This window comes from Vidua chalybeata, chromosome 13, assembly GCF_026979565.1.
Source record: "Vidua chalybeata isolate OUT-0048 chromosome 13, bVidCha1 merged haplotype, whole genome shotgun sequence".
NCBI lineage: Eukaryota > Metazoa > Chordata > Aves > Passeriformes > Viduidae > Vidua > Vidua chalybeata.
Window position 1 is genome coordinate 12,522,346 of NC_071542.1, and position 51,351 is coordinate 12,573,696.

Here is a 51,351-nt window from a genome sequence, read left to right on the forward strand (position 1 = left end):
CTCTTGATAGAACACAATGAACTGCCCTGAAACCAGATGTGCTGCTCCCAGTTCCCACACCCTTGAGCTGGCACCCACTGGTGCTGCAGAGGACATTCCCCTGTTTGCAGCCCTGCACAAATGTCTGTCCTCCTGGAAAAGGTCCCTGAGCCTCATGGCTGCTTCAGGGCCATGAGAATGAAATTCTTAATTTGAGAATTAAAGTACCAAAGTCACAGGTGACTCCACAGCCCTGCCCACTCCCTGCACACACTGGGCAGCTGTCAGAGAAGGCTCTCTCTGGCTACTCTGCAGAGCCACAGCCATTAATACCATCCCTTTTTTTCAATCACACTTCAAGGCTCACTTTTTCCATGTCCATGTTTCTTCCAGCTAGGATCCTGTTGAGTAACAATCAAAGCTGTAAACCTGTGATGATTTAAGACCTGGCTTTCCATGGGTTTTACGAGGCTGTCAATGCCTCCACTGTGGTGGCAGTTTCTTGGGAGAAGTCTTTGAGCTTCCTTTTCCCTGCCTTGGGCTGAGAACATGCTTGGCCCTTAGCCAAGGTGCAGAGTTGCTCAGGTGGATGTTAATTCTGAGGAGGCAGATGAACAAGGATAGTGCATTGCTCTGAAAACTCAGTGGCACAGGATTTCTGATAGACTTCCTAATCCCCTGCTGCACGAGCTGCATAGTTTCATCTTCAGCGGAGACATCAAGCTAGCTCTCTACAGAGATGGAAAAACCCAAGCTCCTGCCCTGCTCAATGTTCCATGCTGACATTATTCCATGGGTGGGCCTAGACATGGAGCCCACACTGGCACAAACTGGGGCAGGTCTTTGGCTCTAACACAACGTGCATTTCATGGAGGAGAGGGGGAACAGACTCAGCTACACCATAAGAGCCTGTGGGCAGCTGCACAGCAAACTGGGCTATTGGCAATGTCCACTGGCAGAATTTGAAGCACCCATAAAAATACAAAGTTTATTCCAATATTCATCAAATATTCAATAGAAAGTGCTGATCATTTGACACAGTTTAGCAGCCTAATGAGGATGTCACTATCTGGTAGCCCCTGTTCTGCTGTGGGCTATGGCTGTTTACTGCAGAGGAATTTCCTCTCAGAAAACTCAATATTTTCCTGAAGATCTGAACAAGAGATTCCAAATTCAAAAGCAATAACTCAATACTTAAGTGAATACCACTTGGATGAGCTGTTATTGTTGTTTAATAGCAAATATTTTTGTAGCATGTGGTGGGCAGCTCATTGAAACATGAAGATAATGACAATCCATGGAGCCTGAAGCTTGGCTGACAAGCCATAGCAGACAGACAACACAAATCTGTGGGATGGGGTAGGAGGCAGGCATGATGGGATTTCAAAAAAATCCCAAACAAAGCCCAGTCAGGGAAACAGCTTCCAAAATATTTATTAAGGTTTTCAAGGCTTCAAAGATAAAAGAGTCGTTCCAAACACAAACTCTCATCCCACACAAACAGTGCTTGTACTTACATGCTGTTGTGTCAACAAGCTTTTGTTTTCAGTAGAAAATCTTATTGTTTCTGAATATAATTGCCAGGAGGTGAATTTGGAGATGTGACACTGACTTCAGGGAAGTGCTGCATGTGGATGATCACAATTTACCAAAGGGCTCAGTGTGCCCTATGTATGGCATAGGAGCAGTGTTAGAGGAAGGAAAAAGAGGAAAAGGGAGGAGAAAACAAAGTGTGTCACAATCATGTTCAAACAAAATGTGTTATCCAGAGAAGTTCAACTTAAAGGCACTCTCTTTCTAGACAGTTTCAACAAAATATATTATTATACTTACTTAAGCATATCTTAAAGACTTTTGTTTTTCCAATAATGGATAGAAACACCAGTTATTATTGGACCTCAGCCAACACGTGGTGGTTGATGAACGTTCCTTGATGAACAAAGATATTAGCACTCTACAGATCCTTTCCAGTAGACAAGAAATTTCTCCACCATGTGGAAAGAACAGTCTTGCTTGCTCAGTGAAATATTAGCACAAAAAGGTGAATTCCAAGCTACAAGGGAATTTCAACTCCAGTTTTAGCTCTTCCACTGAAAACCAAGGTTACCAGTGCAAATCCCTGTGGTAATCAGGTATTTCTGGTTATTGTGTACCCAGGTGTGCTAGGACTTCCTTCCACCTGCTGCTGAGATAAGATCTCTGCAGGAGTGTGGTTTCAGCCCACATTTTCCCTGCCTGTTCAGTTACCTGCACCTTTGGGTTCAGCTGCATTCCCTTCCTTTTTCAGACTCCTCCTCTCATCCCCAGGCATCTGCTCACAGCTCACTCCTCCCTTTCTTGTTCCAACACAATCCTTTTAAGATGCATATTATTTTTGATCTCCAGGCTCTCAGACTTAGCATGCCAGCTGTGTAACTGCCCAAGGCTTGGAAAACAGCATTTTCCCAGCTGATTATTGAATTATTGTTATTTTAACTCCCTTGAAGTTGTTTACCCCAGGTATCATGTCTCGATCGCTGTTTTGTTGTCCATTGGTTTCCATCTTCTCCCAGACTAAACAGCTTTCTTGGACTTAACTCTATAAATAATCTTCACATGCACAGTCTGAAGCACATAAACTCTTCATGAAAAGCAGTGCACTTAATTCCCCTGGTTCTCCAAACCACAGGAGTTAGGATTAGCTATCTAGAACGTTGTACTAACAATTCCCAGATTTATAGGTTAGGTCAGCAGTGGAACAGGTTTCTGTGCTGCAGTCTCTGCCTGCTGAATTTGCTCTCCTTTGTAGGTTTTCTCAGCTATTCACATGAATAGGGAAGTGAGGGAGTAGGTGAGTCGCCACCTGAGGTATTATTGTATGAACAAGTTTCTTCCAAAAATTCCTAGCAAGCACATATTTCATGCTTTGTGCATTCGCTTGCTAAAATTGTCCCTTTGTTTAATATTTTCTAGCTTTCCAACACATCTGTTTCCTTATCTTTCTTTTCTCCTCCCCTCCAACTCATATTTTCATACCACATCTTTTTATAAACCATTTTATACAAAGAATGTTTTTTGCAACATTGCCTGAGGTTTCTTAATTTGTTTATATTCCTTTTAAAAAGTGGTGGGAATTCCTGAGAGAAAATGGAAAATATTTTTCAAGACTTCCTAAAATACACTATTTGTGGGTAGAGCAATGCACTGAAAACAGAAAACACTGCATCTTACTTGTTTGCCTAATTCCCCACTTCTGCTAGTTACCATTAAGACTTAAAAAAATAAGGAAATTAGCATAAATGCTTGGAAGAAGAAAAATAACTTACAAATCTATTTTCATTTTTCTGGAAAAGTTTAGCTGCAATCGGTGTGTATATCATATTTATCAGATATCCTTTATCAGCCAGTATGCTGAACACCTCTGATATGATGATACAGAAATCTGCAGTGTGAATGAAAGAGGAGATGAGGCTGCACCAACTGTCATTGATTCCACCCTGTCCAGGTCCACACAACACTGAATTAAAATATTTTGTGTTTTTGGAAACCCTGCCTGTGTCCCCTGTGTGCCTGTGCTAACAGGGTGACACTGGGAGAAAGCCTTCCTTGAGTAGCCTGGATCCATCTGGAGTCAACTTCCACTAACACCTGGGGCTCTCTTCATTCTTGGTGCAAGGATAACACTTTTCTCCAAATTTAGCACTGAGGTGGAATTGCAACAGCAGGAGTTTTTTGGCACTTTGTAAGAAACTTTTGGAGCCGCTACAGAATCCACCCAGACAAAGCATCCAACTGCTAGACAAAATGCAGTATCCCGTTGCAGGGTTAGGAAATGTTCCTTTGCAATGCAGGAAGAGCATTCAGCATGCTGATATTTGTGAGCAGCCACACATCTCAGTCATGAGCTTCTGGAGAACACGTTGTTTCCAAGAGGGACGTCAGTGTTAACCCACTGGAGAGCGAGTGGGTGAGTGTGAGACGCGGTGTGGATGTGTGAGCACAGCGGCGTTTGGAGGGATGGAGCCTGACTCTCCTGATGGAGAAGGGATGGAGTTTGGCTCCCACGCAGCCAGCTGCCAGGGCTTGCTCATCCTCTGGCCCCCAGAAGGTCCAACACTGACCCCTGGCACTGGTACAGCTGGAAGCCTCAGGTGTTTGCCCTGTTCAGGGCTGTCTTGGAACAAAAGAGATGGATGAGAATTCCAGCGCTTGTGGAGCTTCAGGACCATTTCTGTGCACTGATCTATGGCAGGGAAAAGTCCTCTTCCAGCCTTTGAAGGCTTTCTCTTGAGAAAGATTTGGGATAGGATGTGGAAACAGATTTTGGGATGCCTTTAAGTCAGTCCTATGTCTTCACATTATCCTAGACAATGGGATTCATTGAGAGAAATTCATTCTCTTTTCCCTGTCAGATGATGAAAAAAATCCATCAGTGTGGATGCTACTCATCATAGCAGAAAAAAAGAAAACTCGTTATTACCAATGGGAAAGGCTCCTTCAGAAAGGTCAGAACAAGCTCTGATTCCCTTTTTTAGCTGAATAGTGAATGGGAAAGTGCGTGAAGGGATTCCTATGAAGATTTCCATCAGTCACATTGGAATGGCTACTGTGGTGCAGAACAGGCTCACACACACTGAGATAGGACTCAGATTTTCTGGACTCTGTCTTTTCATTACGCTGAAATACTTAGCAGCACTAAATAGGTAACAAACATCACTTCTATTTTCAAATGTGGAACAAAGCTGCAGGTCACTAAAAAACTAAAAGCTCAGAAGCCTAAAACAATTGTGTTACAATAACAAGGCTGAGATCTAGGTTTGGTTTCTGGTCTTTCAACTTGTGGCAGAGATCTAAAAGCTATTTTAGTAAAGGACAGATAATTCCAATATGAGCAAAAATTAAAAGGAATTTGTTCAGTACTGAGCCATTCACAGACACTTGGTCATAAAACAGCAAACAACTCATCATTCTTAATGTTATTTTTCTCTGGGGAACTGAGTTTTTTGTTTGCTGTAATGAACTGTTATAATTGAGCTCACTTTTACTGGAGCAGAGTTTTTTTCTAAAACAGAAAAGAGAGATGGAGATTTATTTTGATTTAAAAAGATGGTTGCAACAGATTAAATATACAGGCAATATAACCAGGACTTTCTAAGTATGTAGAAAAACCTACATTCAGTTAATTTTATTTTCTGTTTCATTTTTCAAGGAAAGGCATTTAATTTTCATTGCTGATATATGCTGGCATGGAAGATCAGCAGGCAGATATTATAATGAAGTGTTCTTTGTTTACAGAAAAAAAATTGTGTTCATGATTTTTTAATAATGTTTGACAGTCTCATCAGAAAGAAATGGAGGTCTCAACTGGAATTGTTGTTTGTCATATGCCTGAGGCCTGAGGTTGATTTATTTTGTTCCCCAGCTGAGCTGATTTTATTTGAACTAATAACTGAAACTTTTCTTGCATCTTTTGCTATGACAGTGCAATGAATGAAGTCCTAATGAATGAGCTGAATTTCTCAGAAAACTCTTCATTATCTTCATGCAGCTTTCCCCTACACTGCCTGGTAATTTTTAAGGCTGTGATGTTTTATAAGAAGATACAGGTAAATCAAGATACAGAGGTAACTTTACTCTTCCTTCTACATCTGCAGCTCTAATCAGAGCTGATCATTTGTGGCAAATCAAGCACTGACTTATAGAACAGACTAATATATAATGGGTACAAGAGTGAGATATAAATCCTATTCATGCAGCTTCATCTCAGGCCCACAGTGAGGTTTGTGGTGTGGCTGGATAATAAACCCACAGGTGCAATTTAAGTATCTTACCAAGCACATCAGCTAGAAAACCTCAGAGATAATAGTTCTTATCTAAATTGGGCTTGGCATACTGTTTTACTGCACCCCTTGGAAATCACAGAGGATAAGCTTGGAAAATTATTTTGCCTAATGAAAAAAGCTGGGAGCATTAAGTGCAGCCTTTTAGAGGACAAAAAAAAAATGCTCTTCAGAAGAAACAGGACTATGACAGCAAAGCAGAGACATGTCCTACCCAAAGCCCATCACTCTCAGCTCACTAAGTCAAGGCCATTCCACTCCCTGAGGAGCACCCCATCCACTGAAGAGCATTCCAAAACAACCAGTCAGTTTGGGGTTTATGGTTTCTCCATTTGCATCCTAGGTTTTTAGATATTCCCTTTGACAATAGGACATACTGGAAGGTTTCTGTTTGAAGACATTTTCCCTGCAGTTCTCTGAACTGCATCGAGATGCCTTCTTCCTGCAAAGAAACCCCAAAGCATCCATGGCAGGAATGCATGATTTGCTCTCTAGAAAAAAAATCCAAAAAACAACCAGCTTGCATTTGGCATGATGAACCATTTTGTGTTCCAAGTCCATATTTTCAATTTGATTCTCCGGTCATAAATGTCTTGTGATGCTGAGTAACAACAACATAATCTGAAAATTATGCCCAGCTGAATGAGATCGTTCATAGCTGTTATTCCTCATCTATGACTTACACATTCCAGATATGATGCATTTTTACCTGCATGCTGTTCCAAGGGATACATGCCATGGACAATGGCAAACACTTGAAGGGAGCCTCACATAATGTATGACCCCATTACCCACAGTCTTATGATCCATCCTTTAATAACCTAGTTTTGGTTTGAGATTCTTCCCATCTCTTAAGAAGCTCTAACTTGCTGTAATTATTTTTTTATTTAGTTTTGCTCCCTAGACATCTTAATTCACAAGTTTTAAGTTGTTGCTTAATACAAAGCATTAAAAACAGATTCACACCCAGCTATTAACTACTTGATGTATTCAGACATTAGCTAATAAGCTAAAATGCATGTGTTGAAACAAATCTAACAGTCAGTGTCTGCCCACAGACACCATCTGAGATGGCAGATGAGTCCTTCCCATCACTGTAACATCAAGTGCCAGGTCACCAACCTCCCAGAGCAGGAACCACACTCATTTTGGCTGTTCCACTGAGAGACTGAGCACATTTTTTTGCAACGCAGCAGGAGCTCTCTGCTTTCAGGAGGGCTCATTAACTCTCTGCTCAGCGCTCCCAGCCCCACCACACACAGACAGTAAAGGCAAGAGCAGCCCAGTTCTGCCCTGGTTCAACACTGGCCATTAATGTGACTCACATATTATATATTAAAAACGAATAGAATAGAATAGAATAGAATCTATAATATTGTAATTATATGATATGTGTGTATATATAATATACACATATATAAATATTTCTTAGTAGATCCTTCAAAGCATTACTGGCCCAAGACAACCATCAGCATGTCAGACAGCTTCAGAGAACATTCTGGACCCTCAGACCTGAACTCCTCTCTTATCCCAGCTCCTGACTAAATTAAGTCAGGAGAACATTAATGGGACAGCAGAGGCACTGCACTTGCCTTTCTCTTTGTAGAAGCTGGCTGCATAAAAACCCCATTTTGCTAACTCCTTCATTTTCAGCCAGATTACTTTCTTTGCTATTGCAATTCTTTTGACCCAGGCTTTTGAATGTTTGACTTCAGCTCTGAGGAGAATAAGAATAAAGATGCACAGATAAGGAGCTCATCAGATCATACATTTTCCCAAAGACATAGGAGAAAGAGAAAAAAATATTTCCCTGATGATCCCATTCAATTTTTATTCTCTTGGAGGCTTTTGGGGACTGGCTACATAAAATAATTTGTTTTATTCCTCAGAAGTTTCAATACCAAAGGGAGCTTGATAGGTAGAATTAATACTGTTCAAATGGGAAAGAATTTTCATTTTCTCTCCCTGCTGTGCAGGGAATAACTATCACAGAAGAACAGGAAGAGACCAGTGGCCTGTCCTGGCTTCATCCCATGACCTGTATCAGGGTTGTGAATTTCCAGCCTCTGTCCTGGCATAATCTGGGATAGCTGGAGTTTGTTCACACACTCCAGGTCTGACTTTCGTTTTTATTTTCAGCATATCCATATCCACACCCCCAGCCCTCTCCTCAGCTGCTGTTCAGGGCTCTCAGTAGCACCAACTGCCTCACATGTTGGCAAAATCAAACCTTCACTATGTAGCCCCCCCTTCAGCCTATCACTGTCTCTCTTCAAGTCAAAACCACCTCCAAAATGAACACATGATCCTTCAGAGGCAGTTCCCCAAAAATTCCAGTGGCAAGATCCAAATGCAGAATGCGTTTGGAGAAAATACATTCTCTGATCTCATGAACAATCAGGGCTGTCTGCATACCTCTCTGTTCACATCATCTGCTTTCCTTTCTGCTCTTTTTCCTCTTGTCCTGAAATACAAAACCACAGCTTCCCACGGCTCCAGAGCACATCCTCTCAGGGCACATATCTTCTCCAAACTGAAGGATTTTTTAGGGCTGGGCCTGCCCTCTCATCAACCGTGAAGGATCTAATGCAACTTTGGGCACAGAGACTACAATTTATGTAAATAGATCTTAAATATTCCATTAGATCAGGTTCAAAGTCCATGATCCCACTTTCAGTTTTACTGGAGACATACATGGATTTGTGTGACAGGAGGATTTCTCCTAATTCTTGACCTCAGAGAGAATAACTGCATAGAAAGAGTAAGGAGAGTAAAGTTGAACTCATGGGTTTAACAGAAGAACCTTAGGGATGAAAAGCTGTGAATTAAATAATGCATTTTATTTGCACAGTAGGAGTACAAGCACCCAGAGAAACTAAAGAAGAAAAGCTGAAACAGATTATAGAACAGTATGGAATCTGCTAATTTAAGAGAAAAATATAAGTTAATTAAGATATTGATGCCCACAGTTAAGTGTCCCATTAAATTAGAAAGCACGTCTCTAATTCAAATGAGATGTTTTGCTGGCTAAATACTCAGTTCCTTTTTCTCCTCGTCTTAAAGAACTGTAATATCTCAAATGGAATACAATGAAATCAGTTTAAGAAAGATTTGGGAATGTCCTGCTAGAGGAGACAAGCATAATTCCCATGCATTCACCTTTACAGGGTCTGACTATGTAGACATATTCAGGACAATTCATCTGAAATAAGTAGATTCCTAAATTATTTGTTTGTAACTATATGCTTATGTTGAAAATTAAGGTGTTTGTCTTTCATCTTAGGTTAAATTATTCTGGAATAATAAAATACAGATCATCAGCACTAAAGGCAGGAAACAGTGTCCCTCTCACACATTAAACACAATTTAACTGTGACAAGTTAATTCAGTGTGGATGCAAATTTGGTCTCACACATAAAAGAAATTAATATTGTCCTAACCCTTAATGTGCAAATGTCTACTTTTTATAACTATTTCTCTTCTAGGACACGATATCAGGCAGATTTCCCTCTAATTCCTGTCACGAGATGTGTAGTGAGGAAGTCCTTATTCTAGTCCTTGATTTCTATAGGTTGCAGTGAGCAGCTGACCATAGAGCCAGCTGAAAGATGACAAAGCAAGAGAATAACTCAAATTTGAATTACAGTTTATTTAAATATCTGAGGAAAAAGGATGATCTTTTGGCTAACTTTGGAAGGAGGCACAGAACACTCTAAGCTTTTTATAACCTGAAGTTGTACGCTCTGAGTCCTCTGAAGGCTCAAGTGACTTGAGCAGCCTTTGCTCAGTGTCTTTCCCCCAATTTTTCTCTTGCCCAGCTGAAAGAAGAGTGGCAAGGTGATCTTCCTGGAGACATTGATTGCCTGCAGCTCAGCTTCCCTCTGTGCAGGCCATGCTCTTCACCCTGCTGTACAGTAACTACCACAAGTTATGCCAGGATATTCCTAGGGCTACTCCATGCAGCCACAATTAAACTGTAACACTAATTCAGACTGTTCCCAGTTTTTTTTAAGCATACAGAGCCTGTTCTTGACACAGCTATACTGTTACTATATAAATATTTCTATATTTATGACAAATAAATAAATAAATTTACAACAAACATAAATTCATACCTGAACTGGTTTATTTTTCTCACAGACAAGCACTCTGCACTATATGGCTCTCTTCAATATTGCACGTCCAGAGTCAATTATAAACCTTTATATTTCTCTAGCAGGAAGGTTAAAATTCAATTCTCCTTTATTGCAGTTTGCAAATACAATATGCTCTCCAGCTGGCTAGCAAAAGCTCCTCAGTTAAATCATCTTCTTAGACACTGGTACCTCCCTACACAACAACAGCCTGACAGCCCCACACTTCCAGGCTATTTATTGGTCTGTCCTTAAACGGGAGAGTTCTTTTACAACATATTTGCTTTTTATTGAAACTACTGCAAAGAGAGTTTTGTGTTTCTTTTTGTTTTGAGGGGTTTCTGCGTGAGGGCACGATGGTGCTTTTAGGTTTTCAGTGTCTCCTGGAGGCTTTGAGTCCATGCTGTCATGCTTTGTGCCTCTCCCCAGTAAATCAGGTGCCTGGTTCTTTGTTTTCAGGGTTTAAAATACTGTTACCAACAGAAAGTGAAGTGATGTGTTAGCATAGCAGAGTTCCTGCGTTATTGAACTGAGGCAAGGAGCCCAGAAAACCAAAGGAAAATGATCCACTGGAATCTATATTCCTTCCCTCACCACAGCTCCAGAACACGAGATTATTATGCTTGTTAGAATAACTGCTTATCTGCCCGTGGCCAGGGCTGGTGTTTCCTGGAATGCTGAGAGGGGCCACACCTAATTATGGTGCTGACTTGATTATTTCTGTCCAACTCATACTTTAAAGAAATCCATTATAGCTTATCCCCAACCAAGGGAAATAAATGGACTTGAAGGATCAATATACTCCAAAAGGGTGAGGCAGGAGTAAAGAGGAATATTGGAGCACCTTTCTACAGGGTCCTATAAAGGCTGAGAACCTTCAGTGTGAGTTAATTGTTTCTGCTACCAATACTGCAGCTCCCAGATCCATCCAGGTTTTCCTGCTTTGATTACAACAAGGCTCTCACCTGGCAGTCCTGCTTGTTACATCTTTTTGTCTGACTTGACTGGACACTCCCTGGGACAGGAACTGCTCCTTGTCTGCATTTTAAAAGTAAAGACACACACATAATACATAATTACTATACAAAACAAACTTAACATTCAAGGCAGCTTTGTTGGATTTTGCTTTCTATGACTCGACAAATTTGTTACCTTGAGGTGCTAAACACAGTTGTGAGAACAAGAGTGAGAAAAAAAAAGTCAATGTTACTACTAAAGCTTTGTCTTCTCATTTCATAGGAATCCACTGGCACTGACACTGATATGTGCTGGTTTCCCCTCTCCTCCTAGGTGTTATTTTTGTGAAAGTGCAAAGCAGCACCTTCCCAGCAACATCTGTCAGCCAGGAAGACTGAGTATTTTTGGCATTTTCACAGGCAGAAATTATAGCACAGAAAACAATAGGTACAGGACCAATGATGCTGACAGATATCATAGAAACCTGCATTTATATAGGAATTCCAGAAGAAACTGAAGTCCAGCTAATAAAACACTTTTCAAAGGGGAAATGGGCTCTTTCTAGATGCCTGTCCTTGACTGCCCTTTTTCTAAAGAATCCAATTAATAATCCTGAAAAATTTATTAGCCACACTGTTTTGGTTGCTGGGATTTCCCTGTGCTATCTGAAAGGATAATCAGCCCCTGGGGATGCTCAAAGCCTTTGCTAAGGGGCTCAAAACCTTTCCTCACCAACCAAAAGCTGCTGCTCTTCTCCTGATATCTTAATGCCCCCATCAGTGGCAGAGAAAATCTCCCCTGCCCAAGAGCCCTGGGGGATGAGTGAATCAACACCTTACACAGCACCTGGTCTCAGAAAATGTTTATTAATGATTGCTGTGTTATCTATTGGGGGTGCCTATGTAGAAATATATCCCCATTTTTGCCCGCAGGACTGCAATGTATTTGTTTTCACGGATTTGCCACACATGGTTAGGCACAATTAGCATTTGCAGGAGGCCTGGGTAACAGGTAAGCACGGCCCCAAAATGGGGCTTTTCTCCTGAGAGCCCCTTTGAAGGTCAGGGTTGGAGCAGGCAGTGGTTCAGCTTCACAAATCCGCTCCCTCCAGCTGGTTATGGGGAGAGCAAGTGCAATTCCCCCACGGCTTCCCAAAGGCACTGAGTCAAACATTTCAGTACAGTACAGGAAAAATTAGGGTCCCTAACGAGAAATTAGTGGCACTGTGGCTCCTGGTCATTCCGCCTTTTTATTATTACTGCTCATTAATTCTGCCCCATCTGCATGCAGGATCCCCCATAAGTGACAAACACTCTGCAGACAGAGGACAAGGGTGACAGTCCCTCCTTCAAGACTAGAGCAATGCTTGGAGCCTGTTAAATCCGAGATGTTAATCCATGAAGTTTTAGGCTACTAGTTTTTACTGTATCCAGCAGGGCTGGTACAGTGCATTTCAGAGCTAGGAAACCCCTCCCCTTCACTTGTACTTCTGAAAAGCAGAAAATTTAGTTCAATAGGTAGAGTGCGTTCCTCAACATTTAAAAATGCAATGGCTTGAATATCTATTGTTAATTTGAGCTCTTTCTGAAACATATAAATTAGTGTTTGGCTGAGAATTCCACTGTAAGTTGCAGAATACAACAACTTGCACGATACAGAACTGTAAAGCAAGATGAAGCATCCCCAGCCCCTTTGCCTTTAAAATGCCATGGAAGCACAGAGGCTCTCGGCAGAACACCTTATCTGCTCTCCAAAGCTGTGACTCTTCATCCTTTCCTTATGAAGACCCAGGGGATTGCTTACTTAGCATACACCAGAGGCAATGGATAGGGTGAGCAGGCACTGCAGCCAGAAACCCCCAGCACCGAGCACGGGCAATTCCCTCCACATGCAGAGACTTTGGAGCTGAATTGTGCTGAACAGATCCCCTCGGCTGAGCGAGCCATGTGTGCCCGGGAAGAGCAGCCCCTGTCGCTCCGCTGAAAAGCAATGCAGTAAGTGCTGGGATATTGCAGCAGGCACCGCTCCCCCGGGCTCACCCGGAGCTGAAGCTTTGCAGCTTCTGCTGGGAGAGACACAGCCTCCAGCCCGGGAGCAGTGTCAGGGCTGCATGATTTTTGTTGTTGTTTCTCAAGGAAGTGGAGGGATGGAGTGGGTTTGCAGTGCCAGGGACTGTGGGCTTTGCTTTGTGTGGCTGTGTGGGTGTTGCAGGGCAGCGCTGCCTGCATGTCCTGTGCTGAACTAGGGCTGCTGGCTTTGGGGGGCTTTCTGTGGTCATGTTGGACAGGGTTTGAACAGAGATGTGCTTAATAACTTAATGTCAGCAGGCATTTGTGTTCTCCTTCATCATGCAGCATGTTTTCTGTGCTTGGGTGCAAACTATTTTCTGTTCTAGTACTAGGTGCTCTGATGCTGGATTTACAGGGGCTGTGCCTTTAGATAGATTGAAACTATGTGAATGAGTGCCGTGATGGTGGGTAATACTTTTATTTCACTTCAGCAGATATGGCTAATTTCTAGTTTGTGGTAAATTCTTCACTGTGGTCTGGAATTCTGGATCCTTTTTTGGTAGATAAATGTTTGTAAACAGTACTTTATCATAGCAGAGCTGTGGCTTTCTTCAGATTCTGATGTTCTGTTTCTGTACTCTGCAGTAGCAGCTTTCTGTTTGCACAGAGTAGGAGAGGGAAAGCATGAGTTAGTTTGCTTTATATGATGAAGGTTTTTTACATAGTTTGAAAGTGTTCGCAAAATTAGCATTTGGGCAGTAATTGCAGGCCTTTGGAAAGATCTGTGCAGCATTTAAAGCAAATTTAACCACATAGTTTTTATTCTGTTACTTAGAAACTAATACCAAGCTTCATTCCTCTTCCTTGGTACAGCTTCCTCAGTGACTTACGAGCCCTGGCTTTAGGATAACTGCCTGCCTTCAGCCTCACTGCCATTTTGGGCTTCAGGCATGTTTAACTCTTTAAGGCAATGTTTGTGAAATTTTTTTAAGAGAGCAGGACATGCAACCGCCAAAAGTTAGGGATTTTGTTTTTGCTGCTCAGTCAAATGTCAATAATAAATAGCCATTGGTCTCTTTTAAAGGAGCACTAATGAAACCATTAGTTTCATTGGTTTTCCCACTCAATATTTGTAAGTTGGGGTTTATTTAGCTCTTGTAAAGTATTCATATAATGAAGAAAGAAATATTCCTCTGATACATATGTCATTTTAGTTTTGAGCAAAATTTGTATCATCACTAATTTGAAGGGATAATTCTCAAAAATTAGGCAAATAAAGTTCAGCTTCTTCTAAAAGAGTTTTTGCAGAGATGCTGCTGAAGATGTAATGTTTAGTCCCAGGTGTAGCTGATGAGACCAAAAAATACCCTGGAAGTTATGGCACCTTTTCACTCTCGTGCAACATGGGTGTCTTGGAGTTTTTTCCTTGAGATTAATGCTCAGGTGCTGAATTAATGCTCAGTGCCTCTGGCACTGCAGTCAAGAGAATTTTCTCCTTTTTATCTAAGAGAAGCCTTGTGACATATGCTGTTATTGAGTTGCAATTGCTAAGATAATGCAAAATTAATAAGTGATAATTATTCTTCATTAGCTGTACAACTTTGAAGATGGACAAATCTACAAGGAGAGTGGATCATGTCTGAATCTGATCTGCTCCCCTCCTCCCTTTCTCTCCAACCCCTACTTCTCCCCTTCTGTGTATGAGCCTTTAATAGGTGCTATAGTTGCTCTCATTTAAGGACCTGAACCTAAGATCAGTGCAGTTTTTCCAGTCACAGGTTCACAATCTGTGTGTGCCTCATCTGCTCCTGTTTTCTCCATCTAGATTTCCAGCAAAGCCTGTAGCAAACTTGGAAAATATGAGAATTTATTATAAGAGATCTCTGACTGAGCATTATAAAGCTGGTGTTGGTACATCTGTTATGAGGAAAGAGCAGGGATTTTACCTGTAACTAAAATGTGCTCAGAACACACAGTTTTGATGACATTATCATCAGATATTTTCAGGTAAACTAACTCCAGTAATTTAACAAGCTACTGTTTTCAAATTATTTCCTCTGAGGTACAAAACAGGGGAGGGAAAGAAATGCAAAGAAGGAGTTGGATGTTGGAAAGTCGCTGGATTCATAATGAGAATCACAAGACAAAAATGAAGATTATGTCTGATTTTATGCTTTCATGCAATTCTGAGTCTTTAATCAAAATGTGTTTCCTGAACTGGAACCTCAGAATTATTTGCCAAATATTATTGTTCATGTCAAATGTAAAATGGAGAACATTAGTTATAAAATCTAATTTCTCAGCCTAGAATAAGCATCTTAGTAAAGATTATGTTTTCACCTAATCTTGTCTGTAAGTAACCCTGGCAAGAGCCTTGCCTCAGAAGTCAAGTTCACTTTATTGCATTGCAACCTGAGAGAGAAACACGCAAAGGGAAGTTTACTAATTTTGTCCTACACTGCCAGTAATGAGCTGCAAGTCAATTTAATTAATGAAGAGTAGCTGCTCAACATTTGTAGTCACCTGAACTACTTTAATTTGCATCACTGTATTTCTACCAGTTTTTGACGTGTAGAGGCACGGACAGATTTCCCTGACAGTAAGAAATACACCTGTCATTTAAGTAACAGACGCAAAACTTCCAGTACAAAACTGGATAAAAGAATATACAGTGGGTGGATAAACATGCTGCATAATTTCAAAGCCCACTGGAAGTGTGTGTCATTGTTGCACCAGGAAGCAATGGCGCAGACGATGTCACTTTAAAAGACACGACATTCAGCACGTTCTCAAAGAGATAAGTTTAGCTGTGTTTGTACAAGAGCGGGGAATTTTTGTACCGTGCTTAGTAGAACTGTCATGTTTATAAAGAAATACATCTTACAGCTAGTGACATCCAAAATGTGCCACATACATAGTCAATACTTTCTTTCTGACTACAAAAGAAGGGACATTTTCTTCCTTTCTTGTTTTTCAAGGGTAGGCTTTGTGATGGCGTCAACTACTTAGATATGCTGCATAGTAATTATTTTATTCATATGTATGAAAGAAAATCTCTTAGAATCTTCATTATACTTATCTGCTATGAGCATCAAGATTTAATTTAACTGGGATTTTCAGATATATGCTTAGACAGTCCGTTTTCAACAACAAAATGAATATGCTATTATTTTCTACTATCACTTCTTTCCAAGGGCAATTACTTAATACTCTGTAATAGCTACAGTTTAGGATACTTCATTTGCCACAGTGACTCTCCTCACTTTCCACACCCACGCAAACCCCAGAACCTACTGTGAGTAAAGCAGCAGTGCAGTAGCATTCAAGGAGGATTAAAGGACTAAGATTGAGTACTTCCTAAAGCCTGCAGCCTGAGCTGTCATTTAAAACAGGAGCAAAAGTGATGTACCTGCCTTTCCCAAGTGCTAGTCAAAAGGTGTAGATATGCACACAAGAGCCATGCAGAATTAGAGAGATCACACGCTATGTTTGGCAAAGTATCTTCAAAGTGCACCTGGTAAGGCAGGGTGACCTTCAGAAAGTGCAGAAGAGCTGGCCCACAATTCTGTCACCTTCTGCATCTATTCCTTAAAGCTTTAGGCAAGAATTCTGGCATCTGGATTTTGGAGGATAATTCAGGACATTGAACTTTAAAAGGAGGCTGTGGAAGTCTGTATTCTAACAAACTTAGTCATGAGCAACAAACTGCAAATCAGCATCTGATTTTCACTGAAACATCTGGAAGAAACTCCAAATGCCGTGTGCTCAGCTTTAAATCTCCACGAGTTCATGGAACCTTTAATGATCTTTTCTTTCCTCTTGGACACAAATACAAAGGAAACAGTGTGAACTAAACAAGGGTTTGCTTGAATGATGGCTGCAGAGACACACACCTCTTCTCAGCATTGTTTTAGCATTTGAGTTTCAAATCTATTTCATCCAGCCCTGGGGAGACTGAGCCTCTGGGGATCCTATTCATGATACTCAGAATTCATAGTTGTCAGCCAGAGAGATTCCTAGACAGGAGGAGCATTGTATCCCCCAGTGTCAGTCAGGACTTTGTTCAGAGGGAAAGATGAGGAAATGAGACAGAAGGTTGCTGAAAACACAGATGCTCACATTTCTTCTGCTAGAAACAGGGAATGATTTATTTCTTTTTATCATAAATCACAGGTTTTCCTTCAAGGCCTTGTTTTAGACTTTCAGTCAGTGCTGATAGCTGTAAAGAATCACATGTCCAAGCAAATCTAAACTACCTGGTGGAAAAGCCTTCCATTTCTCTCCCTGCCCCATCTGATTGATTTCATGATTACTGGAGAATTTGCTGCTTCACACATTTAGTTTGTCTTATAAACCAGTCCAAGGCCGCTGATGTCACCCATCCAATTTTGTTTCCATATTCAAATTTAAGCTCCCATTCTCTCTGTCAGCATCACCAATATATTTGTGACTTCTTACCAAATAACCATATCACACCATATGCTGCGGAATTGTTTTGGATTTTCACCAATTTAGTTTAGAATTCAGCCCTCAGTCTGAGCATAATTCATCTGGGAGGAGATCAATTCTAGAATCACAGAGTGCTTTGGGTTGGAAGGGGCCTTAAAAGCTCATCCCATTCCAACTCCCTGCCATGGGCAAGGAATCTTCACTAGACCAGGATGCTCAGAACTCCATTCAGCCTCTCCTAGAACACTTCCAGGAAAATGATTTTTTAAAAGCCTGGTGAGAGCCATGAGCCAAAAGGCACATCAGATATTATGAAAAATAGTGGGAATGAGAAGAAGAGGAAACCTCAGCTACCAACACAGAGGGAGCCAATTTTTGTCAGTAAGATCTTGTCAGGAAAGTGTCTCCCATTATTAGAAGTCCAAATAATGATAAGTCATAATTGCTCAAAGTCAAGAAACTTAAACCAAACCAAAAGACTAAACTCTGAAAAAATAAACATTGCATTCATTTTGTCTTCCATTTTGGGGTATTCTTAAGGATTTATGCTTCAAAGCTTTCATTTTCAAGCACATGAGAGCATTTTAAAATAAAGAATTTTATATCCTGCACAGTAACTTCAGCAGAGCTTCAAAAGCATCACCACATATGAAAATCACACAAGGTTAAAATTTAGGTAATCCCTATATTGAGAATCACAACTTTACAAAACGTTACTTGCTTCTGGTCTGTTTTTATTTTTCACAACATTACATGGCCATCTTTGTGTCTTACAGCTAGTGGAAATGTTTCCCAGAAAGAGAAATTGATAGATTTTCTACCATCTGCATCAGCAAACCCCCAGAAAATGGTGTTTTCTGGATTATACTCTGCCTCTGAGTTCACTGTATCAGCACTGCAGTTTTGCAAGTTGCAAGCAAAAGGCAGCCAGAAAGGAAATACCCAAGTAAAAGCTGATCCAATTCTTGTTCAGCTGCAAAAGTATTCAGAAATATCTCTCCTTACTCTTTTCATGTGCTATATTTGGTCAGCACACTGAAGTTGACTTGCATTATATTCTCTCCCATTCAGACCCTGTCACACCATTTCAGCACTGACAGTTCTCATCTCCATGCTCACTATGGGTATTCTCTGGGAAGAAGCAGATTCTGCTGTTTGGAAACACCTGCTTTCTCTTCATATCATTTTCCTTCTGCCACATCTTAGTAATGAGCTCTTTTAAGAATTGCCTGGAGAATGGGAACAGGTTGGTAATAGCAAGGAAAAAAACCAAAACAAACTCAGAATTGCATCTGTGAGGGAGTTTTTTCCCAGCTGCCTTCTGCTTTGGGTCTTGTTCCCATATCCATGGAAGGCAGTGAGGAGACTCCCACTGACTCTGCATCAGAACCTAAAAGACTTCTATGGGAGGTATATGGGGAGTATTTTTGGTGATGTTTATGATAAAGAAAAAAAGAAGTGCAGGAGCTCGTGACCTTGCAAACCTTTGGCCATGGTGAGCAGCCCCTCCTGGGCAAACACCCAGCTCCCCTCAGGGCCTTTATTTGCCTAAGTCCCACACACATTAAACATTCATAGCTGGGCTGTTATAGACAATGAAGTTTTGTTCCTTCCTCTTGTTTTCTAATATTGTCTTGATTTAAATTGTGTGCAGAGCAAAGGAAATAATATTTTAGAAGAGGAATGAAAGCATAATACAGGCACAAATAAAATTTGGTTACAGACAGAATTAAAGTAGATGGACTAATTTTTCTTATGAAGAAATACTGCACCTGAGGAGGGTGTTCTGTATAATACTCCGTAGCTTGGGATTTGATTTTAAAAGCCTTTTGGACACTCTTAGATCTCAAAATGTAGAGAAAACCAGCAAGAGAATGTTTCTCTTTTTTACATTTAAAGTACTTCCTTCGTATAATCCTTGTAAAACCAAGATTTTGGTGAGAAATAATAAGTGCATACAAATGAAGCAGATTCTCTGAAAGAAGCAAAACCAAAAAAAAAAAACCAAATAAATCAAGATCTGGAAAGAAAATGCAAGCAGAATATATTCCACAGTAGTTTCCTTAAGCAATATTTAGTGCTAGGCATTTTCTGTCTCTACTGTAAGAGCAAAAGCAGCAGGTCCCAGCTGGACACACCTGTCTCTCTTGACGAAGCAGCTGAGCATTTCAGCAAGCAGCCAAGGAAGGGGTATGTTCATGTGCTGCTTCATTTCAAGCTGCTGGACAGACTTGTACAGCAATCTGTCAGGGTTGCTGACATCAGTGTTTGTCTCCAAAACTACCCTGTGACACTGGGATTGACTTAAAAGGACGCTCTCGAGCTGTTAGGAAGCACAGTCTGCACAGAACCATCACTGTCTGTAGGAGGAAGAGGTTGAGTAGGGGTAAAATACAGAGAGGGCAGTTAATTTATATTTGTGTACAAGTACACACACACACAGATGCAAACCTTAGGGCTCATTTTGGGGTTTCCACCAGCTGCTCACTAAAAAGGGCTGCTAAGAAGGACTTGGAGCCCACGAGCAACACAAGGTTTTTGTAGCATTTTTCTATGTTATGAAGACAAAATACTAAGTTGCTCATGAAACAAAAGCTCAGAGCTTTCCTATTCTCTTTTTTGTTTTTAACACTCTCAGTTTCCTTCCCTGAGCCTGTAGACCTGAAGGAATAGCACCTTTCAAGTACTGCTCCCTACCTCTGCCCATTAAATTAGGGATTAAATAAGCAGAGATGGAGCTGAATGTGCTGCCTGACTCTACAGAACAGCTTTCTGGTTCCCCTGCACCTGGGATCTTGCTTTAAGAGTCATGTTATGCTTTCATGTGATATTTAATCAGTCACCATCCATAAGAAAACACCTCAGCTGACTGCTGGGTTTTTTTTCCCTTGTGGTTAGCATTCAAGTGTCCTTCTACTGATTGTGGAACAAACTCTTCTGTGATGCTTGCCTGGCTTTCAAATGTCTGGACATGCTGCATGTGCAGTAGGTGAAACTTCTCAGCCTGCACATTGCAAATACAAGCGATCAGTCTCACCCTTTGCCCTGCAGTTACCATTGCTGTCATAGCAACTTGGCCCCATATATTCAAAGTTTAAGTGTGTTTGTAAGCCTGCTGCCCTCAAAACCATTTCTGTGTGCTCCAGTGACTTCACTGGGCAGTTTGGCAGCAGAGTGCCACACTGAATTCTTCTCAGTTAAAATTCACAGGAGTTATAGTTTAACACTGAAAGGGGCAGACTGGTTGTGTAAGGGAGTCACAGGAGCAACCAACCTAGGCTGAGGTTTTTTATGAACTCTGATTTAGTGATTTAAATTTATTTGGTTTTCTGAGATGGTCTAGAGCTCATAGACAGTGTATTACTCTGTCTTGGCTGACAAGAGGTAACTTCTAAAGATGAATGACCTTAGTTTCTTGCTGTCTTGGAAACACAATAATAACCCTACCACACTGGAAGTACTACTTTTCATTGAAGTTCCCTACCCCATCTGCAGTTATGGCCATGTTATGTGCTCTGCCACAGTAATAACAGAAACACATCAACATGGACCTTGCTGGAAATAGCTCGAGCATAGCTTTGAAAGCCATTTTTTCAGGTGAATTAAATAAAGAGTAAAACTTTTCATCTCCAGGAACGTATGAGCCTTTCTAGTGCACTTCAAAGCTTGGCCAGCTGGAAGCAGGAGCTGTAGCAAACTGCTGTGGAGCCTGTTTGGAAGCTGACTCCAGCACAGGAATTGAAATAAAAGAATTTGGCACCTAAAGGGAGGTTTTGTGGAGTCAACGCTTTCTAAGCAGAGGACAGAGAGAGATTTGGCAAGGTTGGTGCATATATTATTGACATTTTCATGTCACAAAGGGGTAATCCCAGGTCTAACTCTGAGCCAGCTGAACTTGTCATGGTCTTGAAGCCCACCCTTCTCAGGTGTAGGGCTGAAGTGATGCTGAAGTGGCAGCCTGGGTGGGCAGGGGAGTGCTAGACACTGTCAGAAAACACAAAAATGCAGAATAAACACCCCACCCTTTTTGTACTAACCTGTGATTTTCTGCATTCCCTACTACCCACCCACCAAAGATAAAGCTTTTATGTTGATAGTTGTCAGAGAATGAGCATGAGAATGTTGAGAAAATAAATAATTTATGCCTGCTTTTGGTTGTTCAAACCAAAACACTTTTTTAAAGGAAACTTTCCGAAATGGAAATCAATGATGGTTGGCATCATTCTCAGAACATTGCCTTGGGACACTGAAGTGCACAAATGCTTTCCTGATATTTTGGACACAGTGCAGAAGAATTTTCCAAGTGATTTTCCATCTCCCAGGAAAAAAAAATATTGTATTTTCCTATTTGCATTTGGACAACTATTTGTATCTTAAAGCAAGTATCTGCAAAATGTTCATGCCTGCAGCATTTTTAAAATTAATAGCAGAGAAGGAAATAACACTGGCAGTCTAGCAGAATTTTTTCTGTTGGATTTGGTAAGAATGGGATACTCTGTGTAAAGAAAGTCTTGCTTCCTTATTTGCTTAGGGATCAGAACCGTTGTCTTTAGCTTTCTTTTCCCCTGACAATTTGTTCCTGTAATCTCCTTATGTTCCTACATTAAAACCTTTGGCTGAATTGAGAGGTAGCTTAACTGAAAATTTAAGCTACACATTAGTAAACATAACAGCAGGCAATGGAACAAGTCACCCCACAAAAAGAGAAGAACAGTGAACAAGAGGAATCTGTGCTGCCTCACCTACTTTTTATTCATTCTTTAAAGAAAAAAAAATGTTTCCTGCAACATCTTTCTTCCTACATTTGCAAGCTACATCTGCTCACACAAAGTTCATGATATGCAGAATAGTTTGCACCATGGTTAGGTCTGTTCTAAGGAGATAATAATGGATTTTAATCAGTGGCAAGCACAGGAACTGTGTGTCAGGAGGAACCCAGAGTCTGAGCACATCCAGGGGAGCGAAGTGGCAAGATTTGAGGTGGGGACCTTGTCTGGGGGCACACAGAGCTCCTCAAAATGGCTCAACATCAGCTGAAAGCATCTTCTCCAATGCAAGGTGTGTGGTGTTACAAAACCCTACCCCAAAAATCACACAGCAGGTGATTCCAGGTCACCCTTCCCAGGGATGGGGGGAGAAGAGGCAGAGGAGCTCTGGGAACCTCTCAAAGAGCAATTCCATCACTGTTTCTCTGGAAAGGATCATGCTCCATAACCAGCACAGCAGATACAGTACTTCTAATCTGTTTTCTGCAAGAAAACCAGGACTGCCTCACCCAGAGCTAGAGCAGCACCACCAAGGTGCTCTTCAGGGAGGAAGGGGCTTGTGGAAGGAAAAATTCTAAAGCACCAAGCTAGTATCAAAGTATCAAAGAAACCTCCTTGGCTAGGACATTTTCCTTGCTTTTCCCCCTCTTCACCACATGATCCAACAAAGTGTCTCACCCCTTGACTGTCTGGGAAATGTGATAAGTTTGATCAGGAAAAGAAAAATTTCTCCCCCAGCTCTATTAAATTCTGTGGGTGTCCTGAGAGAAGATGATCTTTGGACAGCAGCAGAATATATGATTGCAAGCAGACAGTAATTTTATTACACAACTGCCCAATAGCACTTCTCTGAAATATTTTGAAGTTCTATGGCATAGAGAAAGTCAGCATTTTTTAAAGCAGTTTAAACCATAAAACAGAGTAGTAACCAGCAGGGAAAAATAAGAATAGCTGTTCCTTCAGAATTTTTGAGTGATTAGACTAATTTTCAACCTTTCTTGTACATGATCTATTATTTAATCTTCCACCTTACTTCATAGCAGCAAACAACAGTCTATTTTAAACCTCTGTTTTTCCTCCATTATTAAAGCATTAGTCTCTAAAAGAATGGATTTTTGCAAAATGTTAAGAGGGAGGAGAAAGCAGGAGCAGCTCCAAAAAAGGTTCAGATGGCTGTGCCAGTCCTGCTGCTGTGCCATGTCATTGCTGCTGTCAAGACTATTCCTCACCTTGAAAGCCAAATCAAAGAGAATTTTAAAATAAGGAATAAAATTAGAAGATCAAACATGTGAGGTAAGGAAAGTGGGATCTGGTCCAGTACTTACTATATTCTTTCCCATATTTGTATTATCATGAATAAAAATCAGTAAATGCTCTAACTGCAAATTATGTCAGAGTAAAAAGGAAAGGAACAATCAAGTTTCTACAATATTTTACTTTTATCACATAACATGGGCTAACTACTGCATTTTTTTCCCCACTTGATCTCTTTGTAAGGTTATCTTAAAGAGTTTCCTCCCTCTTTATATGAAAGGATGAATTCTATTTCTAAACAGATTTGCTCAGCAAAATTTTCTGATTTCTGTTCTTACAGTTTCTTCTCATTGTATTGGCACTTTCTTTTTTTTTTTTTTTTTTTTTTTCCCACACAGCTCTTGTTAATATAACCTTGCATTAACATGTTGCTTATTGGGCCCACAAACAAATTAACATCCAGGGTGTTAAATAACTACTGAAGGTCTTGTAAAAATACATTTAGCAGGCAAGAATGTCTTTGAATGAATAATAATCACATCAAAATAGCGAAGATGATTCTATAAACATCTTTCTTTTTGGTATTTTTTTAGATCTCCGTAACTTTCTGAGAAGCTGTGCTTAAAACACTGGTGTGAATGCAGAGCAGAAAATCTGAAGTCATTTACTTTCAATCCTTCTCAAAAATACTCTGCATTTGCTTGTACAGCAGAACAGCTCTGGGGACGCTGAAAGGGTGCTGTGAAAATCACTGCCCCATGAAGTCCTTGCTGGCTACTGTTTAGAAAAGGAATTTGTGAAGGAATAAAAGCACTTTTTCACCAGGTTACAAAAAAGGAGAAGGAAGAAATAGTTTCCAGTTGCTGGAACTAAAAAAGACGAGGAAGTGCAAGTGCATGCAAAGAGGGAAAACCACAAAGGAATGATGTGTAAAAGGCATTCAAGAAAATACTTCTACCCCAGCCACAGGAAAGATTTGTGTATAATCAACTTCTGTTTGCTGCAGAGCAGTTGCCAATGTATTTTCATGTAAGCTGATGTTGTTTTCCCTGCTTGAGTGGCATAGCAATAATAAATACATTTATTATTCATTAAATGCCTTCAAAATATTTAAATATGCCTCAGCATTTCCAAGGTGTTCAAATCACAGCAGTAAAACACCCTGCTCATAAAATTTGCTGCCTTAACCACTGAATATTACAGTTTGCAGTTTAAAGTTTCTGAGTGCACATTGTCAGACTGAGTGGAGAATTACTTTAGGTATCTGGAGTCAAACCCCTAAAAAGAAGCTTTCCTCTTAAAAAGCACACCTCACCCACCCACGCCCCCAAAAGAAAGCTGCCATTATACACAGTTCAATTCTCCCATATTTTAAAACAGGTTTCATAAAATTCACCAAGTTCAGAAGTTGTCAAATGAGGACAAGGATGTTTTCAAGGTAAAGGCAGACCAATAGATAGGTGCTGTAGTTGTGCTTGCATTGTTTTGTGTGATTTGGCTTGATTGTTTCTTTTCTATTCACAAAAACACCCCAACAACCCAAAAAAAAACCCACCCCAAAAAAAAAAAAAAACCAAGCCCTGCCCCCAAACAAACAAACAAAACCAAAAAACCAACCAACCAAAAAAAAAAACAAAAATAAAAAAAAAAAAAAAAAAACCAACAAAAAAAAAAAAAAAAAACAGGAAAGGAATGAGGAATCAAGATTGAGTCTTATGGTTTTCTCTACTTGCTGTTTGGAAGTAAGACTTCACTGGCCACAGGGTCCCAGCCTAGATCTGCATGATGGAAAGCTCTGCATAGAATTTCCTGAGTGCCACTGCATGCCACAGCAGATGGAAGGTGATTTATGGTCTTTGTTGTTTATGGGGATAAAGGAGGAGAGAATTATGCCTAGATCATTGTGTCCCAAATAATTCCTTAAGGTTATCAAGTTTGCACAGCTCTGTCTTATGTTAAGTTTATGCCAGAAAAAGAAGAATAAATCAAAATAAGAGGAAGTGAACCACTGAAGCAGAAGCACAGGGAATGTACCAAAGCACATAGTGCTTATTTATCTCCAGCTGAACCACATCAGCCAGGGAGAAGTTTTATTCCCAGTCACTGCTCAGAGCTTCCAGTGAAACACTCCCAGATTATATTATTGTCACCAAGTCCAGCGTTTGGTGAACTTTATCTACAATTAGAGTCTGGCAACTTGTAGGCCATAAGCAAATAAATCTGAAAGCTAAATAGTTTTTCTTCTTAAAAGATTAGCACTTGAAACATCTAACTGCAGTTACCAGTGTTGTGTCCTGTGAGACACAAAGAGGGAAGTCCTTCAGAGACCTAAGAGCAGCCTGTGGTACAAAGAGCAATACCATGAGGTGCCCAGCCCTTTCAGCAGCCTGGAGATGCCTGCTGCCATTCTTGGAAAGGGTTCAGAGACACTGCAGACATGACCCTAGCATGACTGGAACTGGCAGAAGCCTCTCTACCAAGATGCAAAAGAAGGCTAAAAGTGAGTATGTGTTGGTGTTATTTCCTGCATGTCTCCCAGGTAAGAATGTGGAACTCCAGGTGTGGAGGGGATGCTTCCCAGAGGTCTGGGAAACCGATTCTGACAGTGACAGAACTGCCTCTCATGAACTTCAGCACATCCCAGGGGCCAAGGCTGGTTTTGTCATTTGCTAACATCACTGCACTTTGAAACTTAAAACGGAGCTTGTTACAACCCTGGCCAATGACTCGTCACAGGGAGTTCTCTTTTTGCTACAAGAACTCTTGCTTTCATATTAATGAAGTCAGGCATTGACAAATTTGCTGTTCTTTAGGGCAAATGCTGCTGCAGGGGTTATATGAGGCTGTGGTCTCAGTCAATGTGGTATAGGATTTACCATTCAGTTCCAAAATGAAAAAGTGCAATTAAATGCTCTTGAAAATGTCCTGTGCTAGGAAGAAAAACCTTCCAAAATAGATTTCTATCTACTTGGTCCATGGTTCTTTAATGTTTCTGTAAGCAGTAATGGTTTTGTCCTGCAAGACAAATACCAATTGATTTGAATTTCTAATGACATGATTTGAGTTTCTAGGTCAGGCTTCCTATATATTTGTTTAATTAATTTTTCTGACCTTCCTTTAATACGTGGGATGACAAACTTCCATTTTAGCAGCTGTATGGATGTTAATCTGAAGCACCCATGATGTCAAAGGCTTTGTATTCATTTACTAACCAAGTTATTTTGAGTCTTTTTTAAAATAATATGCACAGTCAGGACAGATTTATGGTTTGGGTTTTTTTCAGCTCAATCTCATATCACTTATCACATGGATTAAAATTAATTCATACACATTAACCTACAGGAAAGAGATGGTTACTGTTTCTTGAGATACGAGGAAAACATCTGAATTCCAGGGAGGATTCCAGATAAATGCATTAATTTTTAAAGTTGAAAAGTTCCTGCCTACTCTAATTAGAAATGCTTCAATTTATAAATAAATATAAATAAAGGTGGAGACTGGGAGAAGTGCCAGGTCCAGTACAAAGCAATGTACAGGCAATTCCAGGTGCCATCCAGCAAACCAAACACATACCTTAAATCTGACACTATTAGTTGGACTTAGGTTAAATGTCAAAGGCAGGGGAATAAATTGGTTCTTGAATCCTTCCTTGAAACCCCTGTTCTCATTCAAATCTTAGCTCAGTTGGGTCGAGCAGGGTGCTGATGATACCAAGGCTGTGGTCTCATCTTTACTCAAGAGCTAGACTCAATAATCCTCGTGGGTCCCCTCCAGCTCAGAACATTCAGTGAATCCATGAAATGTTAAGCAAGTCTACAAGAAATTAGGAACCTAAATGCAATTACATATCTTGTCCTCACTGCTTTATTCTCAGGTCTGCCCTCAGTACCTCTTTAAAGCCAGGCATGTGCTTAAATCCTTGCATGAAAACTGCATTCAGATAAGTGATCTGAAATTAAAGTATCAGCCCAGCTCTCGTACGTTTGCAAATCAAATTTATTTTGACAACAGGTTAACATAAGACACAGATGAGACACAGAGCCTAGAGCAAGATGAGTTGTGTGATCTAAGGCTCTGCAATTAAAGACAAGGCCCAGGGATGCTGCCTTTCAAATGTGAGCATTCAGGTTCTGCCAGGACTCTGCTGTCTGCACACCTGCCAGTGAACTGCAGCAGTTGCCATGCTACTTCATGGAAAACATTTATTAAGTCAGTGGTTTATTTATTTAGTCTATTTAAAGAAGGTGGAATACAACACTGGGCTGGCCATAATGATTATGCTGTTGTTATTTCTTTTTTAATTAATATTGAGCAACCTGTACTGCAGCCAACTTCAAGACACTTCAGAATTGTACTCCTCATTCTCTGGCTGGAGAATAAAAGCCTTGGTAGGATAAATAATGTTTTCATTCTAGGACCCTAAACTACTTTTCCTAGTATCTTCCTTGCACAGAGAAGAGACTCTTGATTTTCTTACCTCATTTTTCAGGGAAAATACCTTTTCCTCCCCATCTCTGAGATACGAAATATAAAACTCAGAAACAGATGCAGTCCCAGGTCTGAAGTTCCAACAGAGGAGGAAACCAGTTCCTGTCTCACCATGGTTCTTTAATTCAATGCAATATTTACCAGGATAGAGACAGGCATGGTCCCCCTCACCCTGCTGGCCTGGGATAAATGATTTTTTCTGCCTGTCCATCCCAAACCCTGTGTTCCCTGCCCTCCCTGCAGTTTGCCAATGTGGCTGATCCTGTGCTTGCTCCCAGGCCTGCTCTGGGTTATTAAGGGGGAATTTTATTAACACATTGAAACTGAGACACCACAGAGTTTTATATCAGAGATTTGCCATTGGGGTAGAGGGAAAGAAATAAAGAAAAGAACAGCTGGGCACAATGCCCCCAGCTCAGCATGGCTGACCACCAATCTCTGCTTATTTCTAGAAGCTGAACATTATATTAACCACTGGGAAAGACTCAGCTTGCATGGGAGACAGCAGGGTTTTGGTGCTGATACATTGCAGTTGCCCCTCTATTGAGGTCAGTGGGGCAGAGGCAGGTGACTGTCAGTACCAAGTGATGCTCTCTGAACTGTGGAAAACCCTCTGACCCAGAGAAGAGACACAAAGCCAACTACAAACTCCTCCTGGTGCAATGGTGTAATACCATGTTGTGTTAGATCCACAGCAGAACAGCCTTCAGAAGCTATTTTGATCAATTAAGAACAGTTGGACCCTTTAGCACATAGTTACCATCATCTACTTATTATGCACTTAAAATGCAATTATAGACAGGAAAATAATGTTCGTTTTCTATTGGCCTCGTTTTCCTTGAGTGAATTAAGTCTGCTTCTCATCTGCATTCACAGTCCCAGCTGCTTCCTGACTGAAACAGATCCTGTAGGCTTTTTATATCCAGTAGCAATGCAGCAATGCCATATGTAAGGCCAGGGTGTGTGGGGGAGCTAGGATGTCTCCTGGCTCCTGAATTATTAGGCTGCTCCAAGTTCCAGTGAGGAATCAGTCCCTGTGTGGTGATTCATGAGGTAGCAAAGAACCTAGATCCAGTTCCCAGGCTATGTTTTTAGGGTTAGAAAAGCAGTGTTGCTTCTCAAGCTTAAAAAAATACCTAACAGAAGGGAAGATAGTTTTTGGAGTGCCTGCCTGTAACAGAGCAGGTCTCTGAGGCTATTAATTATCCAAGACTGGTGGTAAAGTAAAAAAGGTGAATGTATAGCAAAGGAGTTTTCCTAAACATATATAAATAACAGTCCACTACACTTTCACTGGAAGAAGGAAAATTTGCAGACAGGGCAAAGCTCAAGAACTCCCCAGCCCACAAATGCTTGTGTTCCCTGAATGTCATTGATGCAAGTCACTTGCTGCCATAATTAGCTTTGTCAGAAGACCTGAAATAGAAGGGGGTGGAGAGGAGTCCCTGCAGTATGAACTGACAGGGCTGTGTACCAGGGTGGTGGGTGGAGAGGATACCCCCAATTTCTAAAATCTGCTTTCCTTCCTGACCACAGCATCTACAGGGTCACTTGATGGACAGATATGCATAGGCTGGCCATGTTTCATCAGTAGATTGCTCCACAGTTTCAAGGTTATATTTATAAGAAACCTGCCAAATGCTTTAATTGGTGTCCACTGCAGTAGGTCACCAAGAAAGAAAAAAAAAAAAAAAAATCAAACCCACCCCAGGGCAGCATTCAGGAAATTACTTCATAGGAGAAGTTTTAAGGTGTGACAAGACAGCCTATCCGACTTCTGGAAGACTTACTTTAACCTATACTATTCAGTAGATGCCAAAGGAATAGTTTGGACACTGTTCTTTGTGGTCAGGTGCAGGTTTTTATGCTGCTACTATAATATTTAAACACTTCCTATTAAATATTGCATATCAATAGAACTGGCTATATCAAACAGCAGATAATTGCTGGCACTTATTTTTCAAAGTCAAAACTCTGCTTGAACTTCCCTTTGAGAAAATTAGGGTTTTATTAGCTGGCAGACAGGGGAAGTGATTCCAAGGGCAATTTGGCTTGGGAATGCAGTGTTCCCATCAGAGCATCCTTTCTGGCAGGAAGGCTTTCCTGAGAGAGAAAGTTCAGCAGGGTTTCCTGAAACTGTTTAGCTCTCAGACCTGATTTTATGGAGGCCTTGGAAGAAGTTGAGATGGTACCTTCAGACATATGAACCCAGCAATGCACAAACCCCACTGTCTTTCTCACTGCAAAGTCAGGAGTGAGTCAGTGCACGGAATAAAAACGGTTGAGGAGGAGGAAGTCTAAAGTTTGTGTTTGTCACACCACTGCACAAAGTGGGAAATGCCAAGTGTAGGCTGCCAGCCCATACATCCCACTGACTCCAAGGAGGTGTCTTGGAAGCACCAAGTTTACTCACTGAGTATCACACTGTCCTCAGCCCTGACCCAGCAGATGTAAACAGTGCTGCCCTTGATTTTCCTGCTCCTGAGGGACATTTACCACGACCATGATGGCATTTGTGTTTTGCTTAGCCCCAAAGCACTGGGTTAAAGTGAAGCAGTCAGAAGTTTCTAGCTGCCCACAGTCTGCCTGGTTGAAGTCAATGCAGTTTTTATGAGGCATTTTATTATTAAAAGAATTTCCCTAGAAATCAACCCTCCCACTGCCTGTCCAACATTTACAAAACTAATTTAGTTCAAGGGTGCTCACAGTCATGTAAATAGAAGCCAGACATTTTTCTCTGCTAGGGGAAAGTCATTCAAAGAGAGGCACCCAGCCATGTGCAGGCCATATTTTAGCATGCCCATAAAGAGCTATATTCTTGCTGAGTGCTGTATATCTCAGAGCTTTTGAATGGTTTGCAGTTGCAGTGTTCCCTCAGCCCAGGAAGGGTGCCTGAGGCAGCCCCATTATTTACTCTGTGTCTCCCCAGGGCTGCTGACCTTGGTAGCAGAACATGCATCAGGCTGTGTGTGAGCAGGCTCCCCAGCCTCCTTCCCAACTCCATCTACTCCAGCCACCAGCCTGCACAGACTTCCCTACTTGAGGCTTGGCATATTTACAGGAGCTGAATGTTGTAGCACTCAGAGCTGAGGGTGCAGCTGGGGCAGTCGTGTACATGGACAGAGATGCTGGAGGAAATCTCCATTTGCAAAGTTCACTTTGCAGAGCCCAGACTTACAGGCTGAGGGCAGTGTTACAGGTTTCTGCTGTTAAAAGAGTTTCCTTGTATCTTTGCTTAACGTCTTCTCAGTTAAAAATTAGTGTCCTGGTTCAGGGCAAGTCTGGGGAAAGAATTCCCCTCCCCCCCCACAAAAGGGTTCCTTTAGGAAAGCAGAGTCAATTGGCCCCTCCCCCCAGCCGGTTCGGGAGAAAATACCTCTGGAGGAAAAAAGTGGAAAAAACCTGTTTATTACACAAGAGAACTTAGACAATATTAAACAATAAGACTTCTTGCCACTCCAAGAGAGACAAATTCAGAGCAAATCCCCCGGGCTGCAGCTCAGCTCACTCAGTCTCTGACCAGTCCTTCCGGCGCTGGCAATGCCGCGGCCCAGGCCCGGCCCACTGGGCCACAGGTGTGAGCTGCTGATGCTCTTCTGGTGTTCAGTCCAGAGCAGGTCCAGAGAAAGGGAAAAAAAACCACAGTCCAGGGAACTTCTCTGCCTCAGCTAGCTAAAACTAACTAGAAAAAGCAAAGGAGAGCTCTGTTTCGCTGTCCGTCCGTCTGCAGACAACACCGTCCCGGAGCCGGAATGTGGAGGAGGGAGTGAGTTTTTTGAAAACAAACCCTGAGCTTCTTCCCTCCTCCTTTCACTCTTGGAACAAGACTTCAACATAAACAGGGCAGACGATTGGGGATAAAGGCATCATACAGCCACCCTAGGACAATTAGTTTCAGTAATTCAGAAAAATAGAAGCAATAAGATTTTATTTGCCTTCCTTTGGAAGTGTTGACTCCTAACCTCAGCTAGAATTGAGGTCTGTGCTTTGCTGTTACAGGTGGCTTGAACAATCCTGCTCTAAACAGACAACTTGAAACAAAACCTGTTCCCTTGCCTTGTCCTGCCATAGACAATCCCTGTGACTGTGTTAGCTGCCCCTGCACAAACCCTGAGCATCTCACACACCTCTGCATGCCAGGCTGTTCCTACACAGAGGCTTCCACCCAAAAGAGAATGTAGATTTTAGTATAGAGGGAGCCATTTTTCCCCCGCCACAGAATCCAGATAATTCTTTGTGTTAATCTACAGTGACATGGCACAAGATCTGAGTCTTTTTTTCCGTGAATCAGAAACAATGCAGAGCTGAGCAAAACCAGTTGTTCTCGTTTGCCTTCTAAGAGAAGACTTATGCTGAGCCACAATGGAGTTATAAATCTCCTCCTGCCACTTCACTCTCCCCTTCTTAATGAAACCCCTGCCGTAAGAAGTCTGACTGTTGCTGGCACATGAACAGGAGCAGCTTCTGAGCACATCACTGATGGAACAGCACCAGCAGAATTGCAGCTGAGCAACTGAGAAGCAAGGGCTGCTTTTGAGCTCAGTGTCCTGCCCTTCCAGATGCTCCAGGCTCAGCTGCAGCACATTGAACCTGTGGGAGATCTGGAGTAATTCCCTAACATCAGGCTCAGCACTAGGATCATCTAGAAGACCTTGCAGGGAAAACAGTCCAAGGGGAAACAAAGAATACTTAGTTAAAAAAAAAAAAAAATCAGTTCCAGATCTGCATTTGCCCATACATAAAAATTTGCCTTAGAAAAGTCTAGTTCGGTACTGAGTCATGACTGCAGTCCTGTTAGTTCCTGTCCTAACATAAATCTTCACACAGAAGTACACCAAATGAGGTAGGAAAATGTAGTTAATCCTAATGGTGTCATCATGTCGTGCTCCCTGCACAGTTTTAAAGATCATTGGCTGGATGCTCTGTACGTGTCTGGTGAGATGGTGCTCAAAGGTAATTGTCTCCTCTTCAGCACACACAGATGTGGGGATGGAATTCCTGTATGTTAGATGTATACTTGCTTCTGGCCCAAAGTCACCTGTACTGCAAAGCAACTCTCCATTGCCTGCATTTGCAATTAATTAAACTTCCAAGAGCATGGGCATAAAACGAGCCTGTGACAATGAAGAAATAGCAGCCATGGACAGGCAGAGACCCACTGGGACACATCTCACCTTATTATTCATAGGACTGAACTGTTTGAGTTTAGTTTCTTTTCATGCATGAAGAGCTTTTGAGGAATCTCATTATTGCACTGAATATAAATATATTCAGTAAATATGAAGAGACAGAAGTTAAACTAGAAGCAAAGATCAGTGCCTGGTTTTAAAAGTATTAGAGCTGTATTACTTACAGATAGAAATAGAGATTGAAGCTGAAATTGGATCAGATCTTAAATATCTTCTCTTCTCTTCTCTTCAAGGGACTTTCCAGAGGCAGCCCAAAAGCAATCCCAGAAATAACATAAGAAACCTGTTGCTGGGCAGCCCAGTGGTCGGAGGGGAGATGCTCTTGAGGGACACTGTCACATTTGGCAGCCCGTCCTCCAACACCCACAACTGCTGTTTTAGGAAGTCCTAAGGAAGAGCCTTGATTAGTGGTTTCAGGGTCTATTTTTGGACCACTTGTCTGTAATTCATCCAGTTCAAAAAGCCTGCTGGTACTGCCTCCAGTCCTCTGTGTAGCAAGTTTTGGGAAGTCACTACCTGCTGAATGAAGAAGCCCTTTTTTCAATAACAAGCTGGTTTTCTACCAGTTCATTGAATGCTCCCAAGTTTACCTGTTTTGTAAACTGGTTTTTTTTTTTTAATTGGGAGGAAACAATTTTCCCACTCACCTGATCTGTGATTTTTTATAACAAACATGATTCCTCAGCCACCTCTTCCCCATCTTCTTCAGACACTTTTAAAGGAGCTGATCATCCCTTTGATAATTTTAGTTATCCTAAAGAGAACTCCCTTGGGGCAGGTAACTATTCCTCAGCCCACTTCTCTGCTTTCAAACCACAGTGATCCCAGTCCATTAAAAACAAAATTAAAAATGACAACAAGGGGTTAAAGAGCAATTTTCTGGGGCACTTTCAGAAGTCAGTGTGCTCCCTGCAAGGGAGAAAAGACCTTCCAAATTGCTGAGTCAGGTCAGGCAAGTCCTCATGCCTCCCTGTACATTAGGTTCACTTAAAAATGTTCCTTGTGGCTAATGGTGCATTAATAAGGTATTGGCTGTCTGGAACTGTTGGGTGCTGTGCCAAAACCAGTCCTTTTTAAATTGAACGTGTACAAAGGTTCTGGCAGTCTGATTCCCAGTGACCCACTGACAAGCTACTGAAGATGTGGAGATGGAATGTAATTGCCCACAATCTTTTTAATCAAGGACTACACTTCCAGCAATCTGCTGCAGTGACAGAGAAAACAACATCAGGCTGTAACACACGTCTGGAATCAAAGCTCTTTTCTGTACAGTCTTAATTAAAGAGAGTTTCTGACTACAAGTTTTATAGAAAAGTCAATGAGCTTCCAGCTGAGGAAAAGACCTTTTCTGATGTGATGAAAAGGCTGCACGTATACTTAGAGAATGTACATGAGTACATGATCAGAAAAAAACCCAGGTAGCACTCAGGCCATGGTTATACTTAGGAATATCTTCAATACAGATTGGGATGAGAGGGAAGGAGGGAATGAAAAAGCATCAGTCACCCCCAAAACAAAGTTTTGGCCAAAACCATCACTAGCATAGACCAAAACTCCTGCAGGGAAGTCAAATTAGAGCCTGGCCTGGAGCAGCCCCCCAGGGCATGGGTACCTGAGGATTCACCTAAAGGTGGCCCAGGGAACATGCCCCAGAAATGAGAACACAACCAGGGTGATAATCATGGGGTGGCTTTTCACTGCTTGGGCTGTCCTCAATGTCAGTCTGTGCTGGTGATCACTAAATTGGTGTTCTGCCCACCTCCTGCCACCAAAGCCCAGTCAGAAAAGACCCATTGTTCCACCATTCTGAGAGATCATTTTTGACTGTTCTCTGTCTTTGATTAAACAAACTGCATTTTATACCCATCCATCTGGCACTTCTAATAAATACATTCTGCTATTAAGAGATACTCAAAGTTTACAAGTTTAATTTGTCATCCCTCTGTAAAACCACATTGTAACACAACAATCTGTCTGTCACAGAGGCCAGGTTTAGCAGAATTTCATAGAACTACAGAATGGTTTGGGTTGGAAGGGACCTTTATAGGCCATCAAGCTCCAAGCCCGCTGCAATGAGCTGGGAAATCTGTAAGTAGATCAAGTTGCTCAGAGCCCTGTTCAACCTTATCTTGAATATTTCCAGAGATGGGGCATCCACTACCCTGCAGTGTTTTGCCACCCTCCTTGTAAAAATGTTCTTCCTGTTTTAGTTTAAAACCATTGCCCCTTATCCAAACACAACAGCCCCTGCTAAAAAGTTTGTCCCCATTTGCACAGGCAGCCCTTTACCAGCCAGCCTTGATGCCAAAAAACAGCCTTGGACACATTTGATTTACTGCAATAGAAATTTCCCACATGTCCTGGGAAGGACAAGAGACAGAGACCATGAACAGCTGGGGCTCAGATCCTGACTGCTCCTCACTCATCTCAGCAATGGGCCATTTATCCTTTCGCCCAGCCTCGCTTGGTGACATGCCAAATTTGGAGGCTGCTATATTTGTTACCTACCTACAGGGCTATAGACTAGAGCTCAATTATCCTTAAATTCTTATCAGGATCCTTCACTCCAGCCAGGGCTGTCATGGAAAATGTAATGCATGTCCTGACTCAAGGTTTTGGTTCATTTGTAATAAAAATCATCTGGCCTCTCTCTGAAGGAAGAAGCAATCCATCCCTGTTGGGAGACAGTGGAAAATACAGTTTATGTGGGTGCCAACTGGATCCTCGTCAGAAAGAATCTTTTGTGCAGTGTTCATGTGCAGAGCTGTGCAGAAAGGGGTGGGGGTCTGAAAACAGGAAGATTTCCTGTGCTGTTGAGCTGTTTGGCTGCTCACCCTGGTTCCAGATGGTGCTGGAGGCACTCAGTGCCTCTGAAAACAGGCCAGCTTTCATTCTCCCAGTTCTTATAGTAGCAGGAGAAAAACTGTCCTCTTGAGAAAAGAAAACAGGGAAAAACTAGTAATGATATTTCTGCTTCTCCTGTTGGCAAATTATAGCTGGAATTAGGTAACATGCTGCAACAATTCTGGTTTTCCAGCTGGAGAGAGAGAAGCTGCTGTGAGTGTCCCACATAGCACAAGGCTGTGCTCCCTGGAACAGCCCTAACCCAAACTCATTTGGATCACCGGGGGCCCCTAACTTTTCATTTCAGATCTTCAATTATTCTTTCCTCCTATTCCTCACACCTGCAAGGAGAGATAAATCTGTGTAAGTAGGGCTGGTTTTGCCATTGTTTTCTAAGGGTTTTTCATCCTTACCCAACAACATCTCTGGGCTCTGGGGCTGCTCCTCCTGTGGGTCCATTTCTGCCCAGGGAACTGGCAACAGAGGCTGACAGGGTTACACCTCATGTCCTGCTTTGCAGTCAGGCCCATATTTCTACTACATCTCAGGCTTATTAATTCAGTCTTTAAGACTCCTTTGCAAGATTTTTTTTTTTTTTCTTCACTTTAAGGTAGGATGTGGTGCAGCTGGCATCACAGCCCTGGTTACATCACCACGAGAAACCAGAGCAATAGCCCAGGAGGTTTTGTGCATGAGCACAAGCTGCAAACATCCATCCTCAGCATCCCCTGCAGATGGGGGGATTGGTTCAGAAAAGGAGCAGACAGGAGCAGTGCCTTTGATGGAAGCCCTGTGTAAATCCTGTGTCAGTTTGTCTTGTTTTGAGCCAAAACACACTCTGGACTTTGAGCTTTATTTTTGCTTATGTTTAATTGATCAAATCCCTCTCCCCACAAATTTCTGAAGTATCTGAGAAAGGCCTGCATTAAAAAAGTGTATTAATTAGTTATCAGTATGGATTAAAGAGTACCTGCAGCTATTACAATGGCAAAGCCACCTGTAACTATTTTGGATGTTTTGCTACTTATTTGTTAAAACTTTCTTGACTAGGAGTTACCTTCATTAGCAAGAATTTAACTTTTGATTTAAAATAAGTGATTCAGAGAAGAAGCAGGGCTAAATGATTCCTCTCTGCCTATATTTGTGGCAGTTCTACAGGCATAACCCAGCTATTTTTGCTGTGAATTCATCCACAATTGGAAAAATATTGATACAGCCTCAATCTGATCTATATGTAGTTTTTCCAAGATGAAAGGGCAAAAGATGTGTCTCTGAGAGGTATCCTACAAGTTAGTGAATACTGGGCATCACCACCACAAGGTAATATTTATGTAAAAAGGAGTTGCTGTCCTACATTGAAGTGAGCCTTTTGTTTTTGTTAAAAAAAAAAAAAATTCAGAGCAGTACAGAAAAATATGGGTCATTTTTCCTCCTTGTCAGCTTTGCTGCAGTGAAAAATTTCTCCATAGTCTTGCTTATAATTCTCCTGGCTAACAGTCATTGTTTAATGTATAAAATAACTGCCAGGACCAACAGGCATGCTTGTCTCCTTTCAGAGGATTTAAACAGCAGAGAGTTTAAAAAGCAGATACTCCATTAAAATGAGTTTATATCATATCTATTCAGACCTTACAAGCCTTGGCTTAAAAGCCTAATCCATTTGTTTCTCTAAGACTCCTTTATGTTTGCCTCTTGCCTTGATGAAAGGGGATGCTCTCAGTGCATCACAGCAGTGATAAGGAAAGCAGCCTCAGCCCCCTTATCAAAATACACAAGGAATGAAGGATGGCCCTGCTCAGACAGATGTTCCTTCTCAAGCTCATCCAAACTTTTCATATCACAGGTATTGCTTTGCATTTTCTGGGCATTATCTCCTAAAGGATGAATCGATGTTTCCAACAGCCCCAGGGTGGGAGCCAGCACTGCAAGGATGGGCTGAACCACGTTGTACAGTCCCTGCAGCTCTCCCACCACAACAGAAACACAAACAGAACCAAAGGAACGTGCCTGCAGCTCACACAGGATCACAGAGCTCCCCTCCCCAGGGATGAGCCTGCCCAGCCCAGGACAGTACCAGGGAGGGGAGGCACAATCCCTGGGCTGGGGTCTGAGGGAGCACTGGATTTCCCTTCTCCTCCTGCTCCTCCGTGGGTTATAAAGCAGCTGATACAAAGACAACATCACAGCATCTTCCTGCATTGCCTGCCCTTGTTTATGGTCCTCCTATCACTTCCCACTCGCGTGCCCAGCCAGCAACCCATCGAGTGCATCACTGATCCTTCCCCTCTTTTTTACCTCTGCATGACCACTTCCAGCCTCTGAGAAAGATTCCCAGATGTTCTCACCTCAGCAAAGTTTAATCAAGGATTTCTCACAATAGTTGAGCTTTGGGAGGCTGGAAACACTTTTTACTCCAGATCCCAGCTGTCCATCAGTTCACTCAATAGTTCTAAACAGTGACTTGTTCCCAAGCACAACCATCTATTTTTTTAATCTTTTTGTTAATGAGTAATTCCACATGCTCCTTGAAGTGAGTGAGAAATTATTATCTGATTTAGGATGCTCTCAAATTATAAGCAGCCCACAGTTATTTTTATGTGTATGCTGCATCTTTTTCTCAGTGAAGATTAATGTTATTCTTGCCATGGGGCTATGTAGGAAGGAAACATTTGTGCAACAGCAACTTTTAAAACTTTCCCCAGATTGATTTATGTGTTTATTTGTTTTCAACTTTTGGGCTCTTGTAAATGATGTCTTCAGTCTTCTGACGGAATACTGGCATCCAGTGATTTACAACTGGCTAAAAGCAAGTGTGGAGGGAAGATTATTTGTCTCCTGACCGTAACTGAGGGCTAGATTGAATAAAGGAGTTTGTATAAACTAAGCTAAGCATAAAGATTTAAAGTCATTATGTAAAGCAAGAAATAAAATAGTCCAACAACCAAAACAAAATGCCAAACAGTAAGTTAAAAACAAAGATTAAACCTGCCTTCAGCTGCACAGGAAAAATCATGCTTATAGGAAGGCAGAGTTACTGAAATGAAGTATTGATTTTCTGCTGAAAGAATTGTAAGTATGAAAGGACAATTAATTTTTAGACTAAGGTAACGGTCACATTATTGCTCTCTGGGTGTAGCAAGAAGCTCATCTGTCTGTATCTATCTACAGCATTTGACTCCTGTGCTCAGAGGCAGTGAGTTTTTAATCGAAACTAGATTGTTAAGAATATTAGAGTATGATCAAGTGTCCAGGCTATTCCTGGAGAGATTTGAACTTCAAATAGAAGGTGACTTCCTTTGACAAACACACACAATAACTGTCTGGAGCAGCATTTCTCCTTCCTTCCTGGCCACTCGCCTCTAGTCCCTTGCCTGAGCACACCCTGTCCTGCTGAGTTCCCTCACAAGGGATTTGGGCTCATCTTTTGGCTTGTTCTTCTCAGCCTTCCCATCCTACTCCTTAGAACTCCTTTCCACAACAATGTGTAAAAAGCCAGGTTTGTCATCCAGCAAGCGCTGCTGGCTGAAACTATTTTGTGTGCATGTAAAAAAGAATATTATCCCAAACCAGACTGACTAAAAAAAAAAAAAGCAAATAATTAATAGTTTTTAAGTCCTGGTGTATCAGTTCAGATAAATCAAGCAGTTTTGTTTAAACAAACCATCCAAGCCCTAAATAAATATGCAGGATCAATTCAAACCTGGCTGATCTTCCACTGTGATTTAAAAATAGGATTTTCTGCTCGTTTAAGAAGAAATATTGATATGACCTTAGGCTTGAGCATTGTTTTTCCTCTCATAAGTGTTCTTCTAGGGAATGTGTGACAAACGAGTCCATGCTGTGCACGAGTGTACCCGACGGCCCCAGGCTGCCTCTGGAGCGCTGAACGAGTCCATCCCGCCCACATCCCGCGTCAGGAGCAATTGGCAATTATTATTTTTTTTTCAGAACACCCCGGTGAGAACTGCTTCCAGATCTGGGTGGAGGTGAACCTGAGCAGAGCCCGGACGCCGTTAAAGCCCCTCTGACCGACAAAACTTTTAAAATATGACTACAGGGAGGATTTTATCTCCACAATGCTGCTATGCTGGGATGTGACAGGCTTCCTACCCAGGTCTGGAAGGTATGGATCTGCTTCATACGTGAAATCTCATCATTTCCCTTCCCTTCCCTCCCTGTACATCAGTTGTTTTGGGAAAAGAGTATAGAAGAAACAACAAAAAAACCCAACAAACCAAAAGCAGAGACTGTTTTGAAATAAATCCTAAGGTTTGAGATGGGTTGAAACATCATTAACCAGCATAGGAACCAGCTCTCTGCAATGTATGTGGTTCATTATTAGTTTATATTTAAAGTGACAGTGCCAAGAGTGTCAGCTCAGGGAAAAAAAAAAAAAAAACTAAAAATATATATTTTAAAATATCTTGCATAGGTAGAGCTGATTGCAAAATTCAGGCATACTGATGAGCACAAATGTTACAGAGAGCCTGTAACAGAGCTGAAAACACTAAGGAGGATGCCAACATCCTGCATAAGGTCATGAAAATTAAATATAATCTCTCTTCTGTGGCAACCCCTCATGAAAAGGGCACTGGGAAACAAAACAACCAGCAAAGACCAAATGCTCAGGATGGAGTGTTCAGTGAGGTACAGGGTTCCTGATCCCTGGGCCTCATCCCTGACCCAGCTCCAGGGGCTCCTGCCTGCCAGAACAGAGACACAAAACGAGCCAGGGGAGCAGGGCACCAAAACTGAGGATGCCAACCCTTCTGAAGAGACACAGCTGCTGCCTGGTGCTGGCCCTCTGCAACCCTCAAGGAGCCAAGGGCACAGAGTCACTTTTGGTGCTGAATTACTCGCCCAGCACAGCTCCATTCCTGGGTGAGCCTGCCTGTGGCACACAGCTACTCTCAGAGAAGTTACTGCACTGAAACACCCGGGGATTTACAGGAAGACATAGATTCAGGACAGCTAAATTGCCTAGCTGGAACCAGGGACTGTTTCTTTGTTTAAACCTAATCACATTTTCAACAAATCTGAAGAATTTTTTAAAAACACAATTCTACAGCTCATTGCTGTCAAGCTGGGAAAAAAATGTAATTTTTTACAATTCAGCTATTCAGAGAAAACTTGATCATTCAAGTGTGAAACTTTATAATTGTTTCTGCTGATTTTTTTCCCCTCCATACACACAATGCTGTCAACATCAGCCCTGCTAGTAAACAAGAGCAAAACATCCAGCCAACCAGTCTGGAGCTGGAGAGAGAGCTAATTTGAACAGCACTTGGTCAAATTTTTTTGGTCACACACCAGACCAAGAAAACCCAACTGCAAAACCCTTCTGCTCACCTGCACAGCACACCCCCAGGGCTGGGATGGAGGGCAGGGGGTGCAGGCAGAGCATCCAGCATGGACCCAATCTGCTCCAACCTGGGAGACTCCTCCACAGCCCTCTCCAGCCTGGCTGCACTGCTGGGCACCAGGGGAGTGAGAAAGGGGAGTGGAGGCACTGGCCAAGGAAATGGGAATCAAGCAGGACAAGGTGTGCAGCTGTTGCAGAGATGGAGGACCACAAGCACCTGGCAGACAGCAGGACACAGCATGACCATGGTAATATTTGGGAGCTGGGCTTTCCCAAGAGGAAGCAGTCCTGGTGAACACATGCAATAACTCCTTCTGCATTTGGGGACTGTTCTCTGACCTAGAACAGTGATGAGTTCCAGCCACAATAAATTAATCTAGAGACAGCTGCCCCAGGCACAGCCCAGCAGTTCCAGCACCCAGCTCTGCTCAGCACCAAGGCCTCCTGCCCTGCCAAGCCTGCTGGAATGCAGGTGCAGTGACAAACAGCATGGAACACCACCAAGTGCCTGCTGGCACCAACCTCCCCTGACTCACACGAGCCCTTTGACAAGCCAGACCTGCAGAGGAGGTTCCACTCTGACAGATGCAGGCGAGCAGCCAAGCTGAGAGTGAGGACAGCCAAAGCCAGGTCCTCTGGCCAGCCCCAAGAAACACAATGGCCATCAGCATTGACTGCATGCAGAGCAGTGCTCAGCATCAAAACATTACTGAGTTTGTGGGGGACCAGAAGGAGAGAAAACCTATGATTGATACAACCTCAAGAATACAGCTTTTTTGGAAAGAAATATTCCTAGACCCACTGAAAATGTCTATTTTTGTCAAAACAGATCAATATAAACATGAAATCATTAGATTCAAGCTGTCACTGTAATCTACCATGCAAACTACAGCTCAGATACCACAGCCTTTCACTCTGCTCTCTGCCTGGCTATCCTTTCCAAAATGTGCTTTTCCCTTCCAGCAGGAAAGAATCCTCCAGGCACAGTCCTGGGGACAAAGGGAAGCAGAGGGATGCAGCACTTAAACCAGACTTCTATGAGATTGAGTGATGCCATTTTGAAGAGAAAATTCTCCAAGGGATAGATCTTTACTTGAAACCTCTGATCATTTTCTGAGTAAATTATTCATCTTTCCAAAGAAAGTACATTTGAGTAGAAATGCAGTTTTCCCTCCAAGATCAGTACTGATGGAAATTACCAAGTAGTTCTGCTATTCTGCAGGAGGTAACTTAGGATGAAATGACCCCACATGGTACAACAGCCAGAATGTCAGGAGGGGAAAAATAATTTTACAATTACACCCATCCTTGTTGGACCTTCACAAGAGCACTGCAGAAAAAGACTGGGATACATTAGCAGTTTTGATAACATTTTTTTCTTTTGCATTCATAAAGTATTCATACTTAATACTCAGCTTTGCTGACAAACATTTTTTTTCATCAAATGAAGTTATAAACTGCAATGTAAGATCTCTTGGCTGATGAAATAGAGTGGTAGAAGAGTCTCTTGGGAATATTAGACCTCTGACCAGGCAAGGTAAGCATTACAAGCCTGACCTTACTCCTCAGAGATTTCTTCATGAGCTCCTAAGGATGTGACTGGTAAATACATGAGATTGTGAGATGTCTGCTTGGTTTCATTCACTTTGTGTCATCAGCTTCTTTCATTTCCCTGCTGCAGGACTGGCTTTAGCAGTAATTTCTATGCTTTCAGGAAATTAAAAAAAACCTAACATCCTTGTGCTAAAAACAGACTCAAGAGCCCAGCTGATTTGTACTTGCCTTGTGGGATCTAGGAGGTTGTGAGGCTGGAAAACCACCTGAAAAGGAGCAAATTACGAGACAGGGAAGAAACAGTGAGTTTTTAAAATAAAAGGTCTTCAGTTCACCCTGAGGAAGAGTTGCAGGGCACAGGGGTTCAGGAGTTCCTGGGACACCCACTGGCAGCTGGCACAGCACGATGCTGCAGGAGGAAAACACCCCAGCCAGATGTGAGCCACCACTGCAATGGCCCTGCCAGCAGCAGCTGCTCACTGGAAATACAAGCAGGCAAACTTGTCTGTGTAATAATAAAAGCTGGGATTTCCTCACTGTGTTAGTGTAGTAGTAGAGAGCAGCTGGGCTGTTTGATACCCCAGTTTCACCAAATCCTCTCTATAGCTCAATATCTTCTTGTTCCCCTCTCTCCTCTCCAGTAAAAGCACACACTGGCTCTCCGGTTGATTATTGCATTTGATGTGAAAAACTTTATTGTTTTGTTTGCTGTACAGAGGCATTCCATATTCCTGATCCTCTACACTCTAATCCCCTACACTTCTCCCTCCCACCTTGGGATGTCAGGAGGTTTCCCCATCCCTGGGCAGGGACTCAATTCTCTGTAGGGTCAGTTCCTCTCCTTCAGCACAATTGTGCAAAGCAGTTTGTGTTATCAGCTGGTGAACTGTCCAGAATCAAACTTTCAGGGGGATTCCATCACTGCTGAAGTCATTTTGGTTATGGATTCAGGTGAGGAGGCCGGAGAGACCTTCAGCTATGCAGACATCTGCAGTAAGAAAGATAATTCTTGTTCTAATCACATAATCACCTGTACGTCTCTGGTTGATAAAATATCCACTTAAAAATTATATTGCTCCTACAAAGATCTTCTACTGCCTGGAGAACCTTGAGTACCAGAGATTAAAAGATTATGGAAAATAAGTATGCATAATTTTCACTTTGCTTTGTGCCAGTGAGAGACAGAGAATGTTTGGACAGAGAGGAAAATTGGGATAGAAACAGTCTGCTCTGCCATTTGTCTGATCTTTCACACTAGCAGAGGAATGGAAATATTTTTATGATTAGGAAATGCTGAGACAAGAACAGTGTCTGTGCCTCTTTTAAGAGATGATATTTCAAGCGAATAGTGCTCATTCACTATTGCCTCTCTTTTCTTTGTTAACATCTCTTTTTAGTGTCTAATATTTTAGCAAGAAGCATTTGTGGGCTAAATTAAGGTGGAGATGAGGTTTCTTCTTCTCACAGCTCTCAGTCAGCTGAGCTACAACATTTCCATTGGGTTTATTTCCCTGCAAGAATTTATCAGACCTGTAAGAAGTACCCAGGAAAATCCCTGATTTTCCCCATGTCCAGGAGCAGCAATCCCTTGTGCCTGACACTGCGTTTGTTTTGCAGGTGCTTGATGATGTTAGGAGTAAATTCAAACCCAGATGAAGAGCGGCCTAAGCAATGGAGGTGCCAACCCCAGAGCCCGTGTACGTTGACGTGGACAAGGGACTGACGTTAGCATGCTTTGTCTTCCTCTGCCTCTTCCTGATTGTGATGATCATCCGCTGTGCAAAAGTCATCATGGACCCCTACAGTGCCATCCCCACGTCCACGTGGGAGGAGCAGCACCTCGATGACTGACAGGGGCTCCCCAGACACAGCCATGGGATGCTGTGGTCCTGGAGGCCTTGTGCCACGGGGAGGGCTGGCACACAAACAGCCATTTCCAGATATGCAGGGCAAAGGCAATATCTCCAAGAGCACATAGTGTAAATTATTTTTGCTCAACAGGTCAAGATATCAGCAAGCCATTCTGGCAGCAGAGTTTACTACTATGCAGCAACTCTTACTTTACAGTTGTCATTTTAACTCAAGTAGCACAAGATTCTCCAGATTTTCCTAATATGGTCTAGCACAGTTTGTCCCACCCTCAATATCACCCACAAACCCAGGGTAACCATCAGTACCATGAAAAAGCAACAGGAGTATTCTGTCTTTCCTGGAAACAGATTGCTTCAAATATTGATTGCTTCCTCTGTCATTATGGGTAGATTTTAGGAAAGGCACAGATTTCATATACCAGAGCATCATTAAATGCTGAAGTACTTCTGGCTAAGTAGAATTGTAGAAGCACATTTATTCTTGCCTCACTTGGTTCTGCACTTGCACTCCCTAGCCCACTGCAGCCATATTTCCAGTGACCAGGATACAGAAGCACTCACACTTAGGGGTCCTGGACTGCTGTAGACCCCATAGCACCACCTTGCTCTATCCTAGTCATGCAAAAAACAGCCATTTCCTCTGTCATGGGCCCTTGGATTAGTCAGGCCACTGACTTTGAGCTTGGTAGGCACCAAAAAATCCCTGAAGCAGAGCCTGGACACTGCTGGTGTCAACTACATAAAACTTGCTGTGATTTTCAAAGAGTGATTCCACATGCAATTTCACCCTTCTTTTGCTTCAGGTGTACTTCAGTGGGATGAGACAGGACTAGAATGACAAGGACAATAAGCAGAGAGACTTTTCTCCCAGCTTTGTCATTCAGACTCCTCAGCATAACATTTACAGTCACACACAATAATAAGCATTCTACCTCGGAGAAATTAAACTCCTTCAAAGGAAGATTTTTCCCACGAGTTTGTAAGGTACATTTCTTTCTCTCAATTCATTAAGACAGCCATTATGCAAGAAGGCATAAGTGAACATGGGAGCACTGGAAATTTATTATTTACCTTTGAAGAGTGGGGACTGCAGCATTCCAAAGTTCTCTGTTCCTCAAATTCTAAGGTTTGCTCATGCCTGCCTTTTCTTTCATGACTCCATGTTCAATTTATGGGATTGAAAGGAAGCAATTCAGAGCAGTACTGCAACCACAGCAAGCACCACGAACAGACAAGGCTTGAAAGGACAAAACTCCAAGAAGGGCATTTCTCCTCACCATCCTACCTGACCCCCAGGTTCTTGCCATGAGACAATGCACAGTGGGTGGGAAAGGTGGAAGCAAAGGCTGTGACAAGAAAATTGGGACTTTGTAAGGCACTGTTCTAGCTCCGACAGATTTGTCTGGTGATCACACAAGTAATTTTTTATGTGCCTCAGTCTACTCATCAGTGAAATGGGTGTAACAATTTCATCTTGTCACACCTCATTTTGTCTATCTAATAATACCAGAAAGCACCTGGTGAGCCTTAGACAGGGACACAGAAATGGGGTTCTTACTTACACCTCTTCCTGCTAAAACCAATAGGGAAGGTCTGGGGTTTGTTACACTGCAGGACTCTGTTACACAGGCAGAGAACATGTCCAGGCCCTCATTTGCTCTCTCATTGCAGTATTTTGGGCCAAGCCAAATGGCACCTGGCTTTTTTGCATAGCCCACTGATTTCTGAGGATGTAAGGTGCTCAACACTGAGAATACAGAGATCCCAAAACAGCAGGCTATGAGGCACATGGAGACTTTTGCATGAGTCTTTTGAACCACACAATTTTTGCTGATCTCCGTTGTAGGAGATCCCATTCCTGAGGTAGGAAATCCAAAGATTAGCTTTCCTCCTGATGTCCTCTAGCAAGAGACCTCCACTGCTTCCATTACCCACTGCAGATTCCTCCTCAGGCTGTTATTTAGCCTCAGCTTCTGCTAGCCAGGTAATCACCAGTAACAGAGCACTTTTTTCAGGCTTGAATGTTAAATGTTCATTGTACTTAAAGCAAACCCACAGTTCTCTCTTATTGGTGAGCAAGTCTATCTGTACCACAGGAATGGACGTCCCAGCTCAAAGAACAACACTTCTGTTCCCTGGGCTAAAGTCTGGAATCTGTTTTTTGTCCTTAAAACTTGTATCCCTCTAGTGGGGCTATTTACAAAATAAGCAAAATAACAAAATTACATCCAGGCTAGGGACACTTTCAGTGTGCAGGTCACCTGGCTGAGTTCACAGCTGGTGCAGAGCAAGGACAGAGCTTGTCCTCACACCTCTCAGTGCCAATACTCCACTTGGTGTTTATCTGCATGCAGGACTCTTAGGCATTGTCACACGTCACTGACAAGCCCCAGTTCAGCTAAGGACTTATTCAGGTGCTTAAGTTTAAGCCTCTGAGCAGGCTGCCCAAGTACAGAGACCAGGGTCAGTCCTGTGGCATGTCCCTGGCAGGGCAGGGACAGCAGCACACAGTCCTTGGAGGAGCAAAGCCTGTCTGAGAGTGAAGGGTTACAAATGCTGAGGAAGCAAACTGACAAATTTGCTTTGCAAGGATGGTTGCTACTTTTTTCTCTCTTTGTCCAGCTGAACAAACCATTTAATGGATTTTCCTGAAAATGCTAATGAAAAGGCCCCTCTGGGTAGCTTTATTTTCTAATAAAAAGGCACTTGTTCTCCTGGCATAGCCTGTCAAGTCCATCCTTCTGTTGACAAAAAGTATCTTTATAAAAATCTGGATATTCACATACATGACTGTATAAAAGTCAACAAGATTGTTTTTATAGGGAAAATGTAAATCTATTGATCTCTTCACTCTTGTGACCAGTGACAGGACTCAAGCCTGTCTGAATTCAAGGAGCTTTTGGACAACACTTTCAGGCACAAGGTGGCATTCCTGGGATGTCCTATGCCAGGCCAGGACTTGGACTCCATGATCCTGATGGGTCCCTCCCAACTCAGCGTATTCCAGGATTTATTCTAATTTCTGCCTTTCCCCACTGGTTACAATCACACAACCTCACTCCTCTTTAACCAAAAGCAATACTGAACATCATGCCTAAGCCAGACATGTTAAGCTCCTTCCCCTGGAGCCAGGACTCTCCCAGCCCAGGGGTGCCACTGCAGCTCTGGCTGGTGCCAGCCCCGCTGGCAAAGCCGTGCTCATGGCCAGGGAAGGTCTCTGTCAGCAGGAGCTGCATCACTGGGCTTGGTAGCAATTCCAGCTGCATGCAACAAGTGCCTCTGCTAGTTTTGGTTCTTTTTTAATCATTGTGCCATACTACCAGCAACTGCACTCAGAGGATGTAAGTCAGACTTGTTGCAAGTGTATTTATCTAACATAATAAACAGCTTCGACATGGAAAGCCTCCTTTCTGTCTCTGTTGTGGTTTTCTTACAGTTGCCAGGACATCTTTAAAAATACAACACAACATGATTTACAAGAAGGGCATACATTCATGACAGCCCTCCTTGGAGAGTGAGAGCAGAGAACAACTCCCTGTGTAGCTGCACCACTACAGATTGTTGGAGCTCTGGGCAGAGCCCCAGGTGTTCCTGTGGCTCTGCAGAAGGTCAGCCTTTCCAAAGGGGCTATTTCAGGTTACTCCCTTGGCCAGGAAGAGCACCCAGCTGAGCTTCAGCTCAGTGGGGGACTGCAGCATCTGTATTTCAGCAATTCATTATCAGTAACAAATTGCATACCAAAAGAAATAGGGCCACTGAGACCAGAATCCCTCCTGCTAGTGACTGAAAATGAAGAGCATGGAGCATCTGTGGGGGTCTCTTTGAAGAAGCTCCAGAGTATGGGATATGCAGGGTAAAAATCACCTAGGGAACTCCTCCTCTTGAAAAAGATGAAGAGACAAATTGCTAATTCTTTCATCTTGAAAAAGGGCTCTGTTGCCTGAAAGCTGGGTGCTTTATAGATCTGCTTGTCCCTGCAGCAAGTCCTCTGGCAGCAGGATCTTTGTGCCTGGAACCCAGTTTGCCACAAAGACTAAACCCCACTGATAAATCCTTACTTCTCTCCTAGTCAGAATGAGGGGCTGGAGTCTTTACACTGTTTTCTGCACAGCTACTCTGACTAAGGTAAGAGCAGACCTGAACTGAGGCCAGCAGCAGCTGAATTTGAGCAGACACCCTGGAACTGTTTTTTTCTGGAAGAAACAGGGACTGATGGCAGGCCAGAGACCCACATGATGCTGCTGCAGCCTGTTCTGGCCAAAGGTGTCCCCAGCTTGCTGGGTCATTACAGTCTGAGCAGGCAGCTTCAGCCCAGACTGCCTCACTCAGAGCCAGCACAGGACTTGGATGGGGAAATGCTGTGCTCAGACTTCAGCCTTTTTTATTTTTTTAAAAAGCCATTTTCATTAAAAATGGTCAATACCTTGCTAGCCAGGAGGAAAACTCTGCTCACACACATCTTTAAAGCAATAAACAATTTGAAAATGCTGGTTGCATATATTCTCAGGTCATCATATATAATTCAATTCACAACAGTGTTAAGAAATATTGAATGACAGAATTCTTAGTTACAAAGCTCCATGTTTTGTACTGGAACCTAGCCAGGCAGTCCACACAGGGAAATCAGAAATCAAAAATGCATTAAAATTGCATTAAGTGTGCCAAAGCCATAAGGAGTGCAAAGTTTTTCAAAATTTATTTCATATTTAAGATTGATTGGATTTCTCCAGCAGCTGCTGTCTTGCCTCTGCAGATCAAAGGAAGTACCTGGTAGGGGTGAGCAGGCAGCAGAGCTGGGCACACTTCAGCCCCTGCAGCAGATCCCAGAGCCCCCCAGATGGGGTCCCAGGACACGACAGCTCCAGGGCACCCAGTGCTCTGCAGGGCGCTGGAGGTGCTGGCTGCAAGGGCTGAGCCCTGAGCACACCTGCCCTGTGCACAGTGAGGAGAGGGACAAGAAACCCTCCCTGTGCTTGCAGCTCCCAGCCAGCCCCTCAGTATTCATGGACCAAGGGGTTGATCCTCCAGGCTGAGCCAAGGGATGCCCAGCTGCCACCAGGGACTTCTGCTCCTGCAGCATTCCCTTGGACGTTCACTAACTCTGTTAACACCAGCCCTGTCTCAGCTGCTTATGGAGCAAACAATATTGAGCAAACAGAGCAAAATCAGAAAGCACAGGTCTGATTAAAACTTCATGGAAAACCAAGCACTTGTGCAACACAGAAAGAGTTGAGGTGAAGAAGTTCTTGGGAATGAGGGAAGATGAGAAGGAGGAGCAGCTCACAGCAGATTTGTATGGAGCAGCATGGTGCCAGTACCTCAGCATGTCCCTCACGTACTTCCAAAGCCTTCAATCAATTTTAAAATCCCAGAAATGATCTCCTTCTTTCTCACTAAGCAGCAACTGTGTGGGCATTCTGAACAGAAGCGGCAATCAAACCTGAGAAATGGTCTCCTGCCTCACTGCTTAACACCAAAAGCTACGTGAGTATCACCTACCAGCCCTGTCCCTCCTCACAAAGTCACTACCTTGACCCTGAACAGCTACTGAGAAAGTGTTTTACTTTGAGTTATTGCTGCCTGGGTAATGAAAGAATTATGAATATTGCTGACCCAAACGCTTACACCAAAACTAATTTTTTTTCCAACATATTGCGTCCATTTCTAATTAGAATCTCTGCAGAAAAGTACTTCAGGTGAAGAGTGCCTGCATTTAACAGCAAAAAAACATTGGTTCCTTTAAATTCTGAAATACATTTTAAGGGTTTATTCCATGGTTTTTTTTTTTTTTTGACACTTAATTATACCAACAGCACTATTATAAATTACACCCAGCTTTTTCATTACACACCAACCAGACGACGCTTTGATCTGTAAGAAAATGCATCTCAAAGTACTACACAGTGGCTGCCTTTAGTTTTGCTACCATCAAAATAACAAAATCAGGTGGAATAGTCACAGGCAGGATGATTTATTGCCTCTATGTCCACCCTGTGATAAAGCAGCACAACCCAGAAGCAGCTCCTGCACCCCTCCAACAGCCCAGCACTACTCACCCCTGGGATCAGTGTGCTCCAGCACGGATTGCTGCTGGGAACTGCCGACCTCTGCTGAGTGGGAAACACCAGGCAGGAGAAGGATGCTCCAGGCCAGCACAAGAGCTGTGGTTTCCACTTAGACACACATTTCCATTTCCTCTGGTCATGAGCGAGGCTCTGTCTCCCCACACAACGTTGGATGACCCTGAATGAGGCCTCTCAGGTGGCTGACACAACAGAAAGGTTTTATTTTTTTCTCCGGGCTTCTGAAGATCCAAGAAGGATTTTCTTGTTCTACACACAGGTTACAAACCCACAAAGCTGGTGCTGTGATGGGGCAGTGAAAAAGGAGCACTGAGGTTTTTTGTGGGTTTTCCCCACTTTTGTTTGAAGCCCGATTATAAGCAAACTAAGAAAAATACATCTAAAATAAACAAAAATTAGTAATCTCTAGAAGCAGAGACAGCCATGCTCAACCCTAACTGAAACAAAATCTTCTAGAAGTGCATGGGAAGCTCTTTGTAGAGGCAATCAACTGGCACTTCAAAAATAAACTTTTTCCAAGCACTCAGTCAGCCTGTTAGGCTGAAACACTCTCTTGTTCCAAGAGCCTGATCTTTTCCCCTGTGCTCAGCTTCC

The 51,351-nt window shown here is 42.4% G+C and overlaps 1 protein-coding gene across 4 annotated transcripts; it reads left to right on the top strand.

Moving 5' to 3' along the window:
- Positions 1 to 12,632: 12,632 nt before the first annotated feature.
- On the top strand, positions 12,633 to 48,046 carry CTXND1 (cortexin domain containing 1). 4 transcript variants are annotated; one of them, XM_053955191.1, is made up of 3 exons: positions 12,633 to 12,882; positions 39,836 to 40,010; positions 44,421 to 48,046. In XM_053955191.1, the coding sequence occupies exon 3, from the start codon at positions 44,475 to 44,477 to the stop codon at positions 44,652 to 44,654; it is 180 nt and encodes a 59-aa protein (XP_053811166.1). In that variant the 5' UTR covers positions 12,633 to 12,882; positions 39,836 to 40,010; positions 44,421 to 44,474; the 3' UTR covers positions 44,655 to 48,046. The 4 variants fall into 4 exon arrangements, 1 of the variants encoding a protein (XP_053811166.1); XR_008433303.1 differs by lacking the exons at positions 39,836 to 40,010; positions 44,421 to 48,046 and adding an exon at positions 23,960 to 24,495; XR_008433302.1 differs by lacking the exons at positions 39,836 to 40,010; positions 44,421 to 48,046 and adding an exon at positions 20,980 to 21,202.
- Positions 48,047 to 51,351: the final 3,305 nt, after the last annotated feature.

Excerpts from the sequence above, each read along its gene's own strand:
- CTXND1 (XM_053955191.1), top strand. The coding sequence starts at position 44,475 with ATGGAGGTGCCAACCCCAGAGCCCGTGTACGTTGACGTGGACAAGGGA.